Here is a 72,089-nt window from a genome sequence, read left to right as displayed (position 1 = left end):
TTTATTTAAAACACACTTTTATAATATCAGAAATAAAATCCTTGAGATATACAACAAGCACATAATAGAATGTTTTTAATTTTAATTTTAGCATATGAGTAGCAAATTTTTTTCCCCCTCCTCTTTCCAGAGGGTTACCAAATGCATGGGAACCATCAGGAAGGGAATTCTATTTCTCTGGTCCAAAGCAATATTCAATAGGAGACAAAGAAAGCTATTTATCTACAGACCAAGGGCCTAATTTATGTGGTGGGAACATTTCCGCCAAATACTTTGTAATAAAGAAAAATTATCAACTGTTAAAGACCTTGCCAGGTCAGCTTCATCTGGTAGTAAAGGGAGGTGATGAAAAGGTTGATAAAACAGCTGCAAATCTTTACTGAATATACAGCTTTAATTGTCTGGCTTTAAACTGATAGGCTTTTCTTGCAATGTGCTGGAGCCAGCTTGGACCAGCTCGTGTGAGAGCCGACTGTACTCGTCCCCTTCTAATTCTGTGTTCAGAAAAGTCACATTGGTTGCTTGAAATTGGCCAGAGTGGGAATATTTACACCATGGCATTTGGCAATGCTACAAATCAGGGCCTCATTTTTTTGCCAGTTAGTGGTTAAACATTTATAGCACCCACTGGCCTTTATATCTGTAACAAATGACAGGTACCACTTTCTAAGACTATTCGGAGGAAGTTTCTTTCGTGATGGAGGACAGCCATAATAGAGGAGAGCAGGGCTTCCTTTGGTATCTTTTCCATCAACCTGTGTGTCTAGATTGCTGGCAGCCCAGGTGGATATGAGCAAAGAGAGGGCACCCTGGAGAAATGCAAAGAAATGGAGATAATTAAAAAGAAACAGGAAGTATGGCTGGTCCTCTGCTTACCTTAGGGACTTGCACCTCCATTAGATGCAAGGTAGACATGCTCTGTAGCTTGTTTCCAAGTGTTTAAACGTCATCTGAGACTGTTAGCAAGGAAGGTAGAAATTGAAGCACTTTTTCTATATTAGAGAATTTTGTCATTTAACTCCGCATGAGTCCCTTACCTGCCAAAGCGTTTCCCATCTGCAAGACAGAGATGGGACACCTGTTCCTCCCCACGTGCAAGTACTTATGGTGAATGCCATGTTGCCGCTCACTCTGGAATAGAAAACGGAACAGACTGAGATTATTGAGAAGAGCCAGGGCTCTCTGTGGAGAAGAGTTGGAAATCATCAGAGGCAGTCTTGCTACTGCAAACGTAGTTCATAGGCGGGCAGCATCGACATCACCTGGGAGCTTGTCAGACATGCAAGAATCTCAAGTCCCACCCAGACCTACTGCATCAGAATCTGCATTTTAACAAGATCCCATGTGATTTTTATGCACGTTCTAAGTCCGAGACTGATCTCAGTGGTGGTTTATTCATGGAAGCAGAGAAATACTCATATATTGTCGAGTATGCATTTAAATCTTAAATTATTGCCAGGTCTCTTTTATTTCCTCGCCTTTATTTCTCTACTTTTAGATTCCTATTTAAGCTGCATGGTTAGCAAACTGCTTGGCCTTTCCAGAAACAACATATACATAATCATCACAGTAGAAAAATGTATATTGATTTACGTAAAATAGTGGCACACTTATCTAGGGAAAATGGGGAAGGTGAGTGTTAACTCCTCATTCATAATAGCAGAAATCAATGGATCTGGCAAAAAAAAAAGTGTAAAAATCAACAAATAGCAATATCAGCATATTATTAAGAGATAGGAAAGCAATGGGCAGGATTTGTAAAAAAACAGCTACATGATTTAAAGTAGTTGGCTTTGGGAAGTGGGACTATTTTTAAAATTCTCTTCAGACTATTTATTTTTTTAAATGTGTATATATAAATTACTTTGATATCGATTAAAGATGTCGTGCACTTGTATTTTCTGCATTCCTGCAGATCCTTTCTGAGAATAAGTTGGAATATAAGACAGTGAAGAAACAAAACCCAAAATCTTCCCCAGGAAGGACAAGCTGCCTATAATGTTGGCGAAAATAGGAAACACCGTGGTTTACGTTAGGAAAGAGATGTCAAGTATGGTGATTTAGAGAGGAAATGAGTTGATCATACCAGCGATGACCATATATTGGTGAACTTATATTTGATGGAGGAAAAGAGGAAATCTGGGTTCAGAGGAGAGATGGACAAGCCATGCAAGGTTGTGGTAGGATAATATTCATGAGAGAAGTCTGTGTTCCAAGGAGAGGAACTATTTTCAGAGAGATTTCCCTGGGTGATTTATCTGCCAGAGATGAAAAACTCCATGAAATCTGGGAAAACAAACCACAGAATGGGAATGGACTTTGCTATCATTTAAGGCAGGGGTGTCTGGGTGACTCAGTCAGTTAAGCATACGACTCTTTATTCTGGCTGAGGTCATGATCTCGAAGTTAGTGAGTCTGAGCCCTGTCTCGGGCTCTGTGTTGACACCACGGAGCCTGCTTGGGATTCTCTCTCTCCCTCTCTCTCTGCCTCTCCCCTGCTTGCGCTCTCTCTCTCAAAATAAATAAATAGACATTAAAAAATATATTAAAATCATAGGGCAGTAGTTTTCAAAATTCATTTTAGCTGTTGAATTTTTTTCCTTCAAATACTCTGAACTCCAAGGGATGCCTGGGTGGCTCAGTTGGTTACGCATCTGACTCTTGATTTCTACTCAGGTCATGATTTCGCGATTTGTGAGTTCAAGCCCCACGCTGGGCTCTGCACTGATAGTGCCTGGGATTCTCTTTCTGCCTCTATCTCTGACCCTCCTGTGCTCCCTCTCGCTCTCAAAATGAATAAACAAACTTAAAAAATATTAAAAACAATACTATGAACTCCAATGTATTATTTTTTTAATGTTTGTTTTTGAGAGAGAGACAGACAGAGCATGAGTTGGGGGGGGGGGAGACACAGAATGTGAAGCAGGCTCCAGGCTCTGAGCCATCAGCACAGAGCCCGATGCTGGGCTCGAACTCACAACTGTGAGACCGTGACCTGAGCCAAAGTAGGATGCTTACCCGACTGGGCCACCCTGGTGCCCCTGACCTCCAGTGTATTAAACCAGAAGCAAGCAGAAGAGCTGAGGTCAAAGTTGAGGGCAGAAGATCTGTGGCCAGCCTGCTCCCACAAGTTTCATCTTGCCTTCAAGATGCCCTGAGCTTAAACAATGTGGCAGCTCAAAAATAGCCCTCATTTTACTAAGGGCTGGGGAGACCTATACGATTTGCTCATGGTCATACATAAGGTCAATGGCAGAGCCTAAACTTGACCTCACTTGCCTGAACTCTGACCAGAGTGCATGACCTCACTGCAGGGGCAGTCAGCTCCAAGGGACTGTATATTCTGTGCAGACTGAGATTGGTTTAGCGTCTTTGCCGTTGTAGAATGCTTGGCGTGTGGTAGGACCTCAAGTAATATTTGTGGAATAAATGAAATAAACTGTGTCATAAGTTGGCTTAACTCCTTGATGCTTTTAGGAAGTGACACAGAGTTAAAAGATGTGAGGAGTGCGGTTAATTCATCTTGTAAGAGTCTCTCTCCAGCAAGAGAGGTTTAGTTCCTTGAAGATAAATGATTTACTATTTTTATCGTTGCAAGCCTCCCATGATCCTCCCGTTATCCCTTTCCCGTTTGGTACTCCTCAGCTGGAGAGTTTTCACTTGTTCGGGATTAAGATCTTTCTGCTCGTTCTGTCATTGAGTAGCCCAGAATGCAGTCCATTTTCTAGACCAGCTCTTTGATAAGCTTTCTTTATTTCTATGGAGATTGACTTTGGCTATGGAGACACAGGAGTTGGAGCCTTCCCACAGACCCACAGTTGGGTTGAAGGCAACCCAGCAGCGACTTCTCTCAGAAAAATCTTTATTCAGTTGAAACCAAGCCCTCTTTAGCTTTTGCTTTGCTCCCGGCAGCGGGGGCTCCACCCTGACATAATAACTCAGCTGTGATCACTCATTTTAATTGCCTTTAATGGCTTATCTTGAGAAGGAACTTGTGCACAAAATCTGTGCATTGGGGTCACAGTGTCCACTTAGCTCAGGTGAAGATGGCAGCTAAATGCAATCTGTTTGACGACTTCCACCTGTGTCTTAGTGGGTGTCTCTCCCTCTCAGGTGCCCTGGACAACTGACAGTGAGAAGGAACCTCAGGAGAGGTGCATGGAGAAGAGAAAATAAAGAGTAAGCCGTTAGCACTTAAGATATCGCAGTTACTGGCGGTAGCTGAGCTTGGCTGCCAGCAACATTCTCTAGGGCCCCGGGGGTGTCCAAGTTCACTTTGTTTTTCTTTGGAAGAATTAGCAAAAGGTATTGGTTGGCTGACCTACCGGCCGCACTCTGTGGCTGAAACAGCCTGTCGAGGCCAGAGTGAAATGTTTACTTATTCCTTCTTCCCTATTAGTTATTCCACTGCACTGAAGTTACCTTTCCAAAGAAGCAACTACAAAGGTCATTTATCTTCAGTGCGAAGGGGTGGACCCAAAAAGTTGCTGCCAAGTCTCGGACTGACTGAGGATGATGGGCTGGTTTTTATACAGGAAAACTGACCAGGGGGAATTTTGAAAAGTTGGCATCGGGATCTCTGTCTCTCTCTTTTTCTTTTTTCTAACACTAATGAATGAAGCATGTTAGGCTTGTTTTCAATTAGGCAACAAGTCCTCATTCATTAGCAACCCAGGCAGCGATCCCGGCTGTACCTTAGTGACCGAATGTACCGGTTCCTACTTGGCTCAAGGTCGTGCAGTTTCAGTGTTCGGCATCTGCCCTGCCAGCTCGGGTGTCCTGGGAGTGATTAGCTGTCTGCATATGCAGAAGAAAGTGCAAATCTTTCCCACCTGAGTTTAGAGGGCTCAGGGCTTCTCATTTGTTTCTGGGACATGGAGAAGTGGGAAAAACAAGAGTTCCAATCTCATTCTGTGCTGCAAGGGAAGGGGATCGTCATATTGCCGAGTGGGTGGGGCTGTTGGGTCCCCCCACCCCCTCACCCCAGTCTCCTTAGCATTACTGCTTCACATACAAGAGCATTGTACCTTTGAAATTCCTATTCATATGGCTAAGAACATTTAAGATGTCACCATAGATCCAGACTTTGGGATGTTAGGGTGGATGAAAGCAGAATCCACTTATATTCTTGAGTCCTAAGTTGTCATTAAATATAAGATTAACCTTGATTTAGTAGTACCTTTATATCTTTTTTTTTTTTTTTGAGGGAGTTAGGGGTTGGAGAGAAGAAACAAATATAGAACTACCTATTGATTATAAAATATACTTCCATATTAGAAACATCAAAATGTGAGCAAATTGCCTTGAACAATTTTAGCCTTGAGAAAATAAATATGTTATGAAATCATGGGAAAATAATGTTTTATTGGAGCTGCATAATGAGACACCGGAAGGACTGGTTCTTCCTTTTTCAATTACTTGGTGGACCTTTGATGGGTAAGATGAGCTTAAAGGTTTTATTGCTTCTTGAAGGACAAGGGAAGGATTGGGGAAGGATACATACAGGTAATAATGACAATAATAATGATCACCATGAAGAATAAAACAACTATGTGATGGGACGCCTGGGTGGTTCTGTAAGTTGAGCATCTGACTCTTGATTTTGGCTCAGGTCATGATCTCATGGTTCATGAGTTCAGGCCTTGCATAGGGCTCTATGCTGACGATGTGGAGCCTGCTTGGGATTCTCTCTCTCTCCCTTTCTCTGTCCCTCCTTCACTCTCTCTCCCTCAAAATACATAAGTACAAACAAACAAACAAACAAACTTAAAAAAACTAACAAAAAAAAACAAAACAAAAAAAGCCACAACTATGAGAAATACACTGAGCCAGATGCTTTGTATATGTTATTTCCAGTTCTTTCTATAATCTGGAGACATGGGTATTATTCATCCTATTTTACAGAGGAGGAAATTTGGGCTCAGGAAGTTTACATGACTTGGCAAAAGTCATAAACCTGCTAGAGGATTAAGATGAAATTTGAAATGTGTTCTGCTTGACTCCCCCAAAGTCATGCTTCAGGGGTAGGGAAAGATGAAATGTTTAAGCCTCAAACCAAAGAACAGCAGAGGGAGAGGGTTAGGGTTAGGTCCCAGGAAGTGACAGGGAAGAGAGGACCTTTTCGAGCTTTGGAGAGGACAGCGTGCTTTCTTGTCTGGGCTCCACAGTAACAGCGAAACTTATGTGCCAGGCTTAAGGCCACACGCTTTGCATGCACGATCTCATTTAATTCTTATAGCAGTCCTGAGACATTATTACTAGTCCCATGATATAGACAAGAAAAATGCCCAAAGAAGGAGTTATTTAGTGGGTAAGTTTAAACTGTGGTCATCTGACTCCAGGTCCTGTACCCTTGACCAGGAAATTATTTTATGACATATACGACTTAACGTTTTTCCTGACAAATTAGGACATCTCTCCTATATTCTCTCCCAAACTTCGACTTCTTCAGCCCGAGTTGCAAAACTGGTTTCCACCACTGCTGGTTTTGTCAAGCTCTGGCTTTGTTTTTGAGCTCGCAACGAAGGGACCACAAGGTGGCAGTATAACATTGCACAGTTCAAACATGGGGGACAAGGTCTGTACCTTCCCGACTGCTTTTCACCAGGTCAGGCGGAAATGTCAGACAGAGAAACCCTTGCTAGTAAGACTGGCCTTGGCAGTTTATCCTGTCATGCAAGCAAACATGTGGAATTCATTCCTCTCTAGGTAATCCAAGGGAAAAGAATCATCAGAGACCTCAGATGAATAACAATAGTGGTCCCAATGCTGTGGGGTTTCAGGGGTAAGTGCTCTACCAAGACCTTGAAAAACCAGGACTTTATTTTTATTTACAAAATTTCTTTTTCCTCTTGACGTTGCACTCCCCCTTCCTATGTAGGCTTTATGGAATTGATGCTTGAAAAGTGCAGAAGCAGTGGAAAGAGCAAGGAGAATAGGCAGAAAGAAAAAGAGTAGGCTTTATTGTCAAAGGACCTGGACACAGAGAGCATCTCAGCTGGCTCCATGATATTAACCACGATACCCAATACTCCTGCACTCATTTCTTCATGCATGACATGGGGGGACAGTGTCTGCTTTGCAGATTGTTGGGAATATTAAATAAGGCAAACCCATGAAGTATTTTTAGGTGCTGAATTATGGAAACCATGTGCTTTCTTCAGATGTTTGTTTCCTTAGCTTAGGGACATATGGCGACTAAGAGAAAGACCAAGATTCCTATAAAAGAAGGGAAGAGGACAGCCCAGCCTCGGTAGAAATCAACGTACAGTCTATGGACAAAGAGAATTCCTGCTGTTGTAATAGCATAAAAAATATTTATGAGGCTGATGGAACAAAGGGAATTCCGTTTGTTTCTCTCTGTGTAGTTTGCTGTATAATGGCAACAAGAAATAATCATGTGTTTCAGGAGGAGTGGGAAGATACACTTAGAGAAATGCGTTTGATTTCTAAAGGCTCTCAGGCGCCGGTGAAGTCTTCCTGATACGTACCTCACAGATCATCCTTCATGTGTGCCAAGTTCTGTCTGGATGTAGACCAGGCCCAGGAGTGAGTGAGCTCTGTTTTCAAATACAGCTCTGTTATTTACTGGCTTTGTGACTCAGAGCCACTTGCTTAGACTCGGTTTTCTCCCTTAAAAAATGGGGGGGGGGGGAGGCGTGCGGAATTATAGTAGTTCCTACTTTACAGACTGATATAAGGATTATATAGGATACTGCATGTAAAGTGCCCAGTGCATAGTGAGCCCCAGACAGGTACTGGCCATTATGATCCCTAATTTTGCCCAGTTGCAATAGCAAAAGTGCTTTTCGTGGGCCTGGAATTCAGTCACAGCTGGGAATCTGGTAATACCAGAGGAAATTGCTCAACTTGAATAATAAAGAGACAGAACAACATTCAGGTCTCTGCTGAATGACTTTCTCCCATCCTTTCACATCCTTTCAACAGTGCCCAGGATTGTGGTGTCTTCATCAGGCCAAACTGACTCTCATTTGCACTTAAGTTGCATTTTGGGGGATCATTTGGGAGCCTGCCAATACTTTGAGACTTCACCAAGCCAGTAGGGTCAGAGGAATCCCTGGTTTCCACTGATTCACAGAACAGATATTCCACAAATAACAGCATCTTGATCATAATTTCAATTTTTTTTACCTCCCATTCCCCATCTTTTATGGTGATACTTCCATTTAAAATCAAACACCCTTATGTTCTGTAATGAAAAATTTCCTAACAGATAAAAGCCCACGACCATATGGCTTCATGGGTGAATTATACCAAACACTTAAAGAAGAATTAATTCCAATCCTTCTCAAACTCTTTCAAAAAAATTGAAGACGAAGGAACACTTCCAAATTCATTTTATGAGGCCAGTATTACGCTGATATCAAGGCAAGGACACTCTAAGAAAATTATGGGCCAATATCCCTGATAAACATAGATGCAAAAATTCTCGATAAAATACTAGCAAACTGAATTCAAGAGCATTAAAGGGGTCGTTTGCCATAATCAAGTGGGATTCAAGCTGGGATACAAGGGTGATTCAACATGCAAATCAATGAATCTGACATACCACATTAAGAGAATGAAGGATAAATATCATATCATTTCAAGAAGTGCAGAAAAAGGACTTGACACAATTTAACGTCTTTTCATGATAAAAACTTTTAACAAATTAAGTATGGAAGAAATACTTCTCAACATAATAAAGGCCATATTTGACAGGCCCACAGCTAACATCGTAATGGTGACAAGATAAAAACCTTTCCAATAAGATTAGGAAAAAGACGAGCATGCCTACTCTCACCATTTCTGTTCAACATAGTACTGGAAGTCCTAGCCATAGCCATTAGGCAAGAAAAAGAACTAAAAATCATCCAAATTAGAAAAGAAAAAAATAAAATTATCTCTGCAGATGATATGATCTTATATATAGAACATTCTAAAGAACTATTAGAATAAATGAATTCACTACAGTTATAGGATACAAAATCAGCATAGAAAAATCAGTTACATTTCTAGAAGCTAAAAGCATACTATACGACAGAGAAATTAAGAATACAATTTCATTTACAATAACATCAAAGCAATAAGATACTTTGGAATAAATTTAACCAAGGAAGTGAAAAACCTGTACACTGAAGACTATAAGACATTGAAGAAAACACTGAAGAAGACAAATAAATAGGAAGATCTCTCATTTTCTTGGATGGGAAGTATTAATATTGTGAAAATGTCAATACTGCCCCAAATGATCTAGAGATTCAGTGCAATCCTTATCAAAATATCAATGGCATTTTTCACAGAAATAGGAAAAGACTATCCTAAAATTTTTTATGGAACCACAAAGGACTCTGAATAGCCAAAGCAATCCTGACAAAGAAGAACAAAGCTGAAAGCATCATACTTCCTGATTCCAAGCTATATTACAAAGCAATAGTAATCAAAACAGTGTGGTAGGGGTATAAAAGAGGAACAGAATAGAGAGCCCATGCATAAACTCACACGTATAGGGTCAACCAGTTTTTGACAATGGCTCCAAGAATGAAAAATGTGGAAAGGATAGCAAGGGTAGTCTCTTCAAAAAATGCTGCTGGGAAAACTGGATATCTACATGTCATCTTTTTTTAAAAACTTTTTTTAATGTTTATTTATTTTTGAGAGCGGGAGAGGGGCAGAGAGAGAGAGGGAGACACAGAACTCAAAACAAGCTCTGGCTCTGAGCTGTTAGCACAGAGCCTGATGCGGGCTCGAACCCAAGAACCTCGAGATCACGACCTGAGCCGAAGTCAGAGGCTTTACTGCCTGAACCTCCCAGGCACCCCTGGATATCTACATGTGAAAGCCTGAAACTGGACCCCTGTCTTACACGACTCACATATAGATCAGAGACTTAAATGTAAGACGTGAAACCATAAAACTCTTACAAGAAAACATAGGTAAAAGGATCTTTGACACTGGCCTTCACAATGATTCTTAGACACCAAAAGCAAAGGCAACAAAAATGAAAATAAATAAGTGAGGCCACATCAAACTAACGAGCTTCTGCATAGGAAAGAAAACAATCAGTAAATTGAAAATATAAGGTGTAGATGAGGAGAAAGTGCTTGCAAGCCATATATCTGATAAGGGGTCCATGTCCAAAATATATTTAAAAAAAAAACACCTCATATAACTCAATAGCAAAAAAGCAAATAATACAATAAAACATGGGCAAATGACCTGAATAGACATTCTTCCAAAGACATACAAATGGCATACCGATAGGTATATGAAAAGTGCTTAATAGCACTGATAATCAAGGAAATGCAAATCAAAACCACAATGAGGTATCATCTCTCACCACTTAGGATCGCTCTTACCAAAAAGACAAGAGATAATAAATGTTAGCAAGGATGTGGAGAAAAGGGAGCCCTTATACACTGTTGGTGGAAAGGTAAATTGGTACAGTCATTATAGAAAACAGTATGGTAGTTCCTTAGAAATTTTATTTTTTTTATTTTTTATTTATTTAAAAAAATTTTTTTTAACGTTTATTTATTTTTGAGACAGAGAGAGACAGAGCATGAACAGGGGAGGGGCAAAGAGAGAGGGAGACACAGAATTGGAAGCAGGCTCCTGGCTCTGAGCCATCAGCCCAGAGCCCGACGCGGGGTTCAAACTCATGGACCGCGAGATCGTGACCTGAGCTGAAGTCGGACTCCCAACCGATTGAGCCACCCAGGCGCCCCTAGTTCCTCAGAAATTTTAAAGCGAACTACCATATGGTTCAGCAATCCCATCCCTGGGTATATATATATGAAGGAATTGAAATTGGTGTCTTGAAGAGATATCTGCACTCACCTTTCATTGAAGCATTACAATAGCCAAGATATGCAAACAACTGAAATGTCCTTTGATGGATGAGTGGATAAGGGAAATGTGGTATACACATATTCTCACACACATACACACACACACACACACACACACACACACACACACACACAATGGAATAGGATCCAGACATAAAAAAGCAGGAAATCCTGCCATTTGCAATAACATGGATGAAACCAGAGGACATTATGCTAAGTGAAATAAGCCAGACAGAGAAACACAATACTATATGATATCACTTATATGTGGAACATAAAATAAGATGCATTCATAAAAACAGGCAACAGAGTGGTGGTTGACAGGAGCTGGGGGAAGGGGAATGGGGTGATACAGGTCAAAGGGTACACATTTTCAGTTTTAAGAAGAACGGATTCTGAGGATCTAAAGTACAGCATCTTGACTGTAGTTAATAATATGGTATTATGTACTTGAAAGTTGCTGGGAGTAGATCACAAGCATTCTTAACCACACACACACACACACACACACACACACACACACGCGCACACAATGAAAAAAGGAGTACAGCATAAGCATGTTAGGTGATGGATGTATTTAATTATGTTGATCTTGGTAATAATCTTACAACATATATGTATGTCAAATCATCATGTCATACACCTTAAATACACACAATTATATTTATTGTGTATATATTAGCATATAACAATTATGCTAATTATTCCTTAATAAAATAAAAAAACAAAACACTATCATGTTTTCCTTCCAACCATCCTCATGGAGTTGAGCATTACTGCAGAAATACCTACATGATCAATCCGGTGTCTTCAGAGTAGAAACCAGTATCGGCGTCACAAATTCTTGGCCTGCACCACAACCTGCTCATTCAGATGACATGGTAGGGCCCCACGATTTGTGTTTTAACAAGCCTTCTGCATGATTCTGATGCTTGCTCAAAGTTGAGAATTCCTTCCTCTAGCCTCAAAAATAGGTCACCTCTGTGCCATGGAGATGCTTTCGCACTTGTTGCCAAGGACCAAATTTTGAGATCAGATTCATGATATCGTTTTTGACGGCCATCTATGTTTTGTCATATTATCCCTGCATTTTTGCCCCAGGGAAACCAATAGGATTTGGAATCCTTCTTATGACCAAATCCTGTCTTACTCTCCCTGCATGTGCATGCAAATATTTAACTTATTTCCCTCCTCATTGGTGCAAACTGTAAGGCTGAAAACGTTAACAGATTTTGCCCTTTTAAAAAATTAACACTGATATGTGCTGTTGCATTCCGTAATGATTCTTTTCTTTTGTGTGTTTTTTTTTCCTCCCTTCAGGAAACAAAATAGTGTCTCTTCATTAACTTTAATCCTGAGGCTGAACTGGTTGTGGATTTTTGTGGTATATGACAGGAGTTATGATTGCTTCCAGTATTACAGTACTGATAGCACCAATGATAAAACCAATATATTAAATAAGGCTAATGCAGCTGTATAATTTACAGATGGCTGTCATATGTATTTTCTTCTTTAATTCTTACTTTTGCTATTTGTTTTATTTTTATTTAAAAATGGGGAAACTGAGGTTTGGAGGGGCTTCGCTTTCATCATACAGTATTTTGGTGTGTGGGGAAACACCATATGATTTTGACAGAACTTTCTATTGGAATAACAATAACAACTAAGGCCTACTGTTGCGGTACCTTCTGTGAGCCAGGCACTGTGATTGCTGTGTTCTGTTTTACTTCATCCGTGAAGTAGTAGTATTCCTATTCCGAGAGAAGGTAGTAAGTATTCCTATTTCCATCATACGGATGGGAAGATAGTCTTAAAGAGGCTAAATAACTTGTCTATGTTATATATAACCTCACGGAGTGATTGAGTTAGGATCAGACCCAAGTTAGTTTTAATTTAGCACCTGTTATTAGTCAGTTTCTAGGATCTGTGGAGGTGTTGAATCCAAGCGGTATCTTAACCTTTAAGAGATGGTTAATTCTGGAAGGGGAATTTTACTTTCTACCATTTTCTGTAAAGAAAGAGCCAAGGACATTCCACCAAAGACCTGATTCCTTTAAGCCAAGGGACTCTCTGCTATTATAGGATGGAACAAGGAGCTACTTACACCCTATTTATCATACCAATGGTTACTGATGGTTTATTTTGTAAATGCTTACCTTGATCCAGAAAAAAATTTTAGAGAGCTCTAAGGGTCCATAAAACAGCTTACAAAATCCCATAAGTAGCTTTATCTACAGATAGGACAGGCATCTCCTAAGAAGATAGCCTCCAAGTGAGTTATTTTAAGTTGATTGGGACATTCTGTTATTCTCATCATACAAAGGGCCCAGATATAGCTGAGTTTGAAACATCAACCTACCTGTTCAGCATAAAAGTACTTTGAATAAAGGCAAAAAATAATAATTACAGATTGCTTTGCCCATATTCAAATGGTATAGACATACGAATGGCAAAAACGAAATAAAAGCTTTTCTGTAATCGGATTTTAACATTTGAATGCTTTAGGAGATCAAGCAGTGAACACAGCTGATGGGGAGAAGATATTAATCCTCCCCTGCCCTCCACTCCCAACCAACCTCTTGGATCCCACTGCAGCAGAAACAAAGTTCACTTTCCTCTTTACCTCGTCCAGTCTCTGGTCTTCCAAAGGCTGAGTAGGCATCACGGGACTCCCTGTCTAGGCACACGTATTATCAGCCACCCTCTAATTGTTGATCTCTAGTTTCTGTTAAGGGCTGGTGTGCCCTTTAATAACCAACGAATGGCGCAGCAGTTCACTGTTTCTTTGTTATTAACACGATTCTCCTCCATTTGTAAAACGTTACTTGTGCACGAAATGAAGTTGCATGCCACAATCCTATAAGGAGCCTCAAAGTTCTGAGCATAGATTCCATTTGTAAGTTTTTGTTCTTCTGAGAACAGTTCTTTTGATACATAGTTCACATAACATACAATTTACACCATACAATTCACCCATTTAAAGAACAAGACATCTATTTATTTCCCTATAGCATGTGAATTGCCCTTCGATTTCCCTCCTGTCTTTAATTTATTCAACAAATATTTATTGAGTACCTCCTGTGGGCTAGGCATTGGGCGAAATGTTGGAGGCCTAACAGTAAATAAAACAGAGATGGTCTCTGCTTTCAGAAAGCCTTGAGTCTAGGAACAAAGATCTCAGAATTCAAGTGAGCTTATAAATAAAATAATTATAAATCATGACAGGTGCTATATAAGAAACACATTAGGGTGCTTATTGAGATAGGAAATAATGAGTTGGCTGTGCGGAGGAATCTCAGGTGGGTGGTGAGGAAGAGGCCTCACAGGGGACTGGGCCCCTGAGCCGGGAAAGACCTTGGTATGTGCTGGGCACAGGTTGGAAGCAGAGCAGCTTACGTGTTTTGAACCACGAGTTAGAGAAAGAGAGTCAGCAGCATTCTCACACGGTAAAGAACTCATGTCTGTGCTATTGGAAGCATTGAAAATGCGAATTATCATAATCCAATTTATACTTTTCAGGTTTCTGTGTCAGAGAGCTATACTTCAACCTCTGACAAACATTGGTCTGTGAGCCCTGCCCTCCTCCCTTCCCTAGTGAGATTTTTCTGGATCGTCTAGACTTCAGAAGTCGCTGTTTTTTGTCATGGTATATACTAGAACATAGTGTGAAAGGTGCTTCCCTGGAGTCGGACAATGGAATGCAGTGATTTCATGTCATCTCAAGAGTCAGCTGGTGTCACAGGCCATTTCATCTCTAATCCAGTTCAGATGGGGTCAGAGACTAACCACCCTGCCTTGGACCAAACCCATTTCTGTATTGTTATATAACAGTTACAATTGTTAATTCAAATGAAAATATTTAGTTAGTTCTACTTAGGTGACTTAACAGGCCTGATTGAACCAGATTTAAATAAACTAATTTCCCAGGTTATGAGATAATTCCTGTAGATCTCAACAGGTCACATAATAATGAGGGGGTTCTTGTTAAAACACACCTGTACATACACACACACAAATACCTAAACGACCATAAAAACCTGGCTAAACAACCAGGAGTATGTCACAGAAGGCTCAACTGAAAAAGGGCACTTTTGACAGCCTATTCCCGCAGTTACCCACATTTGTGTATATTGATTTTGTGGATTAAATTGGTCATGTGAAAAGTGTTCATGTAGAAAAAAAATCCAAAGCCCTCTCAGCATCTTCCCCACTTACAAAGATCTGTGAGTGAGCTTCGACAGGTAGAGCCGAGGTTGAAGACATTGTATGCTTGTGATTGAGCAGGGTCCTTGATGACTTTCTCTGGATCCACAGTCCCCAGCCAAGGGCAGTTGGCCTGCTCGTGGCCACTTGCTGAGGACTGTCAGTAGAAACCCACAGTAATAGCAGCTGATACCAATGGAGCCCTTACTGGGTACTAAACACAGTGGTAAGGTTTTCCATGTGTTACTTCATTTAGTGCTCACGACAACCCAGTGAGACAGACGTTACAATCCCCCTCCTTTTATAGAAGAAGGCTTTAGGGATTTGCCCAAAGTTCCATGGCTGACAGAGCTGGCATTTTAACACGGACTTCAGATCAGAGCTTGTCTTCATGTCGTATGCCATGTTACTCTCCATGATGTTACCTTTGGCTGTAGCTTGCTGGGGGAGTGGTGACTGCCTGATCCAAGGGTGGTGAATCCATAGCCCAATAGCAGTCAATGGCAGGACCTGTTAGATACAGCTGTGTCAAAATCAGAATGGGGCCCATTCACCAGGCCAATCAGGTTTTCGCTCACGGTGCGAATTGAGGAATAAAGAATGGAAATATAGAAGGCAGGGGCTGACGCCAAAAACTCCCATGGACAGAACTCAGGTAGACTGAGGCCTTAGGGCCACAGAGGTCTAGTGGGGCTGTAAACAAACCAAAGCAATGGTCAGATAAAAGTATGAGGAAGCAGAGGTATAAGGTAGGGAAAAGATGCAGAGCAGAGGACAAAATTGATAGTGATTATGATGTGGCAGGGAGTTTCAATGAGCTCTAATGGCCAGGGAGGCAGAGACCACGTCCAGGGTCACAACCGCATTCCCTGAGGCCCAGGAGATCTCAACAGGCGCCGTGGGTTGTGTAGAGAAGGAAGACAGCACTCGAGAGGGAAGGTGGGTCCTGCTAATGGAAGCAGAGCTGAGGCCATCCAATAACTCTTGCTGTGGCACAACTGATGTGATCCTTCAGCCTCTGGAGCCAAATGACTTTGAGGGGACTCTCCTCTCTCTTCTATGGCTCCTTTTTTCTCATGAGATTTCCTTCTTTATTGTCAAGAGTACCATTCTGATGAAACCCCATTTGCATTTCTTGACGTTGCTTAAAGCTACTTTTTTTTTTTTTACAAGAACAACTCAACAGCAGAACATTGTTTATGTGAAAAAAGAAAACAATTCCTCTATATTCCTTCAAGTTTTTCTTTTCCTCTCATGAGGGATAGGAATAAGAACGTTTAATTTTCCACCCAAGAGTGAAAGCTTTTTAAAATCAAAGCATGCACAGCTAAGGTTTGCCTCGATTTTTTAACATCTTAAGTGTAACAAATTTCAAATTACCTTTCAGTGGTGAAAGATGTTTTGTTTTCTTTCCTTTGTAAAAATTCAAGATTGATCATGCATTTGCATGAATAATCTAATGACTTCCCATTTATTAGAATAATTTATAAAATCTACCTCACATCTTCTCCTTCGCTGTCATTTATATGCCTCAATAACAGCTCAAGGGCAGTTTTACAGAAAAGTTTTCATCCTCTGGCTTGTTCCCTGGGACCCAGTCTTGAACATGAATTTAAAGAATCAGATAAGCACCACGTGGGACATGCTTCATGGACAGAACACAAGATGTGGATTCAGTAGTCCTGAGTCCTACTCCCAGTTTTGCTACTGTTTTGGAGTAATCTCAAACAAAGCACTTAACTCCTCTGAACATCGGTTTTGTCCTATGTAAACTGGGGTATGTAAGAGTAAATTTAATAATAACTATTTAACAACATCTGTGTTGAATTTTTTTGATTTAACAGCAATTTTGATAATGCCCTATATGTGAAAGCACTAAAGAAATAATTTTCAAGATCATTTCAGTTTTCCCTTTAGCATGTATTATTAGCTACAAGCTGATTCAGTTTTGCTATGTTGATATTTCTTATACACATCCTTATTCACTGGCTGGATGACTTTGAGCACGTCATTTTATAGCCTCATCAACATTTTTGGGACAAAGAATCTTCAGTATGACTCTCTCTCTAGGTTAACATGTCTCTCTACATGTTGACACAATCTTCCAACCTCAAGATCACCTCCTTCCCTTGCCGTCAAACCTCTTTGTACCCTAGAGCCTTGCACGTGTTGTTTTCTCTGCTTGAAATGCTCCCCAACTCCACCCTTGCCCCACCAGCCTTTTATCTTCATTAAGGCCCTATGGATATCAAGTCAAATGTGACCTGCCTGGGGCAGTCCTGAAACCCTGGGATTAGCTCAAGTTCACCTGTTCTAGGTCGGAGGGTGGTTCTAGTCCACCCCCTTCTTCTCCTTCCTTGTACTTTTCACTTACCACCCTGTACTTCTTCTTCCTTGTACTTTTCATGTGACAATTGCAACATCTTCCTGAAAACAGAGGCTGTGTGTGTGTTGCTTTCATTGGGAACCCAACACACGGTTCGGTGTCTGGCATACAGTGAACACTTGATAAATATTTGTTGACTGAACTAAGGGAAAAGTAACTTGAATACAATCAGTAGAATCCATAATGCAAAGTAAGCGTATTAAATAGTCAATGAAAATTAATACATGCTAATAACTATATCAGGTAATTGATCAGATGCATGAAATTATTATTTATTTTATTTATTGGTCACATAAGAATGGCGTTTGTCTACAAGCATATATAATTTACTAGCTAACATACAGTAGTTGAAAATGGTACCTGAGAATACATAACTATAAACAGACAAGGCCAGGTAGAAAGATGGAATAAATGTTTAGACGGACTAGAGAGTTAACTACAGAGTTAATAAAATTGAGCTGTAAATGTCATTCTACGTTTTTGGGGCCAAAACAAAAATGAAAATAGGGTCAGTTATCTAATGGTCATTGACCTAAGGGGAAAACACTCTAGTTTCTGGGAAAAGAAAGCTGTTCATGGCAATTTTTTTTTCCTGAAGACATTTCTTTGAAGGGAGAGAACTTATTTTCTTCATGGGTCCTTGAGCAGCTTGGCAGCCTAGCTTTCTAAACCCACAGCATTAGAAGGTCAAGGGTGCTGTTCCCAGATTCTCTTCTCCTCAATGTCCTTTCTCCTCCCTCCCCTCCCAATTTCCCCTCTTTTCTCTTCTGAAACTTCTATCTCGTTGCAATTAAAAAACAAACATCAAGTGTGGCCTTTCCCATAGCTGGGGTGGCAGGGGGGTGGGAGGGTATCTATATCTGGCAGGCCCTAATCAAGTGATGTCTGTAACAGCCCTCCGACAGACAGGTGCTATCCCACCTCTCACTCTGCCCTCACCTGGATGGAGTCACTTAATTTCCCCGAGGCTTACTTTTTGTGTCTACTTGGGGCTGCTGAAGTCTCCTTGAAGGGCAGCTGGCACCATGAATGACAGAACGCCTGGAGCTGTGCCCAGCAGAGCCCATGTTTCTCATGCATTTCTTCCTCCCTCTCAGAACTGGCATAAGGACCAATGGAAATACAATTCTTGATATGTGTGAGCATGGGTATATTCTAGAGGCCCAAAGAGCAGAGAGGAGAGGCTCATTCTCCCAGCTTAACCAACAGAAGGGGAGGAAAGAATTGCATGTATTTCTGTTTCATAATGATCTCCTCCCCTGAATATTTTTTGTATATTTTCATTTATTTTTTACCCAAAGCAAAAAAACAAGAAATAGACTTGTAGCCTCTAATCTTTTTGCTGTAATTTATATACAAATGCAATTTATATGTGTATGTAATTTAAAAAAAAATCCCTATTTCTGCAAATTACTCAGTGATATATGCAAGTCAAAACAAAACAGGAAGTTGTGGGACCAGCTGTATCACAGTCAAGTGTCAGGGATGACTTAACAGTTGAGTTTGAATTGGGGTTCCCCACCTTTGCTGCCTTTTAGCTGAAAGATCAGGCTCCAGCTTAGCTGAACTTAATCATTGCCAGAGATTTCTCTTTCTATAAAATTCTCAGAATGTTTATTTGATTTTTTTTTTTTTTTGCCAAATTTCTGCATTAAGAAAAGTAATAACTCAACCTAGATTATAAAGTCTATGACTCCTGGGCAAATTCTTCTTGCCTTTCTAACTTATTCAAACCAGATTTTTTCCATTTGGGAAGGTCATGAGGAACGTGTAGTTTCTTTAGGGGCCACTTCAGATATGATGGTTTCCATGACAAAGTCTCAGGAGTGACAAACTATTTTGCCCAGTGGTTACCAGCATAGTCACCAGAGGGACATGATTATTTGTACAGTAATTTCCTCTAATTTTTTTCTCCTGAAAGAAAATATCCTGGTAGCACACCAAATCTAAAATTGGATACCCTGTGTGTGTCTCATTATGGTTTTGTGGACAAAGGAACTAAAAACAATGGTAGTTTAAAAATAAAATTGCTTTGTTTCCTCTGGCAGTGTCAGAAATGTAGACTCTTTCACGGGGAGAAAAAGGGTGCTAATTGTGTGGTTGTAACCCACTAGCAAAAATGTATCTGGCATTGAGCATTATAATTGGTAAAGGCTGAGCGAAGTTATACACAGAAATCCAGGATATTCTTCTCTGTTAAGAATATTTAGATTTAGGGGCGCCTGGGTGGCTCAGTCGGTTGAGCGTCTGACTTCGGCTCAGGTCATGATCTCACGGTCCGTGAGTTCCAGCCCCGCGTTGGGCTCTGTGCTGATGGCTCAGAGCTTGGAGCCTGTTTCAGATTCTGTGTCTCCCTCTCTCTCTGACCCTCCCCTGTTCCTGCTCTGTCTCTCTCTGTCTCAAAAATAAATAAATGTTAAAAAAAATTAAAAAAGAATATTTAGATTTAGTACTGTATGGATATTACTGAGAGAGATGTTAATGACCAGTATGTATCCAGATGTGATACTGACTTGACTGGGAGACCTACTCCTCTGTTTGAAACATCTGGCATTTCACTGGGTTCAGCAATTTTCTATCTTTAAATTTTCTAAACTTGGAGTAGTAACCCCAAAGGCAGCCACTGAAGGCAGTCCTTTGTGGTCTGTGAAACTCTATTCCACAATCCTGCATTGGGACTGGCAAAACATTTCCAGCTCTGAGAAACTAACATGTTATTTATTACAGTAGCTACATAGTACCCATGTAACATGTAATAAAGATGAACATGGCACAGTTCCCCTCCTCGAGTACTTACTACATTTGTTGCAGCTCAAGGTCCTTTACCTGTATTATCTCATTTAACTCTGACTTGGTATTATTATTCCTATTTTTCAGAAGAGAAACAGGTTCTAGGAGTTTAAGTGACAGCTGGTGTAGATCATGGAAAACACGTTCCAGTCCAGGAGACTTTGGCTGTGGATTTGTCTCTCTAAATTGCTATATGTGTTGCTCCACGAATGTCTGGTTAATAAGTTACTGAATTATCAGCAGGATAGAAGGATGAAGACTGGTTTCTAGTCCTAGTCTCCAGCTTATTTCTTATGTGACCTTGGACGTGTTATTCATTCTTTGGCCTTGGTTTCCTTATCAGTAAAATGTGGAGAGTTGAACGAGCTGGTTTTTAGAATTCCCCTTATCTTCTTATTTATGAGTCTGTGATTAATGTGAATTGTTTGGACAGTCTGGATAATTGGGGAAAGCATCGGCTGTTATGTTCCACATCATAGCTCTACATTTTATAAAAGAGAGTTGCTTCCCAATAACACAGGGCATGATGGTATAGTAGAAAGTACCCTGGACTAGACATCTGATGGTCTTCTGGAAGGAGGTCAGAAGGTCTAAGCAGTCACCTATGCTATAGACTCAATGTTGGTGTGCTCCAAAAGTCACATGTTGAAACCTAACCCCCAAAGGGATGGTATTAGGAGACAGGGCCTTTGGAAGACGATTAGGTCATGAAGGTGGAATCTTTGTGAATGGAATTAGTACCCTTATGAAAAGGCTTCAGAGAGCTCCCTCTGTTTGGCTATGTGAAATTACAGTAAAAAGACAACCATCTATGAACCAGGAAACAGTCTCTCACCAGATGCTGAACCTGCTGTCACTTTGATCTTGGACTTCCCAGCCTCCAGAACTGTAAGAAATAAAATTCTGTTGTCTATAAGCCACCCAGTTTATGGTATTTTGTTACAGCAGCTGAACTGACCAAGACAACTTGTTGTAGCACTTACTAACTACTTAAGCTTTATCAGACAACGTTGCAATTCTGAGTTTTAGTTTTCTCACCTGAAACATAACAGTGTCTATTCCATACTCAATGTCTTGGGACTAAAAAAAAGTGTATATGAAACCTTTGTACATACAAGGGCATGATGATTAGTAGAGTTATTAAAAGAATATTGCTAAGCAGTGACCAAAAGAAGAGTAAAACTTGAATTTAGACTCATTAACTTTAGATCACATCACAGTGTTATGGGCTGAATCATGTCTTCCCAAAATTCACCTGGTGAAGTCCTAACCCTTAGTGCTTCAGAAAAGTAGGATTGTATTTAGAGATGGGGCCTTTAAAAAGGTCGTAAGGTAAGATAAGTTACATAGGCCTGCCCTAATCCAATGTCTGTTGTCCTTAGAAGAAGGGGAGAGTGTGACACAGACGTATGAGCGCATACAGAGGAAGACCATGTGAGGTCACAGCAAGAAGCTCGTCCTCTGTCAGCCAAGGAGAGAGGCCTCCGAAGAAAGCAAACCTGGCAAATAGTTACAGAAACACTGAAACACAAATTATGCAGCCAACGCTGTGACAGAAGATAAGTTTTAAATAATTTCTGCTCCCCTGTTCGGGTTTTCAGAGCCTTCTCAGACCTCCCCGGATTGTTCTCTCATGACCCTTCTGTACAAGAGACAGATAGCTGGGGGATAGTTGAGCGTCCCCCCCACACGTGGGTGCTTCATTTGCCATGCTGCCCTGGGGCTGATCTGCTCATGTATATAACTTGTTGCTGGAGTGGAAGCCACCAAAGGGCACAGTCCTTCTCACCACACCACCCAGTCCCACCCCTGGCACCGTCAGGGCTCCACAAATGTTTGCTAGAAGACTGTGGGCCCTTGCAATCCCGCTAGGCAACACGAAACACAGTATATTTATGCAATGACACCAAAAATTATAATCAAAATGACAACAACAACAGTAATAATAGCTATTGCTTATTGAGAACAAGGCACCCAGCCAGCAGAGAGTGATCACCTGCATATAAACCACATTTGGAGCATTGTACATTTGATCCTTTAATTGCTTTCTCCAGGCCAAATCTGGACGTTTGGATGTGGAAAGACAAATTGATGATTTTAGCCTGGGAGAGCTGCCTCTCAGCTCATAGTTCAGTTCTGGGGGCATCTTCCATTTTACTCTTTATAGCAGTGCTTTATGCAGTAATGTGAATTTTATTGCACTTTTGCACATATTTTATAAAAATGCATGGAATGGAAAAAGGAAAGTGTGAGAGTGCTGGTTTTAATGATGAGCAATTTGATCTCATAAACTTAATTCAATTTAGGAAAAGATGGAAATTATATGGATGCCAAAAACTGAGACAATTTATCCTTAATTAGACATTTATTGGTCTTAAGCCAGTCAACTGTAGTTCAATTGTCAAAGGACAGAACAAAATTATAGGACATGTGCAAATCCATGGTCAAAGATTATGTTTCAAATGGGATGTAATTAAGAACTTTATATTTTTTATAGCACACTGAACACGGAGGCCCAATGATATGATATGTAATAATGCTGTTCAGTTTTTCAAATCTGAAAACTTTCTGTAATGTCATATATAATAAAATTAGGAACATCATATGTTTTGCTTATTTCTTCAAACAACTCTTAAAACTAGGAAGAGTCCTCGCTACAATAAGTAAGCGGTAACGAAAGACCACAGACGGGGTGGGCTAAACAACAGATTTTTTCTGCCCCCTCAGAGTTGTGGATGCTGAATGTCCACGGCTGAGATGTTGGCAGGTTGTTTTTTTCTGAGCCCTCTCTCTCTTTGGCTTACAGATGCCACCTTCTTCTCGGATCGTCTTGTCATCTTCCATGTGTGCTCACACATCCGTGTCAAGCCCTCCCCTTCCTAGGGGGATGCCAGTCATATTGGATTAGGGCCCGCCCACATGACCTTACAGTCACAGTCAGAGGTGCTGAGGGGTTAGGACTACGCCAGATGAATTTTGGGAGGACACAATTCAGCCCACAACACTATGACATAAACTGAAGTTAGTGACTTTCAACTCATTTTTGGAGGGTAGTGGGGGGAAGGGAAGAACTTCTATTGAGGAAGTAAGGCAGAATGAAGACCGCATACAAGACACGCCTAATTGGGAGATCAGTGTGGGAAGGCGTGGCTCAGAGCACCGGAAACAGAAATCAGCCTTGGGAAGTTAAAAGTGTCTTTCTCTGAAGCAATGTTTTGCTTTTCCATTGTTGACAGAGTAAAAACAAAACAAAACAAAACACTAACCAAAACAAAAAGAATCTTGTGGCTTTAAGCAACTGACCCCAGGACAAAGTTTATAGAACAGACCAGGACAGATTACTGCTTTGGGTCCTCATACAATGGATGCTTCCCTGCAGAATGGCTAAGTTGTTCGGGGAGCTTCTATTAACCTAATCAGGTCATCCTGGGGCTTAAAGGGGTTCTGGTCACACATCTTCAATACTTCTGAACTACTTCCTGTGTCCACAGGCGAAAAGGACTATTAAATGGGTTGCACAGAGAGGTGGAACTAATACTACGTGACTGAACTAGGATCATCATATTCTAAACAGCAATTAAAATAATTCCGACCTTTGGAAAGTAATTCACAAATTTTTTTTGTTAAATTCGAACCTGAGAAAAGGCAAATAGTGAGTGTGATAAGCATGAATGTGTTATGTAACTGAAACAAATTTGGAGAATTTTTAGTACATAATTTTCCTTAAAAAAGTAAGTTAGCAATAGTATAATCCAGCTTTTTACATTGCCTTTTGTGTTGAAGAAGGCTAGTGTTGAAGAAGACTTGTGAAATATCTCACAATGCATATGTTTGCACATATACCTACCAAGGAATGTATATTCATATAAATATTACCCAACATTTCATTAGTAGCTCATTTTCTCAAGTGTTCAGAAGTCATTTCCCTTGTCATTTCGATTGCTAGCACAGTAAAACTGGGAAAGAAGCAGACTGACTTCTGAGGAGTAAAAGGGATGTTCAGTTCCGCATGAGGACTGAAGTATTAGAATTTGGCTCCTTGGAGAAGCCCTTAGTTGTCATTCAGGGCCAACAGACACATTTCTAACTAGCTTAGCAAGCCTGACTTTGAAAATGCAAATTAGAGGAAGCCTTGACCAAAATAGATTCGCAGAAAGCAACGTGGGAAGGTAGAGAGAAACGGTAACAGCAGACAGGGAACTTACTGGAGGCAAAGCCAACTGTACAAGTTTCGATAACCTTTGACGGTATCTCAGTACAGCAACATAGGTTCCTGTCAATGACCCAGAGTCACAAAGACAGAGTTAAATGGTGTCTATACCATCTATTTAAGGAGGCAGATTAATGTGAAATGTGGAAAAATTTCTATCCAATGTGGTAAAATAAATTAGGAAGATAGAAATTGGCACATGGTGTCTCTGGAAAACTAAATTCTATGGGTTATTTTGTTTGTTCATTTATCCATTCATTCCTAGGTGGTATATTAGGGACCTACTGTTTATTCATGAATCCAGCAAAAATTTGATGAATTCTTGAATTCATGAATCTGATGAATACAATAGATACCAATATCTATCCTTGTGCTATTTACATTTTAGTTGGAGGAGATAGACAGCACAAAGCTAAATAATATATAGTGGGTCTGTAAAGAATATGGACAGTGTTGGGGCGCCTGGGTGGCTCAGTCGGTTAAGCCTCCGACTTCGGCTCAGGTCAGATCTCACGGTCCGTGAGTTGGAGCCCCGCGTCGGGCTCTGTGCTGACTGCTCAAAGCCTGGAGCCTGTTTCAGATTCTGTCTCCCTCTCTCTCTGACCCTCCCCCGTTCATGCTCTGTCTCTCTCTGTCTCAAAAATAAATAAGCGTTAAAAAAAAAAAAAAGAATATGGACAGTGTTAAGTGCTGTGGGGGAAAGAAAGGGAAGGACGGAGCTGGAGGGGAGTGAGGAGAGTGGGAATACAATCTAATGTAGGTTGGCCACTGCGAAGGTAATGTGTGAGCAGGGTCTTGAAGGAGGTGAGGGAGTGAGCACCTTGGTTCCTAGAAGGAAGAGTGTTCCTGGTGGAAGGGACCTCAGAGTAGGGACAATGCCTGGGCAGTGGAGCAATCGCACGGAGGCCAGCAGGGTTTCAGCAGGGGGTGGGTGCGGGGCAGGGGGGAAAAGGAGGAGGAGGAGGAAGTGGAGGAGATTGGGTAGAGAAGGGCTTTTGCCATTTCGGTGCTGTCAGCGGAGGGCTGATGATCTGTCATAGATTTTTAAAAGGATATGCTAGCCAGTGTGCGAACAGACCAAAGAGCGAAGTTCAAAGACAGGTGGCTGTTGGGATATTTCAGGGGAGAGGCTATGGTGACTTGAAGAAGGTGCTCGTGGCAGAGGTGTCTAGAAGGGGTCAGTCAGCCTCAGGTTATATCTTGAGGGCACCGTTGAGAGGCTTTACCAATGCATCAGATATAGGGTGTTGAGAGAAAGAGAGAGAGGAGTGCAGGGTGACTCCAAGGTTTTTGACCTGAGCAACGGACAGAGTCGCCATTTATTCAGAGAATGGAAGATGCAGGTTTGAGGGGGTTGAGTCAGGGTTTGGCCATGTGAAGTTTAAGGTGCCTGTTAGAATCCCAGTGGGGATAAGGAGTTGGCAGGTGGATACACAGGACTCGTTCCAGGGACAGGGCTGGCAGGAGATGTAAATTTGGAAATTGTGAGAGGATAAGTAGTAGACACAGGTCCAAGGCGCTGTCTATAGAATAGGATAATATTTTTAAACAATGGTGAAGAAGTAACCTTTCCCTTTAAGCAGTGAAAACACAAAAATAGAAATAACTAAAATAGGAGGGAGGGAAGGATGCCATAAACAGTTAAAGGAAAATAAAAAGTGCCCCCAGGGACACTGGGATTTAGGCAGATGCAGTGAACGTGACCCGTGGACGATGAAGCAGTAAAGCTTGATCAAAATGCTTCCTAAGGAAGTCAAGGAAGTCTTTACCAAGAAGATGGAACTGCTCACTCAGTCTTAAAGGGGAAGAAAGGATTTTTGACAGGAAGAAATGGATGAAGAATACAATCCAGGTCAAAAGGCTCTCATTACTGAAAACACTAAGAGAAGAAATCACTGACTACTTTTGGAGATGAATGAGAAGGAACAACATTTTTATCAGACCCTCATCTCTAAAGGAGCTTCAGTGCTTCGTGAGAACTGTTCAGCAGGCCATGTGGTGCCATATGCTAAACTTTGTCTTAAACTATCTTCAACTATTTTTCATACACGCTGAAAAACGCACCAATTGTAAGTGTATAGTTAAATGAAATTTTATCCCCTGAAAATACCTGTGTAACCAACCACTTCGATCAAAAAACCGCCAGCACCCCCAGAAACCTCGTTACTCCATCCCCTAAACACAGAAGAAGCCGCTACAGTGACTTTTACCAGCAGAGATTAGTTATGCTTGACTTGAACTTTATGTAAATAGAACCAGACAATATACACTCCTATGTAGCTAGCTTTTTTCAGTCATTGTTTTGAAGTTCACATACACTGTTGCCAGTAGCAGTGGTCTGTTACTTTGCCTTTCTGGAAATACTATAGTTTCTTGCTCCAATCTACTATTGACGAGCATTTGAGTCGTTTTCAAGTTTTGTCTGTCATATTTCTACTGCTACAAGCATTCCTGTGTGTGTCTTTCGGTACACACATGCATTTCTATGGGGCATTTGCTAAAGAATGGAATTGCTAGGTCATAGGTGATATAAATGCTCTGCTTTTGTAGGTACTCCCAGTTTTCCAAAATGGCGTTTACCAACCAGCATTAAACTACCACTAGGGTGCATGAGAATGCCAGTTCCTTCACATTCTTGTCAACACTTGGAATTGTTGGGTTAGATTATTTATTTACTTATTTAATTTTTAGAGAGAGAGAGAGAGAGAGAGAGCAAGTGGGGGAGAGGGGCAAAGGGGCAGAGGGAGAGGCAGAGAGAATTCCAAGCAGGCTCCATGCTTAGCACGGAGCCTGACATGGGGCTCTATCCCACGACCCTGGGATCATGACCTGAGCCGAAATCAAGAGTTGGACGCTCAACCGACTGAGCCACCCAACATGCCCCTAGGTTATATAAATTTCAAGCCATTCTGGTGTGCACTGGGGTAAGTTATTGTAATTTTAATTTGCATTTTCCTGATGACTAATGACGTTTAGTACCTTTTCATATGTTTAATTATATTTGAATATTTCACTTGTACAGTGTGTATTCAAATCCTTTGCCAATTTTTAACGGGTCGTCTGTGTTTTTCATACGGATTTCTAGGCATACTCTGTATACTCTGGATACAAGTACTTTGTCAGGTACATACATTACAAGTATCTTCTTCCAGGCTTGGTGCATTTCACTCTGTCAGTAGAGTCTTCAAAGAAACACATTTTCTTAATTTTAATGAAGCCTTAATTATCAGTTTCTTTAAGCTTTATGTTTAATGATGGAAAAACAGGTAAACAGCCAGGTAAGTAGATAGGTCTACCCAGCTACATACATTATATATTATATACATATGTATATTCATACTTACAACACCCTTATGACACATGCAGAAGAATGTTCTCCCAGATATTTGGGCACTTTGTGGCCAAGTTAACACATAAAATTAACCATCACAACGAATTATAATTTAAAAAGCTCATTTTTCACCATAAAATTAATACATGTTGTTATGGAACTTTGGAGAACTGAAAAAAGTCTTACAACTCAATGCCTAACATAGTGTCTGACACTATAAATTCTCCAAGAGTATACGCTTAGTGAATGAATGAATAAATGAATGAATGAATCTACTCAGGTGGGGGAAAAAAACCTTTGTTAATATCTTAGTGTTAGGGCTTTTTTTTTTTCTGTGCGTCTGTTTCATTTTATGTACTTTTGATAATGTATGTGTTTATAAATTATGTTTTGTTTGGGCTGTTTGATTTTCAGTGTTGAATCACCTGTTTGTACTAAACGAATGTGAAGACTTACCACCTGGAATGTTCTCATCCTCCCAGTTAACACAATGTGAAGACAACGCATGAGCTTTATCAATCCTTCTTGCACCAAAGTCTCTTTATGATAAATATAAGACACTCCTGGATTCACATGTGTTTTTATCTAATGGAAACTAACTAGGCATGTGACCAAACACATTTTTTTTTGGAAAATTCCCATAATTATCAAGGAAACTCAGGAATTATCTGTGTAGCTGTAAATTGGGGCAATGGGAATGTGAGTGTAAGAAACATCTATTTTCATTTGTTTGACTTTGGCTACAGTTCCACAGGATTCGAGCTTCTCATGATTGAGTCTAAATTAGGAGAACCGTATGAAAAAATGAGAGATCAGAACGCAAGACTCCGTGCTTTGTTGGACAGGGGAAGGAAGCCAGAAAGTGCCTCGGGCAGATGAACAATTCATTAATTACCAGTGGAAAGAAAAGTTGAATCTAGGGCACATCTTTCTTGAAGTGACATAGAAAGGTTTGCCAGTTAGAGCATGAAAATAGAAGACAAATATGTGTGTTCAGATATTAATTTTGTTACCAGTACATCGGGTTAATAAGATCTTCCATCTTTCTTTACCATAGTTTCTCTACTATGAAATGAGGAAGGCGTTTATGGGATTTAATTTTGACAGTTTGATTGTGAAATCATAATTTTACAATATAAAACTTATGGAAACCAGTTCACTCAGAATACACATGGGACAGCTGTGATATGCACAGTGCCCTGTTTGTTGTCATGGAAAGCCAAAGAAGTATAACGCTCCCGTGACGGTCTGAATGTTTGTGACCCCCCCCCCCCCCAAATTCATAGGCTAAAATCCCAACCCCAATGGTGACGGTATCTGGAGGTGGGAGCTTTGGGAAGCAGTTAAGTCATGAGGCGAATGGGACTACTCTCCTTATAAAAGAGGCTCCGAGAGACATCCCTTGCCTCCTTCCACACAGTGAGGAGTCTGTCCTCTGCAACCTGGAAAGGAGGTCTCTTCAGAACCTGATCATGCTCGCACCCCGATCTCTGACGTCCAGACTCTAACGCTGTGACAAATACATTTGTGTTGTTTATAAACCACTCAGTCTGTGGGAGTTTGTCATAGCAGCCCTGAGATATTGCTCTATCTTTGTGGCACCTCAGGAAGGACTCTGCACACAGCAGGTGCTTAATGAATGTTAGTTGAAGGTGGTGGTCCTCCCAAAGCTTGCATCTATTCGGGGAAAACAAAAGCCCCCTCTGCAGATTCAACAGCAGCACGGCAGGCCAGCAGCCCTGTGAGGAGGCGCAGACCTTGAACGAGCACCCGAGTGAGTGTCCAGGCAGACAGAGCCAGTGGGCACAGGTGGCTCGGGAAGCTGTTGGGGCCTCACGGGAACTAGGATTCATAGGTGGGAAGAGGAGGAAGGTGCCTCGGGCAGGGCAAGCAGCCACTGGCAATTGCTCAGTTTCTGGGGCTGGAACAATGCACCTGCCTCAAAGGGCTTGTTTTGAGAAGCCGTGGAAGGTGCAGCTTCAAAGAGTCGGGTACCTACCTTGGCCGTGGGCTATGAAACGGGGGCTTTGTTCTTTATCCGGTAAATAGTGCTTTTGAGCAGAGGAGCCACAAGATTAAAGTAACATTTTTAGTAAGATCTCCCAGGTGTGAACAAAAGGGCTGAATTGGACAGGACTCAAGCTGGGAGCTGGAAGCTCTGGAGTGATTTTTAGCAGAGTGTAGGTCTGAGACGCAGAGGGTCTGGCTTGGGGAAATTGGACTAGAAAGGGGACAACGGTTCAAAGGCTGCGTTAGGAGTTACTAGAGAACTAACAGAGTTTGGTAACTGGAGAGCACAATGAAGGAGGAGCGTGAAAGACGCTCACATTTGCAGCTCAGGTGACCGGAGGGATAAAGTTAGCCTTTGACAGAAAGAAAATCGAAGAAAAGGGAGACAGATAAAAACAGATGACTTCAATTTGATACTCACACGTCCCGATGCATGGTGTAGCACCGAATTCGGTTTTTATATACCACTTTATGGTTTACTGGCCGCCCGTCCAAGTGTGGTACGTCACGGGTGACGAAGCTGGAACAGTCACCAGAAATTTGGTTGGAAGTACGCAAATGCAGACGGGTGCGGGGAGAAGGCTGTGGATGCGCGCAGCTGAGAAAGTGCTCCCCACCAAGGGGTGTGAGGAGCCAATGGCACATGCGACTCATGGTTCGTGTCCTGTGGAATTCCCATTTGAGTTACTTAGTCTGCAGTAGTCTGTCTGTGATTGAGTGATTACACCTTTAACGTTCACTCCTTCCCCGGGTACCTCGTGAGCTGTACTTTGAAGTAGCATCGACCCGTGTTTTGAAATAATTCTTCAAATCACGTTTGCATCCCATCTTGGCATACATCTTCTTTAAACGAGTTGTAGACCTATCTAATTTCCATTTGCAGATTCAACAGCGCCCGGGAACAAAACCCAAACAGGATCTGCTGCTGCATGTGTTCTCATCAGCTAGTGCTGGGGACAGTGATTGGCAAACTAGGTTGTGATGGAATTATTAAAATTCATGAGCCAGAGAATCACTGATGTGTAATAGTCAAAAATGCAGTGGGTGCTAAGTATCTTTGACACGTTCCCTAAAGCTTTTACCATCTTGGGAAAAAATGTTAGAAGTCTGGCAGGAACATATTGGATTTTCCTAAAGCATATGGTGATGAAATAGAATATCGTTCTATGAGAAAATATTGTCATACCGGCTTCCTGGCCCAACGTGTCACACGCACTTTCTAATGCTGTGTTGCAGTTGTCTTTCTTTTATGCCCTTTATTTCTGGGACGAATTTCGTTCCTGGTCTTGGAAGAGTGGCGATGCTTCACCCCATCTCTCTCTCTTGGCCATTCCTTTGTTTTCATTCTTCCTCCCTGAGTCTTTTGTTCCCCACACTAAAGTCTTTACACCGCGTTTCAAGACTGGGAGGTGCGTGCTTTGACCAAGTTTTTGTTTTGAGGACACTAAGAGAGTTTTCATCTTCCAATCCTTTCTCCCCTACATGGTTTGTGTGCTGCTGTTTCATCCTGTTTTTCTGAAGGAGTTGCTTTCATCCCAGACCTGGCTGGATTGTAAGAATGGAAGTGCTTATTCTCTAGCTTGCATTAAAAAAAAAAAATCTGTTTTTATTTCAAGAGGATGATGAACAGGAGAAAAAAAAGTCAATGGACACTTTTACCACATTCTCTGTTTGGTCCCCTTTGGGCTCTTTTTAAGCATCGAAAATGTTCCCAGAGTTGGTCTAACCCACATCACCCAGTTGGTTGCAGGCTGTGTTGTGGGTTGGCATCCCCTAGGGGTGGCTGGTTGGTAAGCTCAATATCCAAATTCCTGGAATTGTCGGGTTCGTCTGTTTTCTAAGGAACTAAGGAGCAATGCAGTCTTCCCTAAGGACTTTTATTGTTTTAGAGTTTTAGAGGCCAAATGAGCATTTCTAGTTGGCTCTGAATTTCAAATTCTTTGCTGTATGCTCTCAATAATTAAGACCTGATGAGTTTGAATAAATTGTTCCTCAGTACAGTTCCCTTCCTGAGGCAGATGTGATGTAACTCATCATCCGCTCCCTCTCCCCGGTGAGGACAATGGAAGCCTCCACCTAAAGGGAACTGAGAAACATGGCGAGTTTTAAATCTCCTACCAGAAAATGGGCTGGGATGACATGGTCGAAAGCTGGACCAAAACAAAGGTTGGGGAATCTTACATCTATAGCCTACCTTACCTGGGCTACAGCCCAGGAGCTGATTCAGTAAGGCATCTGTAATGCTGAGGAGAGACTTACCTCTGACTTGAAGCAAGACGGAGGCGTGAGGTCACAGCCTATTCAGGGCAGGTAGGAACAGTGTGGCAGACAAACATCCCCTGCAAGCCCATGAATTTCCACAGGAATGATTTGGACATAAATCCATTAAACAAATACTATTTTAAAAGCTATAAACATTGTTCTTAAAAAAAAATCACCATCAGGTTGCCACATTGTGGAAGAGGCGTGTGGAAATAGAGAGACAGAGTTCAATGTTTGTTCTTCCTCACACCCATTAATGACTCACGTTGGCAATGGTATTGGATTTTTCTTGAATTGCAAGAGATTTCTATAGATGATGGAAACTTGCTGTCTTTGTTAAGAGAAGTTAGCAGAAACTAAAACGCCTCCCCCCCAAACTCCCATCTGTTTTCCCTAATGGCGGTACCATCACCAAGAGTCAAAATCCAGGATGGCGGTCACCCACAGATGGGGCCGCTAAAGCAGGGTAGGCAGGAATGGAAACACAGGTTTCTTAGAGATGACATATAAAATAAAATAAAAGGATACTCTGCAATCTGTGGTGAGAGCTCTGGCTTTCTTTCTTTTCCCCCACCTTCCTCGTTCTTTCTTTTCTCCTTCTCTTCCGTAGCTGTCCTCCATATTGTTAATAAGTGTATATTTACTTTGCAGTTTATCCACTTGGGACCTGGATTACTCTAAGACTACTTAAAGGTTGGCCCGTAAATGTCACTGAAATGTCTAAAATAGAACACTGCGGGTGCAAACATTGTTTTCTTTCTTAAAATTAAATAGTTAAATTCCACCACAGCCTTTCATTTCTCGGTATTAAAACCACTTTGTTACCTCATTTAAATTGTACTTCGAAACCTCCGTGCTCTTGCTGAAGCCTCCTTCCAGAACACTCTTTTCTCCACGTCTCACTTATTGAGGCCTTTCTTATTGGCCAAAGCCCAACTCAAATGCCACTTCTTTTGGAAGACCTGCTTTTCAACAAATGTTTATTGAAGGCCTTCCCTTTGCTAAGTAGTGCTCTAAGGGCTGGGGCATAGCAGTGAGCAAGGACAAAGTCTCTGCTCACATGGAATTTACATTCTGACAGTTGGGAATAGCTACTGATAAATAACCAAAAAAGTAGATATGTATCATGTAAGGAAGATACAGAAGGTAAGTAATAAAGTAAGATAAAGGAGGGTAAAGGGCTAGAAGGTGATGGAAAGACCAGCAAGGAGACGTTGCCTTCCTTTGTACTCCTACAGAATACAATCATACTTTAAAAAATTATATACCTTTTTATATACAAGAAAACAACATCGATGCCTTAGATGTTATAAACTGCTTATAGACAGGAAATTATTTAGCTTTCTACTCACCAGTGCCTTATACACAATAGGCAGCTGATCGATGTGCAGTGCTCCTGAGACTGGTAATACACAAGAAGTGACAGTTTATCCATAACACCACCAATACATGCAGGTGTCGTATGATCTGAGTTATGTCAAGAAATGGAGAAATAGCATCTTGCCAATTGACTGGAGAGTGAGAAGTGATGAGGGAGGCAGGAATCCATCTTCTGAGGCTGGAGGTGTGTCAGTGGTGGAGGTCGGAGAAATCCAAGGAGACAGGCGTACAGCAGAAGCTGTGATGAGAAGGATAAAAGTGGAGGAAGCCGGGAGACGGGTTGCTGCCTCAGAGGTTCCACATCAGGAATCATTGGTGATGCTCACCTAGGAAAGGGTCCCTCCTTTCCCCGCTGCTTTGTGAGCCATTCCTAATGGCTGGGATTTTGTTGTTGTTTTTTTTTTTTTAACGTTTTTATTTATTTTTTTGAGACAGAGACAGAGCATGAACGGGGGAGGGGCAGAGAGAGAGAGAGACACAGAATCGGAAGCAGGCTCCAGGCTCTGAGCCATCAGCCCAGAGCCCGACACGGGGCTCGAACTCACGGACCGTGAGATCGTGACCTGAGCCGAAGTCGGACGCTTAACCGACTGAGCCACCCAGGCGCCCCATGGCTGGGATTTTGAATAGCACCCTGGATTTTGGCTTCTATATGGTATCCTTTTAACTTAGTGCGTTGGTTATCCTACGTACCTTTTAATATTACATGCTATTTCCCATGAATTAAGCGTCTGTTTTCGATGACCTTTTGGTAAGAGTGTTAGCAAGACCAAATCTGTTTTGTATTACAGTTATTTACGGAGGTGTTAGAGTGGGATAAGTAGTGAATGAAGAGAAGGCCAACAACGGAAATATTCTGTGTAACTACCTACCAAGAGATTCATAATAGCGTGTAGTACCACAGATCTTAGGAACTTTTTTTTTTTAAACCAAGAAGACGTAGGTACCAGGCAGTATTCTAAGCGTTTTACTCATTGAATCATGTCTTGCTTTTGAGTCGTGCTTCTCAGCAGTATAGCTCTTTCCAATCTCTTGACTCGATCATTGCCAACAACCTTGGGAGGTAGCATTCACTAGCTCTGGCCTTGAGTTCAGGTGAGGGGGTGCGGTCCTTGCCCGTGAGCCGAGCAGAGTCCCATGCATCCAGGGCGCTGTGGACTCCGAGCTCCTGTGCTGATGCCACATATACCATATTCATGAATCTATGGATTTTAAATGGGGTCAGATATCAGCCCCGGTATCATGTCACTTTGTGCGTGGGAGTCTCCCACCTCCCTCCCCTCATGTCACTTTGTAACTTTAAAACAAGCCAGGTTCTTCCAGCACATTCGCCATCCAGCCAAATGGAGAAACAGTGATATAGTTTAAGCTATGTGAAAAGAAATCCTTAAACCTGCAGCGATCCTATCTTCCTTAGAAGCCCCTCTGTTTTTCCACTTGTGCAACACTTTTGCTAGAGGATGGTCATCTATTTTGAAAATTTAAAAACATATAAAATGTTTCGTATCTGAAAGAAGTCAATTAGTGCCTCTTTTTTCTTGGCATGGGTGTCGTTTTGTAGTTTTGACTACCTTTAAATATGGAAGGGAAAAAAAATCTCAAAATATTTTAAGTGAGTAAATACATCATCAATCTGAAAAGCTTTTAAAATGAGTCAAAACTTATTTTCTTGTTATTACTTCTCTAGATTTTCTCAACTCTCGCAAGGCATAAATGAGGCATAAGAAGCCAAAGTGATTTACCCAGGTTTTACAGAGTTGCTAATAAAATCCTGAGAGTAGAGAACCCAGGCTGGGAAAAGTCACACATTCTTTTTTCTGATTTCTTTACTTTATGTGAATTCTCTAGTGGTTCACAAAGTTGCTGGCATAACCTTTAGAAATGTTTTGCTCATGAAATGGGGTATTGGTTCCTTGGTTTACCTTTTTTCTCCTTACTCAGATTCCCTTTCATGTCTACAAGAGGGAAGGAAAGAAACAAACTACTGGAACTAAATACTGAAATGATGGATAAAAACAAAGTCTGCAAATCAAGAAAGCTAAAGCTTTAAAGTTGGTCTGATTATTATATTAAGATTTATTGTCCTAGAAAAAAGCTAGCTGTCCTTGTATTCTGAAAATCACCATGTGTCAGTGGTTCTGTGTCATTAATGACATACCATATACTTTTGTCTAAATCAAGATGATTCCTGGGCTTTTGAAGATGAAATCAAAAACTCAAATACCTACATAGTTGTAGGAGAGAGTAAAGCCGATCAGATGTGAGAGATAATGAGATTTGCCTGGAGTATGGAGACTTTGAAGCATAGCTCCCCCTACCCGCAACCCCCACCCCACCCCCACCCAACCCCTAACTCCCAAGGCAGTCAGTCCGCTGTGCTGTCCCAGCTGATGGCTTCCAGGTGTGAATTTAGGCTCCTGGCAGGTGGATTTCCCAATTTTCCAAGCTGGGTATCTGGATTTTTATGTGAAAGCCCCCAGTGAAAAACTGGTATCCCAGTCAACAGTGGGTATCTGGCCACCAGAACACAAGAACAGTTGGCCTCAACTTGAGCGGGGCTGCGATTTTTGTCTGTAATGTAGAGGATGCCATTGCATGTTTTTATTGTTTAATTTCATTTCAAAATCAGAAACAGCAGCCACGAAACCATAAGAACATGGGAAGACCCATTGCGACATAATTCTTATAAGAAGTCATCTATTCTTGAAGGTTCAGAGGAGCACTGTTTTCGAGGGAATCATCGGAAGGCACTTTATATTCCAAACGAACAGTGTTTGAGAAGGGTAGAGTGGGTATACTAGACAAGCAAGTAGAAATGAGTAACGTTTTGCTAATCTTTCAAGGCCTTCCCTGAACGCCACACCTCCTGTTTTAAAACCAAACGTGACCTCTATGCGGTCTACCAGAGTAGTGTAGTGGTTATAGCCAGAGTGATACTCAACCATAGGTTTAACAATAGGTTATGGATCATGGCCAGTCAGAGTGTATTTAGCATTTAAGAAACCAGTACAGATATACTGATGTATACTAGCTAAGTACAAACCCTGTTTGTATCATACGCAAACATCCCAGAACTTTGCTGCTTAAATTAGGATAGACCTCAGACCAGCAGCATCAGCGGCGCCTGTGTGCTTATCAGAAATGCAGAATCTCAGGCCCTACCCAAGACTTACTGAATCAAAATCTGCATTTTAACAAGATCCTCCCACGGTTGATACACACATTACAGTTTGAGAAGCACTGTCTTGGAGCATTCGGTGCCTCTTTTTGTCATCTACCATTTCTTGCCTTATATTCAAGTTATTTAAGTTCTTCTTTGTCACTACCGGTAGACTATTACTTTGTTGAAGCAGAGGTTATGTTTAAAAATTGTACTGGTGGGACGCCTGGGTGGCTCAGTGGGTTAAGTGTCTGACTTCAGCTCAGTTCATGATCTCTCAGTTCTTGGGTACGAGCCCTGCATTGGGCTCTGTGCTGACAGCTCAGAAGCAGGAGCCTGCCTCAGATTGTGTCTCCCTCTCTCTGCCCCTTCCCCACTCATTCTTGCTCTCTCTCTCTCTCTCAAAAATTAACATTAAAAAAATTGTACTGCTGTGCTTAGCATCTTGACCATAGGAAGGATTGGAAAATTTGTATTGAATTGAATGGAAATGGAAAAGAGCAAAAACATCGCAGCAATAATTATAATCAGAGCAACTCACATCTATTGAGTGCCTTCCCTGTGTGTGATACGGGGCCCAATATTTTAGAAATCTTATTTTATTTAGTACTCACGATCACTTAGAAGATAGAAACCACTGATAGTTATGTCGCAGATGTGGGGACTGAAGATTCAAAAGGTTAAGTGACCTGTCCTGGGACATGAGGAGGCAGAGAGGGGACAGCTTTGTCTGATGCAAAGCCAAAGTCTGCACTGTTGGCCGACTTGGGTTGGTAGGTGTGAATGAAGGAAAAAAAGAAGAGTGGAAGAAAATTCTTTCAAGTCTGAGACTGGGAGAGGAGTGTTTTATTCTTGATGGTATTGCAGGATTCATCAATAATTGTCTCTGGGATCTGGGCCCTGAGATGAAATGCTTCCCTTTACAATCAGGAATATCTGTTGGGGAACATTCATCCTTGGCCAGAACATGGAGCACTTTTGTCTTCATATTTTATTGATTCATCTGCCTGGAGATGAAAGGGCGAGAAAGAACGTTTTTGCCTGTGACAGCCGTTGTGCTTTTTCTCCTGGAGAAGCAAAAGGAATTAGGAACTCAGTTAAATGAGGAGCGATGATTGAGAGTGGGGAGAGGAAAAAGAGAGGAAAATGTCTCTTGGCTTTTCAGACCCTTCCAGCAGGAAGCAAAGAGCTTGATAGATTCTGTGCCACAGGAAGACCTAGTAACAATTTAATGGGTCCACTAGACAGTGCCATTAGGGGGTGATAGGCAGTATATAATTATTTTTAACATGCATGTATGGTTAGGGCTTGAAATGTATCACAGTGCTGTCCAGTACTAAAGAAGCATAGATAGACAATTCTCCCCGTGTATGGGAAGGAAACCAGTCTAAGTAACCCACTGGGGATAAAAACATGAAGAGTTTAATGAAAATTAAGGCTCTGCAAGAGAAAGTGAGACTCTTTCTTCATAAGCCAGCTTTGAAATATTTTAAGTTGCTCTTAGGAGGAAATGTATTCAGTTATTCACAAAACACTCCCTTGGAAAGAATTGTCTTAAGCTACATTTGCATCCTGTCTTAAGAGCTAGACAGTAAGCATGGCAGAAATTTTTGCGACCTCTTAACAGTTAGCCTCAGGAGATATTTATGTAAACATCACTGTGAGCGAAAAAACGAAATGACAAAATAGGTGAATAATCACTCTATAACCATGTATACCATTGCTCCTGCAGTTGAAGGAACACTTCCAACAACATCCTGGAAGAATATTATCTGTAGAATCTGAGAATCTGTTAGCATCAGGTGGATTGAAAACAGCCAAACTTTCTACGTATTGTCAAAATATGTGAACAGGTCTCATGAGTAATTTCTTAAATTTCAAGATTAATTAGTGTCTCACAATAATTTATTTAAAAATCCATATGCCATTACACATCTAAATTTCCATAATTATCTCTTCCAGGATAATAATAAAAATTTGCCCCTCAAACTCATCCCTTTGGTTATTTAGAATCTTATGTCCTCTTAGTGGATGCGTAGGTGATTATATAATGCTTCGAATAGAATTTTTAGCCTAAACATACATTAAATTCTGTTTTGGGATGGAATGCAAACGTTTATAATTTGGGATTAGAACAAATTTAAATTATGGAAGTATTTTTTAGAACCTTGGGCTCTGTATTTGATTTCATGAAAACTAAACAAAATTGGCCAGAACATACTGACAAGTATTTTGGCTGTCTAAGTGTTTTATGTTTACAAAATACTAAAGATTAAGAAGAATCCTCTTCCTGCATCAAGAGACCTTTAAAATGGCTTTACATGTTTTCTACTTAAGACATGAATTGAGAGAAAGACTCCAGCTGTCTAGCTTTGACTTTAGATCGGCACCAGTCCTTCCACATCTCTCAGTCTCCAAATTGAGAGCTTCCAGGCTTGGAAGTGCCTTCTCTTCCCAGCCAGCACCCCTGCTCATGGGAGAGGCCGCCGCCATGATGGTTAGGAGTTTACGCTCTGGAGACTGGCTTCAGATTATAGATTTGCCACTTGTAGTTACGGGACCGAGAACAAACTCTCTGTATCTCACCATCACCGTCTGTAAAGGGAGGATGATAAATAACATCTATGTTGTAAGAAAAATTGTGTGGGTTAAAGGAGATAATATGGGTACAGGGCTTGGTACAAGGTTCTTCCTGAAAAATGCCTGCAAACAGCTCTGTGCATGTTTTAAAATGTTTATTTTTAAACAGCTATTAATAATAATAATAATAGTGAGAGAATAGAATCCACTGTCTTCACTTAGTCATTAAATCAACTTGAGTTGTTTCTATTTAATTTTGCTTTTGAAGTGGCATTTTGTATTTATTTTATTACATGAGCATCACACACCCATGGTAATAACAAATTTTAAGTTCACATAAATAAGAAGGAAAGAATCACTCAGTCTTGCCATCCAGAAGACATCTGTAATGACATCAATACTTACACATGTGTGCCGCATGGATGTGCGCGCGCACACACACACACACACACACACACACACACCTTTTTTCCCCATGAAGATATATGTCTCTGCAATGCATAATCACGTTTAAACCAAAGTGGTATAAACACTCTGTAAATGTTTGTTAAAGGCACATGTACTGGAATCAAATTGCCTTGATTTAATTCCCGACTTTGCCACTCAATAGACCATGTGATCTTGGGCAAACTATCGACCCCCATTATGTGTTGGTCTTTTTATCTGTAAAAGGAGAATATCTATAGGATCTTCCTCAAAGTGTTGTGAGGATTAAATAAGATTTTATATAAAGTATAGCACCCTTAATTGTAGAAGTCACTGTGTAGGATGCTTTGAAGGATCCCATTTTGAGGGGGTTCCACCAGTAAAATGCCAAGATCTAGTGTGGATCTGTTTCCATTGCTACTCTTCTCTCTCTGCCACCTCGAGGACTTTAACTGTTCGCTTGCCTGACCAGTGTTGAAATTTGTCTGAATTGTAAGTGACTTATTAATAGAGAAGTCTAATTCAGTTGAGACAAAATGCCCACAGTAAGATGATTTCTCCCAATTTAATCAGACTGGGAATAAGAACTGTGTCTTAGACTTCTTCATATTCCCCATGTGCCCACAAACTATGCTTTGAATTTTAAAATTTTGGTGCTTTTTAAAAGGGTACTAGGGGCGCCTGGGTGGCGCAGTTGGTTAAGCGTCCGACTTCAGCTCAGGTCACGATCTCGCGGTCCGTGAGTTCGAGCCCCGCGTCGGGCTCTGGGCTGATGGCTCAGAGCCTGGAGCCTGTTTCCGATTCTGTGTCTCCCTCTCTCTCTGCCCCTCCCCCATTCATGCTCTGTCTCTCTCTGTCCCAAAAATAAATAAACGTTGAAAAAAAAATTAAAAAAAAATAAATAAAAGGGTACTAAACAAATCTATTGAGTAACATTCATGACCTCAGGAAAAGTTTACTGGGTGTCCTAAATGAGTAACTTGTCTTTTTTACTTTAAAAGAGGTGATTGAATGAGCTGATAACTTTTTTTTTTAATACAGTATTGCTTGAATTGCATTAGAAAAAATTTTTTTCACTCTGCTTTCAGGCCCAAATAGCATTAAATGTCTTTTCTCCAAGTTGACATTTGCTCTTTGCTATCTGTCCATAAAAAATGTAAGGCAAAAGATGAAAGTAATGCCCTAAAAAAATTGAAATCTCTCCAAAGGTGATTGTACAAAAATTATCCATTAAACTTTATAATTAAGGCCCTTGATAAAATGCACATGTTAAGTGAGTTTTTGGAGGAGCCCCTCTTTCTTCATTCTCCCTTTTAAAAGATTAATTCATTAAACTGAAACCAATCAGAGGAAGAAAACCCTATACAGGCTTGAAATTTTGTTTGGAAACAATTAGGTTCTGTCTTTCCCAAAATATAGATTGTGCAAGTAATGGGGAACTTGGCTAGAACAAGCTCGTTGACAAGATGTGGCTATTTTTTGACAATATTTGAGCTATTTTTAGTTATTGTGCTGTTTGTGCTTAATAACATTTGACATGAACACTCACTTGCATGGAAGTTATCCTTTTAAGATATAATGAGGAAATAGTTGGCATTTGTTTTGGGAAAATATCCTGTTTTTAGTAAAAAAAAAAAAAACCACCCTGTACTCAGAAGAGATAAATATCCTCATTGACATTAAGTGTGGAGAAATTGCATTAGGAAACGTAACACTTAACTTATAACACTACATGTAAAACTTATTCTGAAGAAGTAAAAATCTTCATCTACAAAACATGTTAGCGCTTTTATTTTTTCTTTCAAGTATATCCAGTCACTGAAAGTAGACTAATAAAATTTTGTCTGGTAGAGAAAATTAGGGGAATTGCTTTAATAAATAAGAACAGTTTTTAATTAACACTGTCAGTAAAAGGAGTCCTTCTAAAGTCCTCGAAAATACTTAAAAACAGCTTCCCTGCTTCAAGAGATTGTTTCAAGTATGATCTTCCCCTCACTACTTTTTTCCTTCATCGGTAGTAGAAGATTGTTTGAGTTTTGTCCTTGTTAAGTATCGCACATCTCCAGCAAGTGGGGTATGAAGTAGTGAGATGTAACACTTCAGCATCTGGTGGGTCCATTGACTTCCCATAAGTGAACGAGTCGGCCAAATCAAAACGAGTTCCATCTCTGGATCTTGTTTCCCTGCACATGGGGCTCACACTTCCCTCACGTCCTGGCCTCCTCTGAAGACCCCGAGAGCTCTGGAACTCCTGAAAGATTTGCCTCCCTGAGGCTCTGATCTGTACTCAGGGCCTCCTTCAATGGAGCCAACTGGGAATCTCAGCAGGTAACCATGCTTGTCCCCAGCACTACAAATCCAAAAGTTGTCTGGCAGTCCAACCATGACACGTCCGGCAAAAGGGGCTGCTGTGTTCCTGCTGCTGACGTGATTGGTTTAGGAACCCAGGCAAGTCAGATAGGGGAATGACTCATCAATAGAACCATCTGCAAAAGGTCAGTAGGGGGCATCTTGACTGCCCTCTATTCTTTTCTGTTTTTTCTCTTTAGATTACTATTCTCTAGGGATGTGTGTGTGTGTGTGTGTGTGTGTGTGTGTGTGTGTGTGTGTCTGTTTTTTTATACCTCTGTCAAAAAGCCACACATATACAGAGCTTATAATCACAAAAATAACAAAGTAAAGCATATACAAGGATTGTAATAAAATAAGAACAGTGCCCGGCCCTACCTTAGCCCAACTTATCTCCCTTTTCTAGTTCTTTACCTCAGAAATGACTGCTTACAAATCTTTCAACTCTTCATTCTGGTATTGACTTTCCTATTTCTAAATAATGACTAATAATTAATGTCTGTTTCTACAGATATTTCTTGATTTTCCAGTTTTGGGTATCAGCTACTGACTGCCTACAAACGTTTCAAATACAGTCTTATCACATATTTGGTAAAATACTTTTTAGCACTACACACACACACACACACACAAATATTCTTCATAGTTGAGTCACATAGCGTATGGATTATATGTCCTTTCTATTACAATTTGTCTTCCTACGATGCTAACATTGTCTCGGTTTTTTTTGCTCATCCTTTCATATTCTTTAACGAACCTCTAATAGTCACTAACATGTATTTAGCAGGTGCTTCATGCCCAACATCGCTGTAAGTAATTTCTAGGCAGGAGGTTTGGAGACAGGAGGTGTTGCATGTCATGTCCTGGCAGAAAAGGATAAAGTCCAAGTTCCCTGCTGCGCCATAGAAGATCTGGCCCCAGGTTGCCCACCAGCCTCATTCCTTGTCTTCTCCTTCCCGTTACTTTGCAGTCCAGCCCCACTGGACTTGAACTTACCAAGCCTGCTCTTTTTCCCTGGCCTTTTCCAGCCCCACTGCTGCCTGAATCACTCCTCTGCCCCCCTTCCTTGCCTTCTATCCATCCTTGGGTGCCATCCTCTCTAACCCCTAAAAACTGTTAGTGTCCCTCAGTGTGTACCTCCTGCAGCACCCTGTTCTCCCCACCCACCGCTCTCTGCAAGTTCATTACTTGTTTACGGTGGGTTTTTCTCACTGAACCATGAGCTCCATGAAGGTGAGTCCGAGTGGTCTTGTTCCCCGAGGAGGCTTCAGTGTTTGGCATCTAAATTTTTGGCTGTTTAATAAATTTTAGCTGTTGTAAGATGGGGTCTCTAAGGAGAATGACAATGACATAAATGCACATGACAACATTGCAGTGATTCAGGGTGAGAAAATCCCAAGTGAGGATAATGAATTGTTTACTCACATGAAGTAATTCTGTTTCTCCTTTATAGGTTGCCTAACCTTCAACTGGCTGAGACTTGTTGCAATTATAAAGTGAGAGATTGGGCACTTGTAGATTGGGCAACCTGGGTGCAAGAATCTAGTTCTTATTCAGATTTTGCAAATGATCCTTGGAAGACTTGAAGAAATAAATTAACATCTTGAAGGGTCACTGTGGCTGGCCGTGTGTTCTCTAAGTTTCCATCTGCCATAACACACTTGAGGGATATGCCATGCCTAAAGCAGTGATTCTCTGGGCAGTGAAACCAGAGAAACCAATGAGGGCTCTACCTTCATGGAGCCTCCAGTCTATTCATGAAGACAAACAATTAGCAGCCCAGCACATATAAATATGGACTTGCAGATGGAAAAAACTGGTGTCAAATTGGAGGCCAAATGGTCATAGGGAGTAGAGAGGAAGTTCTACCTAAGTGGCCAGGGAAGGAGAGCCTGAGGAAGTGTCATTTGAATAAAAGGTCAGGGAAAATGTATTCTCAGATGAGGGAAAACAAGTTCAAAGTCTCTAGGAGAGGCGATGGTTACGATGGTTATGTCTCTAAGACAACATGGTTATGTCTAGAAGCCAAAAGCAGTGCATTGTGGTTGCAGCAGAGGAATAAAAAGAAGAAGGGCTCAAAATCAAGTTTGAGAGACAGGCAGGAGTCTCATTATTTGGGGTTGGGAAGCCTGTGCTACTCAGCTTGAGGTCTGAACATGGGTTGCTAGTGGGCAAACTGCTACCCATCTGTGATAAGAAAAAGAGCTTGTGTGGATGTAAATCAGTTATGTCACCTAGAACACTGTACCGAGCTTATACAAATGCACACCTGCAGACACACGTTTAGCAAGACTTGCTCAATAAAAAAAGGAGTGTGCTGGGGCGCCTGGGTGGCTCAGTCGGTTGAGCATCCAACTTCGGCTCAGGTCACGATCTCGCGGTCGGTGAGTTCGAGCCCCACGTCAGGCTCTGGGCTGATGGCTCAGAGCCTGGAACCTACTTCCGATTCTGCGTCTCCCTCTCTCTCTGCCCCTCCCCCGTTCATGCTCTGTCTCTCTCTCTCAAAAATAAATAAATGTTAAAAAAAAAATTAAAAAAAAAAAGAGTGTGCTGGTTTATATTTATGTTCTGATGTAAATTCCTTATCTTGTTGCAGACCAACACTTTGAGCATACAGTGGGCATATATTAAAAGATTTCCAGTGGCTGTGAATGTGCATTTGGTGGTGAGGGAGTTGGTGGTGGTGGTGGGGGGGTGTTAACGCATGATCGGATTCACTTTTCAAATAGACATCTGTGGCTACAGAACAGAGAGTGGGGTAGAAGAGGCAGAAGAGAACAGTCAGGACCAGCATTCTAGCAAAGAGATAGATGATGATGACCCGAACCAAGATGGCGGCAACAGAAGTGGAAGATTAGCAAACAGATCATGATATATTCGGGGGTAGAATCTATAGGATGTTCTCATGGATTGGGGTATGGGGTGCTAAGAGGGCACTTCAAACTTGGCTTCCAGGTTTCTGTTCTGAACAAGTGTTTGAATATTTATGTCCCTGACTGAGATAATAGCAGTAGAGGATGAATGAGTTTAGAATCGGGGAGGTGGTATGCATGGCTGCTAATGTAGTAGTTATAATCGTGGACTTTTAAATAACAAGATCCTTTATGAAATCTCCAAATTAATAAATACTACCACAGCCCATATTTTTTCCCATAAACACTTTTTTTTTTTGAAAGCAGGAGAGAGAAAGATCAAAAGTTGTGTTGAGATACAGATACTGGCGTTAGGCTCACTCATCAGCTGAGGGACCTTTTCATCATAAGTGATTCAACTATGTGACTAAGCCAAGTTATGCAGCTATCATGTTCTTGAGGGGTGCTTCCGAATGGCTAAAGTTATAAATCTTCAATCCATGAACAGCAAGGGCATGTCCAGGTTGAGGAGTCAGTTTCATCCTAACTGTCAACCCTGAGTGCTTTTTGACGGACGCTCGGAGAACTCTTTTAAGGCTGCATCTGGAGTGCGTGAAAAAAGCACAGTCATCGATGCTCAGTGTGGACATTGGTTACAGGAGGATCTGTGGCAGCAGGCGGGCCTAATATTTGCTGACTCCCTGCATTTTTCAGGTACAGAAAACGAATTGGATAAATGCCTCAACATGTGGCACTGGCTATATCCCTTCAAATATTGCAAAATGGAATGGGCACTAAACTTTGAAGGGAACTGTCTATGTGATTAAAACTCAGAACGGGTTCCAAGAGCTGGAAAACAATGTCATTACTGTTTTCCTTCCACCAATCTATTTGAGTCAAAGCTGGTTGATACCTAAAATGCCGTCTGGAACGTCAATGCAGTTTTGCTCTGGGATCTATTACGGATAGAAAGACAGCCTGATGAAGACTGGGCAAATCCCACAGGTCTGGCTGGGCTAATTGCCATGGGGTCCAATCATATGGCTGCGCCTGGGGATACGGTGGGCCGTTCTCAGCTTCTCCAACTTTATTCTATGGACAAAACTGTATTGCTTTCTGTTTACTCATTTCCATTTAATTTGGCTTTGTCATCCCTCCTACTACCTCTGAATCCTTCCCACAAATGGAGGCCTTTTGCTTTCTAACCCTAAAGAAGATTTAGGGGACCACGTGAAGTATTTGGGGTTGCCAAGGGAACTGAAGACTCATCTGGCTCGTCAGAGAGAGGCAGCATTTTGGTGGAACATCGGGAAGACTGCTGCCAACCTCTGCTCAGGTTACGGAGACAGGAAGGCTGATGCATGACATTAGAGATGATTATCCAAGGACTCTGCCAAAACTCCATGATAATTATTATCATGGTGAAGCAGAAGGGGAATAATGATTCGAGGAAGTTGATAGAACAAGTCGCATAAGTTGTATGGTCAAAAACCACGAACAACCTCATTTTCCAGTGAGGAGAAGACACTGGTGAATTTTGTAATTTAGATATTTTGTCAAGGAGTTCCAGAATTCCCTGTTGGACAAGAGGAAAAAAGAGGCCAAATTCAAAAGAATTACTTTTAATTCACCCTGAGATGTTTGCTGTGGGTGTGAAAATGAATTCAGATCGCAAGCATGTGCCTGTTTGTTAACATTCACGTGGACTCATAGAGTTGGAGATGTGTGAAGTCATTCAGTTTAGGTGGTTTCAAACTTTTTATTCTTTATCATAGCACAAGTTAAAATAAAAACTCCTTTTGTTCAACTTTTTTTCTAATGTTTATTTTAATTTTGAGGGAGAGAGAGACAAAGTGCAAGCAGGGGAGGGGCAGAGAGAGAGGGAGACACAGAATCGGAAACAAGCTCCAGGCTCCAAGCTGTCAGCACAGATCCTGACGCGGGGCTCAAACTCATGAACCCCAAGATCGTGACCTGAGCCGAAGTTGGACGCTCAACTGACTGAGCCACCCAGGTCCCCCTCTTTTGTTCAACTGGAAAGATTTTATTTATTTATTTAATGTTTGTTTTTGAGAGACACAGAGTGTGGTGGGGAGGTACAGAGAGAGAGTGGGAGACACAGAATCTGAAGCAGGCTTCAGGCTCTGAGCTGTCAGCACAGAGCCTGACGTGGGGCTCAAACTCACAAACTGTGCGAACGTGACATGAGCTGAAGATGCTTAACCAACTGAGCCACCCAGGCACCCTAACTTTTGTTCAATTTTAATACAAAACAGGTAAAAGCAAAGATGATCGTGCGGGAGATGGAGAGGAAAGTCACAAGCATGACCCATCTGGTTCTGTGTCCCTCTCACCCACTGATTTTTCCATGAGACGCCTCTGGTCTAAGGACTTAGTGTGAAAACCACTTATCTAATGCAACTTGCCTGGTTTGTAACAGGAGATAAAGTGACCTACCCAGAATCCCACAGTTAGTTACTTGGGAGACCAGATCCCTGTACAGCGATGTTTCTACTACGTCATACTTGAAGCGTTAATGACAATCCTCCTACATCCTGAGCCCCCTCTAACTTGTCCTACTCCTCATATCAACAGTATTACATTTATTATCTTCTTCTTCCCATGTTAATCAATGGACTTCATCCCATTACCGCAATTCTCCTGACAGCTTACAGAAGAATATATCTGACTCAACATACCCATGAAAGTGGAGCAGGGAGCCGTGGATATGCCTTCCTCAGCCAAGGCTCACAGTGATTGCTGCTCCTGAACATGCCCTGTGAAGGAGGGTTCCAGGCCATGACCACAGCTGGGTGGGAGGTGGGGAGGGGAGAGGAATCTGTCTTGTCTTCTATGGTGTTGCCCTGCCACGTGACAGAAGAGAGTCATGGGAATTTTCTGCAGGTCCCAGGTTGTTTGAATGCTGCCTCTCTCAGAACTGACATTGTGTTTGGCCTTTGGTGAATGATTAATTTTCATAGCCTGTTTTGTGAGATTTTTAATCGCGTGTAGTTAATACACAGACTGTTACAAAGCATAATAGCATCTGTCATCTGAGTAAAAGAAGTGTTAATTTTATATGGACTTCTAAGGATCAGTGATTTTTAGAGATACATGTGATCATAGAGAGTTTCTCATCCATTTTTTTTTCTCACATAACGAGGAAGTTGACGCCCAGAGCAGTGAAGAGCTGTGTCTATGATGAATCAGGTGAATCAGTTGGTTTGAGGTGTGAACCCAGCCCTCGTTGCTCAACACCCATTGTTCATTCCACTCTTTGATTGGTTTGATTGGATTGAAAAAATATGCATTGTGTGTCCTTTAGTGCAAAATATCTGTATGAGGGAGGGAGATTTTCCTATTTTCTTGACGGAGAAGGGCAGACAATGAAAACTCTTGAAGAGCTGGGCTCTTGGGTTTTTTTTTTTTTTTTTTTTTTTTGCAAGAGATGGGCACCCTAAAAGCATCGTTTGCCAGTCCCTTTGGTATTTTTTTTTTTTTTTTTTTTTTGTCCACAAGAGCAGTCACTGTTTTACGCTGGGAGTTTAGGTATAGTCAAGGGTACTGGCTATAATCTTTAGGTTAATGACGGCCACCCTTTATTTTTAACCTTGAACAAGATACAATTTGATCCAATAGTTCTAATGCTGTCAGAACTCTGGAGTGCAATTCCTTTGAGCTAATTTGTGAAGTTCAGACCCACGGCTACGGATGTCACCATCAAATATGGGCACCATCCGGCCCATGTGGGCCATATGGATCTATACAAGTCGATCATCTCTCTTGGAGAGATGAAGTGACCTATATATGACAATGATGAGAAGGATGTTTCTTCATGGTATTAACTTCATCCTTGAAGAGAAAATTGTTGCTATCTTTCTATCTTTGGAGCCAATCTGTTAGAGATGAAAAGTTTGTGCAGGAGCTGGGTGATCTGAGTCTGAATCCTGGGCCTGCCTATTACTGGCTGTGTGACCATTGTTGAGTTAGTTAACCTTGCTGTGCCCGAAGGTTTGTATCACAGAACAGGTTAATCAGAATAAACATCTCAAAATGTTTCTGAAGATTAAATGAGTGGATACGTACAGCTATTAGAACAGTGTGGCAGGTAGTAAGCACTTAATAAATATTATTTATTATTACCTTCATATGAATTAAAGGCATCTGCTAAACTCTAGGTAAACATCAAACTTCTAATTGTTTAAAATGAATATGAAATAATAAATATTTGCTATATTTGTTGTTTGGAGCAGCTGTATTTTGAGATCATTTGTTATGTAGCTATGGCTAACCAAAATACACACTAACCATGGTTAACAGTCACCACCTGATACGGATATTGTTGAGACAGAGCAGGTCTGATATCTAATTCTTGTTCTTTCACATACTCAATAAGCATTTACTGTGTGCTGGGCAGTGTGGACACAAAAGTCACTTTTAAAAAAGACACTGTCTTTGCCTTCTGGGGAAAGGCAAGCTTGCAAAATGTGTGGCAAACGTATTCATGAAACGTCACAAACGTACTTTAAACTGTGACTTGTTATAAGTGTTTAATTTAGGTAGTTTATTAAATATATGATTGAATGTCTTTGCTCTATTAAACAAACAAATGAAAACCCCGTGTAGACATTGAAATGGATTTCAGCTGTGGTCTTACTTTGGCTGTTTAGGAAGCTCTAAGGAATCACCCAATCACTGATGGCCTCTTCTGGGCAGGCTTTTCTTGTTACTTAAAGCCAGAGATAGGGGAAGTCTGTTTTCTGTGACTTTATTCATTCGGTGTGCATTCTTGAGTGTTGTTAATAGGGCACACCCCAGGCCAGGTGACTACGGGTGGAGGAAGGGCAGGGTGAGGACAGAAACCTGATTAAGACATGGTGTCCACTCTCAGAGGGCATCAGGAGGGAGGGGGAGAGGTGGGGATTCAAAGAACGTTGAGTGGTCCCTGCCTTCAAAGGGCTCACTGTCTTGAGACAGATAAGGTCAGTAAACAAATGGTGACACAGCAGGGAGAGAGGTGCGAAGTGCTGAGGGAAGCACAGAAAAGGAAGTGACTAAGACAGCCTGACGGGACCCAGGGAAGTTTCAGGCAGGAAATGGCACATAAAGTGGGTCAAAGGATGACTAACTGTTTGCCTGTTGGAAGAGAGAAGGTGGGTTTTAAGGCAGGGGAAACTGCATGTGCAAAGGCACGGAGGCACAACACTCAAAAGTTGGCAACATTAGGACTGTGTGAGCAATTCGGAAAGAGTATGGCACTGCCCTGCTTCAACGACACATCATTGCCCAAGTTCCTTAGCTTAGCTGGCGAAGCCTGGCATGAGACAGTCCCTGCCCACCTGCGCAACCCCGTCTCTTGCTTCACAACCACCAGCCACATGGGCTCCTTTTTGTCTTTGGATCATCATTAGCGTGATTCTACTTCAGATCTGCTGCACTTACTGCTTCTTTTCTTGGGAACAGTTCCTCCTTTCTGTTTGCATGGCTGATCTTAATCTTCAGGTCTTACCTCCTCCGGGGGGCCATCCTCAGGGCCATTTTCCTTGAAGCAAGTCCCCTAGTATTCCCTATGACAGCACATGTCACACAGGAGGCATTGTGACCTGCGCCTACCTGCCACTCAGGAATGTAGCATGAGACCTGGGAGTAGGCACACAGACTGTCTTGCTCCTGTTGTCTCCCTAGTGCCCAGATGGGTCTTTAATGCTCTGCTTGATAGAAATTTGTTGAATGAGGAGAGGAAAACATCAATGAATGAATGGATGAATGGATAAAAAAATTGGAAAAATTGGTCTGGATATCTGCCATTTGTTTCTCCAGGTTCAATCTCCATCCTTCTTCATCAAATTCTGTGTCATGGAAGGGAACTGTGTGAACCACATTAATATTCACCCTTTGGGTTGGATTCAGCCACAAGGGGGCAGCTAAGAGAGAGAAGGGATTGATGCCTTGAGCATTCTACACCTCTCCTCTGTTGGTATCTGTAGGGGATCTCCTCACACAGCCTCTCTGTTTCTAGGGAAGGGTAAATGCCTTCTCCCTTCCTCACTTTAAGGGGAGTGACACCTCCTCTTATCTTTCCATGTCGCTACCCTTGTGGTTTCTCTGTAGTCTACCTACCACTTTGTAGGTAGTCCCTCTATTAATCTTCTTTCAATGTACCTATGCTGATCTGTTTCCTACTGCAATCTGGGAAGACACAAGAGGGCTGGGACAAGTTGGGAAAGGCCTTGCATGCATCGAAAGAGTTCAGATCATATTCATTTGGAAATAGAGAGCCATGAACAATAGATCTTTACACAGAGCTTTAATATAACCCGAAGAGTGAGGCAAACACTTGGGGTCAGTGTAGATCATGTTCTCCCAACCTTTGATAGTGCATCTCATCAATGAAAACTGATTGAGCGTGTCGTGCTAATATACACATATCCGCTTATTTGTAAATTATATACATCCATGCTTGTATTAGCATGTATACATTTATATAGTGTAAAATATAAAAGTAGACATTAAAAAGCACAGAATACAGATAAAATAAACTGTATTTAAAAGATTTAAAATTAATTTTTAATCTTTATCTCACTAAAAACCATACCATTACTGCTCTGATGGCTTCATTTTTAAGGGTCTCGCTAAAATTATAGCCAATATTTTGATATAAACTTAGAGTGATGTTCATTGTCAAGGAGGGTGCATAAAAATCCAAATTCCAGGGACACCTGAGTGGCTCAGTCAGTTAAGCAGCAGACTTCAACTCAGGTCATGATCTCGCGGTTCATGGGCTAGAGCCCCGCATCAGGCTCAGCGCCTGGAACCTGCTTCAGATTCTGTGTTTCCCTCTGTCTCTCTGCCTCTTCCCCACTGGCACTCTGTCTCTCAAAACTGAATGAACATTAAAAAAAAAATTAAAAAAAATCCAGATTCCAAATCATCTTCTTAATAACTTCATGGGCTTCAAAGGTAGGCTAATCTCTTGTCAGATCTAATTATATTATAATGTATTAAACACATAATTTGGCCCACATGATTAAATACAGACCAAGAACCAGGAGTTTTGTCTCATCCTAAAAGAAAGACCCAGGGCTTTTGGGGTCTGATCTAAATAAAACTTCAGAACAATCCTGCAAAACAACATTATTTTTACCTTTTTTATAATGAGGAAACTTTTTGCAAACATGGAAAGATCAAAGAACTCGCCCAGGAGCTAGTAAGTGTCAGAGAAAGCTTTAGCCTGCCTGTGCCCAGAGAACTTGTCCCTAATCTACCATATGATGCCAAGAAAGAAGAGGGAATTTTGGTATGCTTTTATCAGATGGCCTTGATTTTCTCAGTAAAATAGAAGAAGGGGCTTCCTGGACTTAAAAGGCTATGTTCAGATAAAATTGGAGTGAAATGTGCTGATTACTCAGCTGGAGGGCAGAGCACCTTTGAAATTGTTATCTTTGCTCTTCTCCACATTCAAAACAAGAATTTGACATTCTCTTCATACGGTTCACTCTTATTCACTCTAACTCCATCATGGTTTCTCTGTGGTTCCTTCCTCCCCAGCTGGAGCTTTCTTTTGCTTGGCACTAGGTAATTCTCCAAGTGAATACGAGCTTTGATGGGGAAAAAATAAAGAATGCATGTTTCCTTTATTTGTTGTTGGTTCATTGTTTCTGGACCCCAGTTGCAAGATGTTGAGGTGAATGTCACATAATGCCAAGTTCCTAGAGGGGAAATGCTGGGAGATCATTCAAGAAAACATTTAAAGGAGGCCACAATTATGAGATATATAAACCTTGATGAGACTGTCTATTCTGCTAGTTGGGCAGATGATGCTAATATCAGAATGCTTCGGGAGCTCTGGGCACCATCATATCCAGTCAATGAGTCTTAAGTGTGACCACTCCCTGTCTTCTCTTAACAGAGACCCAGCACTCCAGAAGGTCATAACTATTGAAAAGGGTTCAGGGATGAGGGGATGGGTTGGGGGGGGGGTGCTTCCAGCACAGGTAATAGGAAGATACCAGCTGAGAGGGTAAGTGTGTGGAGAGTAAGGCGGGAACTTGGGTGAATTTTAGAAGAGGAGCCATGGGAATTGTGACCAAGGAGTCAACCAGAAGGGAACAAGATGATCTCTGAGTTACACATGGAAAGAGCCCTTCAAATGTCCTAGCTCTTTCCACATGCTGTTATATGCACCTCTAGAGAAGGCTGGTAGAGAAACAAGCCACTTCACCTTGATAAATACATTTTCAAAGATTATCGTCTAGAGTGGGAGAGAAAACAAACAGAATTTGTGCCTGCAAAGTAATTCATAGTAATCCGCTGGGATGCCGTGGGAAATTCAAAGCGTTATGTTAAGAGTGTGGAAAAGGTAGCACTTTTAATATATTTCCTATTATTTCTGACTGAATAGGTCAAGCAGTAAACACTGTTGAATACTGGCCTTTTATTATGGCTTGAGAAATTTTGGAAAGCATTATGATTCTTTAATAAACCCATAGAGTATAATGTTTCTATGAGGGTGTATACTCATGGGTCTACACACACAAAGGCACACATCAGTGTAACCGGGGACAAAGAGCCACTGCCGTCTTCCTGCAATGGGCTGTCAATCTCCTGCCAGCAATCAATAGTACAATCACTCTGGGCCCCGCATTGGAGAGGCGAGCGGAGGACGGACTGAGGTGGGAAAAGCTGAGTAGTTAAATGCTTTTGGAAAAACCCACTAAACCTTGAGACCTGTCCACTCTCTCCCACATCCAGCCCTCACCAAAGCTAAGCTCTTCTTATATTTAACCCCTGTTGACTCTGTCTTGTGTTTCCTCAGCGGCCACTGTAATACCTTTAATGTGGGTTTTCAACTCCAACAACATACTCCTTCCCACTTTTTCCTACCCCTCCTTCCACCCTGTTCATCACAAATTACTGGCCTCCTTCTCTCATAGCACATGACCTGCTCACGTGTTTTCCTGGGAAGATTTGTTTCTACTTATCTTATGTATCTCCCTTTCAAATTCTTCTGTTTTCTCACCTGTGTCTTCTCTTCCTCTGTCAGGGTGCTCAGTCATACCCCAATGCTGGTCCCATCTCCATTTTCACCGATATCATTTCTTCTAGAGAGTATGCTTGCTTCTTTCCTTCCACTTAAAATATGTTTCCTCTTGAAATTTCAGTTTTATTGTTCCAGCTACCATCTCAATTCATCACTAACCTTTACTGCTGAGGTTTTCCAAAAGCATGTATTTTATAGGTATCCAGCCTCTTCCATGACTCATTGACTCTAGCTCTTTTCATTCTTTTAGCACCACATGTAGAACGGTTGAAGGACAGAGGGGTGTTTAGTTTGGAGAAGTGAAGGCTCAATTTTTCGATGCAATCTGTGTTCAGATATATAAAGGACTCTCCAATGGGAGAGATTACTTTTCTTACCAGCCTGCAACAGAGAATTTGAATTAACAAATAAAACCTACAGAGAGGCGAATTCTCAATACAATGTCAGGATGTATTTTATTACCACTGAACTTATCCAGAGATGAAATGGGCTGCTGGTGGGTAGCAGCAGGTTCCTGCTTCTGGAGGTTTTCACATTCAGCTTAAATTGTAGTAGAATCGATTTGGGCACCAAATGAGCTCTTAGACTGGATGTCGGTTTCCAAATCCTGAAGTTTTGTGATTATCGTGCAGTCATTTCCAAATATCCTCTCATTTGACCTGTTTGCAGCATAAGCCATCACTGTGTTCTTCTTGTTTTATCTATATACCAAAATAATAATGGTCGTTGCAAGGATGTTAAGCAACACAGAATGCACAAATGTCTAAGCCCTCCTACTTCTTGCCCATTCCTTCCCATGCCGTGTCATTCCTGCTGACAGCTTGAGTTGTTAGGGAGATATGTAAATATCCTTCTATTTAGCGGCATATGCATCTGTAATAAAATGGACTTGTACTCTATCTGCTGCTTTGCAACCTACTTTTTTCTCACCGTGGAATAGGATGGGTCGCCTTCCAGGTCAGTATATGTAGCCTACCTCTTTGTTTTGATGGCTGCATGGAATTCAATAGTTTCAATTAGGAGTGGGCAAACTTTTTCTTAAGGGATCAGAGAATACATATTTTCACTTGTGGTCCCTATAGGCTCTGTCCTAATTACTCAACTGTGTCGTGTATCATGAAAGTAGCTATACACAATACATAAGTGAATGGATATGCCTGTGTTCTAATAAAACTTTATTTATCCTAAAATTTGGATGTCATAATTTTCATGGGTCATGAAATAGCATTCTTCTGATTTTTTTTTTTTTTTTTTTTTGCCATTTAAAAATATGGAAACCATTCTTAGCTTGGAGCTGCATAAAAACAGGCAGTGGGCAAGATTTGGCCCATGGGCTACAGTTTGCCAATCCCCCTACATACGTCATTAGGGAGGATTATTCATTCTTCACATCTTGTGTGGAGTGAGTGCCATTAACTTAAGTACCTACCTTCTTCACTCCCTCACTAACTTCCCCAAAGGAGGTAGTGTGACTTGATATGATTGGTGAGCTTAGAGGAGAAAGTCGGTCTGTCCTTTCCTCTTTTCTTCCTAGTTGGGAACCAGCTGCCTATAGGGAGTATACCAGGAGGAGGCACCCCCTGGACCAGTACTGCATGATGAGCATTAGTATGAGAATGTCCATTTGCTTTTCTTATTCAGATATAAGCCACTTTGTCCACTATCAACTTCATCAATAACAAAGGTGATATTTTGGTGTCTAATCTTTCTTGCTTATTTGCCTCCCCCCCCCCCCAATGATTTGGACACGGAATAGACATATTACTTATCAAGTAACTTGTTTAGCCATTCCTCACCCCTTTGACACTAATGCTTCCTACCCATTTGGGTAGCCATTCATGATCTAGTCTGTGGACTAAGTCTTTATTCTTTCTTGCTTATCATGCCATGTAATCAAAGGACATATCTTGTGGGTCTTTCTTTGAAAACCCTCATAGATATCTCTAGAGATGGCCAATGTAATCTCCATACCCTCATCTTTTCCCTCTTCTAGATTTGTTGCTGCTATCACCAGCTTAATATTCCTACAGCACATCTTTGAGATGTCAGATACATCATACATTTGCTCAGAAACCTTTAATGAACCTCCATCAGTCATCAGATAAAGAATAATTTCTTAGATGACATTCAAAGCCTTCTGTACTTTGACCCTTATTTATTGTTCGAGTTTTACCTTTCATGATTTTAAAAAAGTGTTAATATGTGTGAGATGTTTATCATAGTGCCTGGCATATAATAAACCCTCAACACACGTCAGCTGAATTGTTCCATTACTCACACTCCAATCACTTTCCAGTCATAGTGACAACTTGCTATTTCCCACACAACTTGCTTTTATTTGTGTATCTCCTTTTTTTCAAGCCTTTTCTTTCAAGCCATCATCTCTGTCAACTGAAATATTATCCAACCTCCAAAGCTTCCCGGATGAACCTTCTTCTCTGTGCATTATAATCTTATACTTTCAGCACTCAATAAAGGTGAGTTCTTACAGAGTACTATTTGAAGGCCCTGGGACTCTCAAGATGACAATTATGTGATGGAAACTGACAAGTGAGGAAAATGTTGCTACAGAGTGTGTGATCGTTAATTTTCTGTGTCAGTATGACTGGGCTAAGGGAAGCTCACATAGCTTGTAAAACATCATTTCTGGGTGTGTTGTGAGGGTGTCTTTGGAAGAGATGAACATTTGAATGGTAGACTGAATAAAGAAGATCAGCTTCACCAATACAAGTGGACATCCACCACTCAACCCACTTAGGAGTTGAATAGAATATCAAGGCAGTGGAAGAGACGATTTAACTCTGCTTCAGCTGACCTATCCATCTTCTGCTTTCTTCACATCAGTGTTCCTGGTTCTTGGGCTTTTGGACTCAGACCAAGATTTAAACCATTAGTTCCCTAATTCTCAGGTCTTTGGACTCAGACTGAATTACACCACCAGCTTTCCTGAATCTCCAGCTGGCAGACAGTAGATCATGGGACTCCTAGGTCTTTATAAATATGAGCCAATTTCTACACTAAATCACCTCTTATGGCCATCTCTATATATTTCATTGGTTCAGTTTCTCTGTTTCTCTGGAGATTGATATAGAATGTTAGATGTGAAATAATATAAGTGATTTGAAGGTAAAATTTTGCAAATAGTAGGGAGTGATTCACAAATTACTGTGATGAATATTTATTGAATGCTTATTTTATGGCATGTCTTGTACCACGAACCCCCTAGTGGTTAAGAGTAGAACTGACCCTATTCTCATAAGGAATTTACCATCTGCAGGAGACAGACATTAATCAATTAACCTCACATATGGTATGAAATTTAAACTTGGGTGAAGGTACTGCAGGAAGGTACATGGTGCTGTGAGAGGGTAAGATAGAGGAGTCTGACTGTCATGGTGGAGTGGACATGGAGGGAAATGGATGGGTGAGAGAGACGTTTTAGAGGGATAGCCAGCAACATAGTAGATATGGCTGCCCCCTTCATTCCATCCCCTATCAGGGCTTTCGAGGAGGAATGGGGATTCAGCATATAGGTATGTAGGAAGAAGGGATTTCAGATTGAGGAAATAATTTATGCAACTGCACGGAAATAGAACACAGCATACTGAATCAGGAATTGCAAGGTATTTAGTATGGCCAAGGTGGAAGGTACAGGGAAATGGTACGGAATGAGGCAGAAGAAGGAGGTAGGGATGACCAGGTCAGGAAGGATCTTGTATGTTAATCTAGGGAGATTGGACTCATCATGCAGATAGTGGGGAAACAGTGAATAACTTGAAGCAGAGGAGTTACAAGGAAGTTGTGTGGGAAATGGCCAGCGGCAGAGGGATGGGACAAGTCTGGGAAAAGGGAGGCCATTTAGATAATTACTATAAAATCCCAGAAGGGAGGTGCCGAAGGCCTGCTCGGAAACTTGGGCATTGAGATCTTGATGTCTTACTTGCATTGAATATTGTCAAAATGAGGGAATGATTCTGTTCTCATACTTTGCAGGGTCTGGCTTTTGGGATCTAGGTTTTCAGATGAGTTCATCCAAAGATGGGTTTCCACGATTATTTACATTTGGACTTTCCAGTTGCAGACCTCAGAAAGGATTTGAATGTAAGCTACTTATTGGGGAAGTGACCCTAGGAAGGGTTGTTAAGGCAGTGGAGAAGTAAAACAGTGACAGACAGAAAACATCCAATAAAGAATGTATTAGAGATGAGATTAGTGCGGTGGGCAATTGAGAGTCAATCCCTCTAGGGATCTCTGGAAGGTAGTATAGACCATTCGTCCCAGAATTATCCCATCTAATGGTGCTGGAGCTTATGTGTTGATTCAAAATTCTATCGTTACTTGAGGGATGGCTCTTCTGGACTGCCTGTTTGTAGTAAGAGTGGGCTCCAACCTCAGATACAGCCATAGGCAGTGGGAGGTCAATGGTATTTTTCTAGGCTTCACCCTAGATTTGTGGTCTCACATGAAATAAGTCTTTGAAGTGATCTGAGAAATTCCAGGCACGTTGCAGGAAATTTCTATGTCACAGGAGACTTTTAAAAAAATCTTTGGCAATCTATCTTGTGGGCTCCACTGAAGTGTGTAACACTGGGTACAACTATGGCTCATGTAAGTAACTCCACAGAGTATGGAGATCAATAGTGAGAACATTAAGAAGGCATTTCTTCTGGTGGGAGAGATCTAGAGGCAGAACAGGAGGCACAGGAGGAACTCTCACAGATTACATGTCACTTACGTGCTAGGACAGTGCTAAATAATTTCATATACCTTACCTAATTTTATAAATTTAGTCACAGCAGCCACCTTGTGAAGAAGTCATCGTGCATCTGTTTTGCAGATGCGAAAATTGAAGGAAACTAAAGCTTGCATGGTAAAGTGATTTGCCCAGTATCACGTAGGATATCGGTTATGTTTGGCCACAATAATGCTGCATTACAAAACCCACAAACAAAACCCAGTGCTTTAAAATAGTGTTTATTTGGTTCCCCAGTCTGTAGGTTGATGATTTAGGCTGAACTCAGCTGGGCAGTTCTTCCGGTCTGAGCTGGGCTCACTTAACATGCCTGGACATCAGCTGACTGCCAGCAGATTGGGATTGCTTTGGCTGGGATGGCTAGGATATCTCCATATGCTCCCCTCATCTTACATTATCTAGTAGGCTGGGCCGGGTGGGTGCTCATGGCAATGGCTGAGTACAAGATCACAAACTGAAATATGCAAGCCCTTGTTCAACCTCTGCTTGCTACATGTCTGATAAAAACCTGTTGGCCAAAGAAAGTCGTATGGTTGGGACGACAGTCAGACCTCGACACAGAATTGAATTAATGTCATCATTCTACCGAGTTGGCCAGTCGGTGTCACCTGAGGCTTAAACCCAAAGCCTGGCAGGCTATTTGTTGTGCACCATGATGCTTTGCAAAAGGAAGTCCCTTGTTATCTGAATTGGGCCTAGAAAATGTCATTACTGGTTTCAGACAAGGTGCATTTATTTAATTCTTTGCATGTTTGTATTGTTTCCAGTTCACCCTCTGACCCAAGATGAATTAGACTCTATTTTTAAATTTTTATCTTTTGTTTTGTAAAGAGAGAACGAGTTAGGAGAGAAGAACTCCAAGGCCATTTTTACTGATTGAAAACTTAATTCAGTGACCACTGGACTCAAACCTTCCTGATGGACCATGATGGATGCGTATAGTTTTATTTTTCAACAGTCATTTTGATAGTTCTAAGAGGAGGGGTAAGGAGATGAGTATGGTTAATTTGCATTTAAAAGGACTTTCTTAGAGTTCAATATAAAAGGTCAGAAATATTCGTCCACCAACCAAGATAGTGTAGCTAAGGAGTGCTGGGTTTGTTCCCACTGCCCTGGGAAGCCTTGATTTAGGAATGCATTCTTCCTTTTCCTTTTAAAGAGAAGTTGTGACCAACTCTTTGTGACCTGGCAAGAGAAAAGAATAAGATTTGACCTCCTTTTGTTCCAACAATAGCCCGCAACTGCCTCATTCCATTGTCTCAACGTGCATCATCTGTCATTCATCAACTGTCCTTCCAGGACAGAGCTGCATTCTCCTTGTGTTATCGCTCTGCTATGTGGTGTCCTTTCTCATCTGGTTTCGGAATTTAAAGGGGGAGAAAAAAAAAGACCATGAAAAATGTGTAAGTTGGATGCTATTCATTCACTTATTTATAAATAAATGGAAACTGACAGGCACCTCTTCAGAAAATGTTTACTCTATGGACAAGTGTTGATGACATGGGCTGAAAGACACAGTCTGGTGCCACCAGGACCAGCTGCTCCTTCAGTAGTTACCATTGTGTAGCCTCGCTTTCGTTTTGGCTTGGCACATGCATTTTCAGCCTGCCTTACATTGTGTCTCCAGGATACTTTATCTCTGGCACTGTCTGCCAGAGACAATAGATGGGCCTTTTGACCAGGCCTGAAAGCTTGGGCTTTGTGTGCTCTTGATCTCTGGTGTTACCGCGGCTTACATAATGGACCTTGCCTGATGCCAACGGATGCATCTGCTGTTGGCCCAGTAACTTTGCTTCATGGAAATGGCACTCGTTTTTGTCCTCATGCTGCTGTGCTGACATTTGCTAAGCCAGACGCATGTTTTTGTTTTGGGAGGAGAAGGAACACTGCTCATTGCTTAGCAAGGGGAGCAGTGGATTAAGCTGTTGGATTTATAGTAGATCTCAAACTGGCTCAAATCACAGATCCTGGGTGATCCCTCCTCCACTCTTCTAAGTGGTGCCATTTGGGAGGCTGTTGGGGAGTTGGTGGTTGGATTCCTTGGGGATGTGTTGCTCCCCTGTACGAGCTCTAGATTTTTATGGGTCCGTTACACAGTTACAACAGAAGAGTTAAGTCCTTTTCTATCAATCAACCAACGAACCAACCAACCAACCACCAACCAACCAATAACCATATACACAGTAGCCCTCGAATGCAGGGAACTGTGTTGGCTTCTGGAAACATAAAAAGGCATAGGTTAAATCCTTGCTTTAGAGGCCTACAATTTGATTCCGAAAAATTATGCACATACATACACACATATCATCTATCTATCTATCTATCTATCTATCTATCCATCAATCATTTATCTATCTATCTATCTACATACACACACACAAACACAAATTACACACACACACATAAAGTATTGTTTATTGCATTGTGGTGGGGAGGGAATTCAGAAAGGGGAGATCATTGTGAGTGGAAGTGTCTGGGGAAGGCTTCCTCAAGAGAAACGAAATTTAAACCGAATGTGAAAGACCAACTGATACGTTGAGGGTTGAGTGAACCCAGATGGATAAAAACACACAGTCATAAACAGAGCTATTCTTGGATGTACAAAGGTTGTTTTAGAAAAACACCCTATGCCTTTAAACATCACATTTTTAATCCACAGGATGCACCATGTCATTTGTGTTTATTTGTGGTATTCTCTAGAGACCTCAGTAAGTTGAGGGGAAAGACCTTACCACCTTCTGTTTATTAACCACCATTTATTAACCACCTTCTGTTTGCCATGCACTGTGCTATCTGCTTTAGTATGTTATCTCGTTTAGTTATTTCGCAGTCCTGTGAGCCATGCACTATTGTGCCTCGTTATAGATGAGGAAACTCAGGCTCAAAGAGGTTAAATCACTTGCCCAGCTCTCATGGTTTTCCAGTGACAGCTCTCTGCATTATTTATACACAGCCAATAATCTACTCGACTTTTAAGATAGTCGAGAGAGTAGCAAAATACAATATCAATGCTGTTTCCAAACAAATACTTACAATGCTGTCTCTGAGGTGAATACGTTGTCAGTAATGACAGAAATGAATTATGTGGAAAAAAAGAAAAATAACTGCAAAAAGAAATAAAATAAGACAGTTGATGGGTATCCTTTTGGGACACAAATGCCATAGAGCTTGTCATGCAGCACAGGTGAGCAGGATGTGTGTGTGTGCGCCCATGTGTGGTGTTGGGGACTAGAGTCTTCTGAATGGGGTACACTGCACATTTTGGGGACTTACTGATAGAGTCAATGTCTGAGGTCTTAGAATTCAGTCACAAAGTGATGAAGAGCACTTCCACTCAGACTCTCAAGGTGACAGATGCTCTATAGTTAAAATATTGCTGTGGGAAAACCAGAATAGATCCACTGCACCTAAAATAAGAAGCCAAAAATATAAGGGAAAAAATAGAAAATGGAGACTCAATGGCAAGGCAGAGCATTATATGTGAGCGATGGTTTTCCGATTTTCTTGGGTGGGTCATACTCTGTTCCGGACCGTCTGTTCTCCCATGGGCTCCTCTTGTCGAGTTGTGGCCCTTCCATACTCTTGGCCCCCCAGCCTCTGCTGTCTTGCATGAATGGAGATTCCTGCATGCCAGCCCCCCGGGCAATGGCTTGGCAGAGCAACAGACTAGGGAATGTCATGATGTTTACTCATACAAGCAGCTGCTTGCAGACTATACTTTTGCCTGGTGTCCTTTGCCTATTCTTGGTAAATTTCCAGAAGGATAATCCCTTACGGTAAAGCCTCATTCCCTTCATGACCTCTGTTTGGAAACATCACCTGGCCCTGTATATCTTGCTCTTGCATTTTGGGCTCTTGCACAGATCAGCTAAAGTGAGCATCCTTGGGGCCTACAACCAGGGCTAGGGAGAAGATGACTTAGTCACTCCTATGCCACCTTCTCAAGTATTTGTCCTTTTGGATCTTGCTGAAAAGTAGCTCAGCACAAGTGTTTCTCTTACAGGGACCGCCTGACTCTATAATCTATAGCAGGCTGTATTTTGTGAAAAGAAATGGCCAGACTTTTGTTATAAAACTTTGTCATGGGGACATAGGACACACATACAGAAAATTATACCAAAAAATGTATATGTTAATGAATTATAAAGTGAATGCTCATATGAGTACCACTTGGGGCAAGGAATAGAACATGGCCAGCATCTCAGAAGCTTGCCGAGTGTTCCTTTCCAAGGAACAAGATAGCCCCTGTTCTGAGATAATTTGGTAATCATTCCCGTGTGTGTGTGTGTGTGTGTGTGTACGTGTGTGTGTGTGTATGTGTGTGTGTGTGTTGATCATTTCATCAATAAACACTACAGTTTGGAAACTGACAGGCTTTTTGGGCCTTTGACTCCCTTTAGCTTAACAAGGAGAGACCCCGTAATACATAATAAAACACTCAAAGCACTACATGATTGATTTTTAGAGCACCGATTATAATACATATTTATGAAACTATTAATGTAATTATTTTTAAAATTTCTAACTACCTCACCCTACCCCAGATTGTCAGATTCTTGAAGAAAGTATTTGTGGCTTAATTTTTTCCCACTACTTTATCCTCACTGTAAACACAATGTTGAGCCTGTCATAGACCCCAGTAAGTGCTTGCTGAATGATTTCATCTACATATATAAAGTGGGGGAAGGCATTTTAGGAAGAGGGACAAATAAACAGAGTGAAGGCACCTGTGGGAGCCCTCAGGGATTATGATAAACTGAAAGGGCAAAGTACCATGCCCTATTGTGTGACAGCAGTGACAGAAACAGTCTGGCCCCTCTGTATTTTACATTGTATCTATATCCAAGAAATAAAGTGTTCCATTTCCAAGAAAGCTTTTCAAATCTTTGAAAGTTGTGGGTGATTTTGCAAATCACCTTCAGTGAGTTCTGCTTATCTTTCTCTCTGCTCACCAGTCAGAGCCTGTGACTTTCCTGAAAGATTTATTTGCTCCTTTTTTGGACAAAGTCATGGCCCTCAATCTGGTGGATTTAGTCAGTCCCTGTGTCCTGCTTTCCTCTCTCTTTATTCTTAGTTCTAATTTCCTCTCTCTTTGCCACAGTGTCATCAAATGCATGACTTTTTTTTCCCCCAATGTCCCACAAATGTTTCTTGGTATTTTCCTCCCTTCCACCCTCCCTTTCTCCTTCCTTCCTTCCTTCCTCCCTTCCTTCTTCTTTCCTTCCTTCCTTCCTTCCTTCCTTCCTTCCTTCCTTCCTTCCCTCCCTCCCTCCCTCCCTCCCTTCCTCCCTCTCTCTCTTCCTTCCTTCCTTCCTTCCTTCCTTCCTTCCTTCCTTCCTTCCTTCCTTCCCTCTCTTCTCCCCCTTCCAATAGAAGCAAAAATATCCCTCTTTATGCATATCCACACACCCTGTATCTCTGGAAAGCTCTAAAGACTTGGACAACCATCTTCCTTCAATGATTCCTTATTTACACTTTTGGTATTGTAAGACTTGTGCATTCTGTGCATTATGAAAGTGGTAGACACTAGACATTTCGCAGGGCACAGAGGCTGGGGGTGGGGGTGGGGGTGGGGTCAGTCCCAGTGAAGGTTAGGCTGGGGATGCTCTGGGCTCCTGAGAGGGAATGAGAACTTGATGGACTCCTTGCCTGCAGCGCCCCCACCGCACCTGCCGGAGAGCACCGGCTGCAGGCTCTCCATTCGCGCCACTCAATAAAACCATTTGCTGAGTACTCCCTGTGTACCAGACGAGGTGCTAGCCATATTTCTCGAGGTACGTATTGTATCATCATTTCCCGTGACAAATGCTGTTGGCGCCCTGCCCAGCTCCCCTGTACTGCCACTCATCCATCCCTTGGCTGCTGTGAGAAATGGCTGATTAACAATTTACCACCACTTCCTTGGGGATGGGGAGCGGCAGGCTTCCCTTGGCCAATGGGAACAGCCTCCCCACCCAGACTTCGGCCCACGCCTGACTGACCCAGGGGTGCAAAAGGCCAGTTCCCTTATCTCAAGGCCAGACAAACCGATGTCATTTATGCTTCAGAGTTTCCTTGTTTGTTTGTTTGTTTGTTTGTTTTTTCCCTGCCCCATCCTGCTTCCCCTCCTCCCCTTCTCTGGGAAATACTCTTTCCCAATAAACGGCTTGAATAAAAGTCTCCAACTCAAGCTCTACTCCTAGGGAACCTGACGTAAAACACCTCCTGTTTTACAACTGAAGAAATTTGAGCTCGGAGTGATGAAGTGCTTTGCCCAAATCACACAGGAATACGAAGTCCAGTTCCATATGACTCCGTTCAATTATCGTTTCGTAATTTTTCCAAACGTCAATTTTGAACAGCCAACTTCCGCCTCCAGGGGACATGGAAACTTGCATGTCCCCGTGGGCAGCTAGCTGGGGGCAAGCCCCAAGCTGCCGAGCTGGGAGGCTGTGATCTAACCAGGGAGCTGGGCAGGTGCTGTGTGTGAGCAGAGGCTTTACAAAAGCGGTGCTTCCCCGCAGGGGGCCGTGCTCTCCCCTCTCCCCACCTCAAACTAGGCTCAGTTTGGAAAGGTGTATGTATCCGTTTTTCTGCTCTTCACCTAGACCGTAGAAGGGTCCTAACCTTAAATGAGCACTGCCAGGGATGTTAAAGCGTCTGCCACCTCAGGGGCAGTTCTGCTCGACAAAGAATTGTTCTGCACCGAAGGCTCACAGGGCCCCTGTTGAGAAACACTGCAAAGTGTCTGGGGTCAAAGAGCCAGTGAGCCAAATGCAGTCCTCAAACCCAAAGGGCAAGGGAATGACGGGAAAGAGAAGACAAAGCCAGAGCGGAGACGGTGGGGCAGCTCTGGGGCTGGTGCCAGCCGTGCAGAAGGACGGGGAGCAAGTGTGGCCGCTGGGCTCACAGCGTGTTGTTCTCAGCGTCCACTCTGGGGGCCACAGTCAGGGCTGCTGTAAACGTTCAGGACAAAAGGAGGAGTCAGGGTGGATGTGAAGGGAGCCCAGGAAGTAAGAAACGATGTGGCCTTATAGCCATCATTCGTGTAGTTATTCTGACAAACAGGTAGTGAGCACTAGAATTTTCTGGTGCCGTGGTGAGCGCTACGCGGACCAAAACACAAGAGAACTTGGCTTCCGGTCAATGTGAAGCAGTAGGTGCGGCAATGACTTTTGCTGTATTTTAATCTTGGCTGCCCAGCATTTGAACCTTATCCTATGGAGGAGTTCTTTACGTTTTAAGTCTTTCTGGGCACGAGGCCATCTCTCATGTGAGAAGCTGAAAGTGCTAGATATCAACCTTCCCTCCTCCCTTGCAGACAGGCCTGGGGAGCCGTCCCAGAGTTTTTGGGGGGAACTCGTTCCCAAATTGTCCCAAACTGTGGAGGGAGAGGGCAGAAGTGTCTTTTTGCCAGATGAATGCTGTCCATCCGGTGTTCTTTGGGGCGTTGTTCCTAGCTGCACAGACCTAGAGTCTGGAACTTCCGGCTTTAGGGAGATTCTGGGAACTATCCAACATTTTTTGATTTTATTAAAAAAATTTTTTAATGTTTATTTTTGAGAGACAGAGAGACAGAGCATGAGCAGGGGAGGTGCAGAGAGAGAGAGAGAGAGAGAGAGAGAGAGAGAGAGAGAGAGAGACAGAGACAGAATCTGAAGCAGGCTCCAGGCTCCGAGCTGTCAGCACAGAGCCTGATGCGGGCCTCGAACACATGAACCATGAGATCACTACCTGAGCTGAAGCCGAACGCTCAACCGACTGACCCACCCAGGCGTCCCCTACTCAACATTTTTAAGATAAATTCTTGTCTTGCTTAAACCAGCCACTATTAGTTTCTTTTGTGGGCAGATATGAACACCTCCTATGTACCAGCTGTTGGGAAAACAAACATACATCAGAAAAAGATCCTGTGTTCTCAGTCTGGGTGACAAACAGGTACCCCAGCCAGACTCAGGGAGTGACGCCATGTGGATAGAGCCAAGAACTGAGGAAGCCTGGAATGGAAAACAATAATGATGACCCCTATTGCGGTCAATTGGTAGGGGAGGCAAAGAACCAGGGAAGCTAGTGTGAGGCATTGAAAAATAAGACGGAGAGAGAAACTCATGGACATCTTGGTATGATGAGGTATAGAAATGAGTCACGTAACAGACCAGCCTGATTTTAGGAGTGGATGCTGCAAGCAGAGTTTATAGTGGGAGAGGGCTGCAGGTGCTGGCTTCCTGGGCTCAGGTTCCTCTTTGCTTTCCTGAGAAAACAGAGGACTAAAAGCTGTGTACATAACAGTCAAACTTTTGGCCCAGGCTAGCAAAGATCCTAAACTTTCCAGAGATTGCTTTATTTCTTCCACTGTAAGTTTGAAATCTTATGATTTACAGTAGGCAATCAGCCTGCTATAGTGTGTGCTATCTTGTATAAATTAAATGGAATTTCATTTTAGGGAGGTGAGGTAGTTTAGGGAGGAGGGGAGTTCAATGCTCAATTTCCCTTTTACTATGTCACTGTCATTCATTGAGCATCTCTTCTGTGACAGGATGTTTCCACGTGTTATCTGTAATCTTCAATCCTCCGTGAGGTCTTCCGGGGTTAGTTTTACAGGGGAGGCCTAATGATTTGGCCAAGACCACAGAGCTGGTTGGTGACAAAAAATTTGAACCCAGGTAAGCCTGGATCCAACTTGACCTGCTTTCCATGACACATACCACAGTGTCTCCTTCCCAGATATTGTAAATCCAGAAATCATGCATCCTGCCCTAGGGATAATATGTCCATCGATCCATCTGAAGTTTGTAACTCATTCCTGGCAGGTGTGCCGAAAATACGTATCAAGGGTTCTTAAGGGATTGATTAAGATCAATGACATAATCAAGAAAGATTAGTGGTGCATAAGTCTTTCTGACTTAAACAAAATTCTAAGATTAGGACACTGGATTATAAAACCTCTTTCAGGTCTGACTTCCCTGAATACTGATTAGCTTGGAGAATGCTGCTGATAGTTGGAAGAATACTGTCCTGAGGTCAGAGGCACGACAGTGGGACTGTTAGCTCGGATTTGCCACCACCCCCCCCTCCCCTAATGCTCCAGGAGGACAAGAGGACAAGCTAGTGGGAGAAAACTGTTAATAGGAGTGGTAATGGTAATAAGTAATACTGTTGACCGCTCACTCTGCGTTAGCACTGCAATGCATCATCTTTAGTTCTCTGTACAAACCTGTGAAGTCCCACTTTTTAAATGAGGAAACAGACTCCCAGAGGTTCAGCAACTAGGTAACATCACAGCTGATGGGCTATCAGACCAAGAGCTTTCTGCCTCTAAAGGCAAAATCTCAGGGTTCCTGTGATATTACCATAGATAAGCGGCTCAGGTACACCTATGAAGAGTTACTTTATTTAAAAAAATTTTTCTTTAAGCTTATTTATTTATTTTTGAGAGAGAGAGAGAGAGAGAGAGAGGAGAATGAGGGAGGGGCAGAGAGAGAGGGAGAGAGAGAATCCCAAATAGGCTCTACACTGGCAGTACAGAACCCAACACAGGGCACCAACTCATGAACCACGTGATCATGAGCTGAACCAAAATTGAGAGTCAGGCACTTCACTGACTGAACCACCCAGGCGCCCGTGTAAAGAGCGACTTAAGAGCCTTGGGGTACTTGGGTGACTCAGTGGTGAAGCGTTTGGCTCTGGTTAGTTTGAGCTCCGCGTCAGGCTCTGTGCTGACAGCTCAGAGACTGGAGCCTGCTTCGGATTCTGTGTCTCCTGCTCTCTCTGCCCCTCCCCAACGCGTGCACACGCTCTCTCTCAAAAAACGTTAAACAAAATTAAAAAACTCAAACCATTACCCTTTTATTCAACAATGCCTATTTTATGATGAGCAATATCCTCCTGAACAAAAGAGAGATGGCCTCTGCCTACATGGCTAAGGAGAAAATAAATCAAATAAGCACACAATTACACACATAATTATAAACCATGCTGTGCGCTACAATGGAAAGGCACCAAAAGGTGGGACAGCAGGTCACAAGGGGACCTAATCTAATCTCCCGGGCCAGGGAAGACTTTTTTGGAAGCAATGGCAATTGCGTAGATACCAGAGGGATGTGGCAGACTAGGAGGAAGGGAAGGGGAATGGGAAAGAGGATTATCGGCAGAATGAAAGACATGTGCAAAGGCCCTGAAGCAGGAGGGAAGAGTTTTTTCGTCTGTGGTCATTAGACTGCTGGCCGGGGATAAATTTAGTTTGTGGATATTTGTTTTGGCTCACAGGTTCCTCTGGAAAAACTTGAGCCTCAAAGAGGAAATGTATAAATATTCTGACTTCAGACTCTTCTTGCAAAAGCGTAAGATCTGGCACCCCTTGGTCCTCAGGGCTTCTCGCAACAATGACAAATTCCAGGTGTCTCATCAGCTTGGGTGGCACATACACTCCCCACTTCCTCAGCGTTCCTTCTCCTTATTGTCTTCCCAGCACTTCAGTTACCACTCATCATGTTTGACCTGCTGCTTCTTATAGTGGAGTTTTCTCTCTATCCTGGTCTTGATCACAGATGAAAGGCACACCAAGAAAACCCTGTGCTTTTCCTGAAACTCAGAGTGTGCCACTCATGTACCATTTCTTGGTGCCCATGGGCATTTAAATCCCCCCCGCTCCTACTTTGGAGGAGACGAAATAAAGATCAGTCGCACATACTGCTATTTAGTGGCTTAAAATATGTTGACTTTTTTCTCAACATACAGGGCTGCAAATACCCAGTGAGAACGGGATGTACTTTATACGTTACAAATTCTACCACCATGATAGGCAGGGAGAGCTGAAGATTTGATTAATTTTTAATGAAATGTATAAAAAATGCTGGTTCTATGTTTCTAAATGTAGTTCTGCACCAGTTTTTAACTGCCCTTCAATTTATGAAGCAGTTCGACTACACTAAGCAAAGTAGATCATAAGATAGCCCTGCTCCGGAGACATCTTTACCCATTCCTCCCTTGGCCAGATAAAGTAATCTTGCTATCTCCAAACCACTGCTCCTTACATGTTAGCAAGACAGCAAAAAATTAACTTTGAGTTTTTTCTAAACATTTATAAACATGTCAAGTAATACAGACACCCCCGGTATGGTGTGAGGATCCTGGGCTGTGATGCAAGTAACCACTTTGTTTTACAGAGTTAATTCGTTCCTGAAAGACAGAGCAAAAGTCACATCGCATGTTAAGAGCACAAGAGAAACTCACTGGGGGACCATGTGATGGACCATTTTGCAAAGCAGAGAATTTGAATGCAATATGCACAATCCCTCATTAGTGTATCCTTTTTGTAAGAAGAATGTATTTTGTTAAGAGTTAATTACGTATCTACGTATCAGCTATGTGGCATGATGCCTAAAATGTCCATTTCCTTTCACGTAACTAAAATTAAGTCGGTTTTTATTTGTGTTTGCCTTTTACCTCCTGGTCTACAGTTTTCACCTTGCTTTCTATTCTCTCCTTTCCATGTATTGTCAGTGGGACTAAGCCCTGCTACAAATCAGCTCTTCAGCGCAAAATCGACCAGCAGAGGGTACTGTTTGAGCACTTAAGTGGACTTCTCATTCTTGTCCTACCCCATCCAAAGAGAACAATATCTGAATAATAGCCAGAGATGATACTCAATAGGCAAGGCGCTGGCAAGATAATATACATCAGTGATCATGTTTCAGCATCATTTTGCAGGAAATTCCCTTTGTTCTCTGCTGCTCACAAAGGACATTCCACACAAAATGCACCTGTGGCTCCCGGTGATAAATGTATATGAAGGTAGATGAGGAAAGGTTGTGGTAGTGGAGTGCAATTCACTTCTAAATTTACCAAGTACTTATATCCACTTTAGGTTAGGGTTCTGAATCAAGATATCAGCCCCATGTGTTCTCAGCTTGCTGGTGAATGATCATGAATAATTCCTGCAGTAGCAAATGACATAATAAAATAATCAGGCAGCCCGTGCACATTGTAAATCGATGAGCGCAGATGTCTCCAAATGGAGGGGAAATTTGAAGATACAGTACATCTTGGGTTTGGAACACGTGAGAGTTCGTTAGTGACTGTTTACCAAAATAAAGTGAGCATCTCCCCATTCTGATAATATGGTTAGTTTTAGATATAATTAAATGTATTGGAGAAGAATACTTTGTCACTTAATTTTTACAGAAATTTGATCAGTTTGTGTATAAGGGTGGATTCTACATTTTGAAATAAAATTTATAGACTTGGATTTTTATATTAATAATTAAAAAAGGTTTACCAAAGCAAAACTGCACAGGGCAACAAATGCTAGAAGCGTTTACACTGAAAAACAATAGTTCCCTGCCCATCCTTGTCTTTAGCATCTTCTCACATGTGACTTATAACTTATATAGCATTTCTTTTTGTTACTTACCTCTGCATCTCTAAACAGTACTCTTGTACTACTCATTCTTGGGTTATTAGTTTTAGTTATTGTACATTGTCTTCTTATGCTGATAGATGAGACTGTAACTCAATTAGGTCACTCAATACCTTCTGTCAGTCATATCTTGCTTTAGATATTTCTTGGTTACCTATGCAACTTTAGATAATATACTTATTCCTCTAATAATAGACAATTTAAGTCCCCATCTTTTTAGTACTTCTCTCTCACTTCTCTATCCCAATTATTGTAACCTGTACTGCTACAATTTCAAGGGCATTAATGTTTGCCTTCTGCTCTATAATCCAATTCTGACATCTTGTCTATAGGTTGATTCTAAAATTGTAAAGCAGTAAATGGTGTTTACCTTTGGGCTCTATACGGTTTATTGCAGCGTTACATAGTGTATTGTTATTATACTTCTTGTACAGCTTTTAATTTTCCTAGAGTTTCTAATTGCATTTTTTCCCGTATCCTACTTGCCTTTCGTGTGTTCTCATTTTGCTGTTGTTGTTGTTCATCCAGAAACTTCTTTCTTCTGAGCCTCTTCATCTAGCTATTCTTGTCTGTACTTGTTCTACAGACCTGCTACACAGCGATCATCTTAGTGTTACCTTTTTTGGTATATTTCCTCATTTCTGGAACTCAAGTCTTTTGCTCTTTGTTTACTTCCTTTTTGCTGCAGTACATATTCAACAAAATTCTTAAGAAATTGTGAGATGTCACTGTTCTGATTCTTTGAATGTAGGAAAATCAGCACACACAAGTGTGATCTATGTTCACATGTGAATGGTAATCTAATTAGGGGTAGAAAACGTAGTTTAAAAATAACTTTCCCCAGAATTTTAAAGGCATTGTTCCTTTTTCTTGACCACTCAGTACTGCTGATGTGAGATTTAATGCCAGCTTGGTTCTTATTCTTTGATAATCTGATTTTTATTTTTTATTTTTTTTATTATTTTATTTTTTTTTAATTTTTTTTTCAACGTTTTTATTTATTTTTGGGACAGAGAGAGACAGAGCATGAACGGGGGAGGGGCAGAGAGAGAGGGAGACCCAGAATCGGAAGCAGGCTCCAGGCTCTGAGCCATCAGCCCAGAGCCCGAC

At 41.7% G+C, this 72,089-nt stretch overlaps 1 long non-coding RNA gene across 1 annotated transcript; it reads right to left on the bottom strand.

Moving 5' to 3' along the window:
* Positions 1-37,411: 37,411 nt before the first annotated feature.
* On the bottom strand, positions 37,412-50,347 carry LOC123386679. Its single transcript, XR_006600963.1, has 2 exons — positions 50,232-50,347; positions 37,412-37,649 (listed from the first exon to the last, which is right to left on the bottom strand). It is a non-coding gene; the product is annotated as an uncharacterized LOC123386679 (long non-coding RNA).
* Between the last annotated feature and the right edge of the window lie 21,742 nt (positions 50,348-72,089).

This window comes from Felis catus, chromosome B4 (genome assembly GCF_018350175.1).
Source record: "Felis catus isolate Fca126 chromosome B4, F.catus_Fca126_mat1.0, whole genome shotgun sequence".
Taxonomy (NCBI): Eukaryota; Metazoa; Chordata; class Mammalia; order Carnivora; family Felidae; genus Felis; species Felis catus.
This window is presented reverse-complemented; position numbering and strand designations above follow the sequence as displayed.